General features: G+C 45.6%; 2 protein-coding genes, 1 long non-coding RNA gene and 2 pseudogenes across 6 annotated transcripts; 2 read left to right on the top strand and 3 right to left on the bottom strand.

Moving 5' to 3' along the window:
* Positions 1–17743: 17743 nt before the first annotated feature.
* LOC123113603 (probable carboxylesterase 15) lies at positions 17744–19127 on the bottom strand. The gene has a single exon (XM_044534897.1). The coding sequence runs from the start codon at positions 19000–19002 to the stop codon at positions 17998–18000; it is 1005 nt and encodes a 334-aa protein (XP_044390832.1). The 5' UTR covers positions 19003–19127; the 3' UTR covers positions 17744–17997.
* A 20077-nt stretch (positions 19128–39204) lies between these two features.
* LOC123113602 (uncharacterized) lies at positions 39205–40311 on the top strand (annotated as a pseudogene).
* Positions 40312–41542: 1231 nt separating this feature from the next.
* LOC123113599 (uncharacterized) lies at positions 41543–44128 on the top strand. Of its 2 annotated transcripts, none has more exons than XM_044534895.1 (5): positions 41543–41880; positions 41959–42260; positions 42347–43037; positions 43126–43206; positions 43383–43588. In XM_044534895.1, the coding sequence occupies exons 1-5, from the start codon at positions 41863–41865 to the stop codon at positions 43401–43403; spliced, it is 1113 nt and encodes a 370-aa protein (XP_044390830.1). In that variant the 5' UTR covers positions 41543–41862; the 3' UTR covers positions 43404–43588. The 2 variants fall into 2 exon arrangements, with proteins under 2 accessions (XP_044390830.1, XP_044390829.1); XM_044534894.1 differs by having other exon boundaries at positions 41545–41880; positions 43312–44128.
* Positions 41613–46379, bottom strand: LOC123113601 (uncharacterized). Of its 3 annotated transcripts, XR_006456086.1 has the most exons (7): positions 46077–46379; positions 45839–45972; positions 45589–45630; positions 45244–45415; positions 45109–45161; positions 42157–42368; positions 41613–41829 (listed from the first exon to the last, which is right to left on the bottom strand). It is a non-coding gene; the product is annotated as an uncharacterized lncRNA (long non-coding RNA). The 3 variants fall into 3 exon arrangements; XR_006456084.1 differs by having other exon boundaries at positions 45109–45415; positions 46077–46378; XR_006456085.1 differs by lacking the exon at positions 45589–45630 and having other exon boundaries at positions 45109–45415; positions 46077–46378.
* Positions 46380–46414: 35 nt separating this feature from the next.
* On the bottom strand, positions 46415–57652 carry LOC123113600 (uncharacterized; annotated as a pseudogene).
* Between the last annotated feature and the right edge of the window lie 14437 nt (positions 57653–72089).

Raw genomic sequence — 72089 nt, 5'->3', positions numbered from 1 at the left:
ACGTTTGTTCATTTTTCTGCTACTGTTGCTGCTGTCGTTCATTATTGTCTTGCAAATACCGTCAAAGATCGGGCCTTGACTTGCACAATTTAGCATCTCACTAGTCTGTGCTACATCAAGTGGTATCAGAGCTAAGGTTGTTCACGGTATTGTGTTGATCAAGATGTCGACCTCGGTCAACAAGGAAGACGAGGTTGCTGCTGATTCTCAGGAAACTGTACGTACAGTGTAGGCGGATGATATTCCTCAAAATATTCGGGATGATTTTGACCACACATGCAACTACATTAAGCAATGTCATGATGCGCTCGGCAAAAGGATAGATGTCCTGATCACTCGGTTCGATGGTTTGGAAGACATCATCAATATGCCGACAACGAACTCTGCACCACCACAGACTGCTCCAGCTGCTCCACTGCATTATGCACCACCAGCTCACAACGGACATGCCGGCGTGCATGATCGCTGTTTGGCGGCACCTCATGTTGGAGATGATGGTCTTGATGACGGCGTTGACTAGGCAGCAGGGTACGCTCCACGACCACGACACTATGAGCCTCATCGTGAAACATCCGTTCATGGTGGAGTGCATGACCGAGTTGGTCAAGCTGTGCATGTGCCTTTGGACGATGGAATTGGGCGCATAAAAATTTCAATCCCTTCATTCTCCGACAAGTGCAAACCAGAAGGCTATTTGGAATGGGAGATGCGTGTTGATCAAATTTTTGATGCCCATCATTATAGCGAGGAGAAGAAAGTTCAACTTGCTGGAATTGAGTTCATCGGTTACGCGCTAATTTGGTGGAATCAAATTTGTCGTTCAAGACATCGCCCGACGACTTGGCGAGGTATGAAAGAATTCATGAGACGATGTTTTGTTCCCGAGCACTATAAGAGAGATATGTACAACAAGTTGTAGCGGCTCTCTCAAGGTAACATGAGTGTTGATGAATATTACAAGGAGATGGAATTGCTTATGATACGTACAGGGACAACGGAGGATCCGGAGGCGACCATGGCACGTTTCTTTAACGGGCTAAATATCGAGGTGCAGGATCGTGTTGAGATGGTGGTCTACTACAACATACAAGATATTGTACACCAAGATGTGCGTGCGGAACAACAGATTAAGCGGCGCCAAGTCAACACAGTTCCCAGTACCACTTTGAACACATGGCGACGCTCACAGTATAAGAGTGAGGATGTCGGTCCTAGCTCCAGGGCGATATCATCAAATCGCTCTCATGGTTCTGTGTAGAAGGATGCTTCAAAATCAGGACTGTCGATGGTTGATTCTAATGCACAGTCGACCGGACGCACTAGTGACATAGAGTGTTTCAAGTATGGAGGAAGGGGACATATGAAGCGTGAATGTCCTAATGAGAAAAGAGTGTTGCTCAGGAGTGATGGCTATGCATCCGCTAGTGACGAAGAGGCAGTTTCTGACACTTCTAGTGAAAAATCTAAGGATGCTGAAAATGTGGTTGCGAGTTTTGAAGCTGCCGAGTCATATCCTTCACTAATGGTGCAACGAGTGCAAGAGGATCGTATTGAGAATAAGGGACAACATTGGAATATTTTTCAGACTCAGTGCAAAGTCAATAACACCAATTGTAAGTTGATTATAGATGAAGGAAGCTACACCAACGCGGCCAGCAAGGGATTGGTGGAAGCTTTGGGCTTACCTACATGGAAGCACCCTCAGCCACACCGTGTTGAGTGGATGTATCATACAGGGAAGCTGAAGGTTACTCATAAGGTCCGTGTTAATTTTTCTGTTGGCGATTATAGTGATGTGGTTATCTGTGATGTCATGCCAATGGATGCATGTCACTTGTTACTCGGAAGACCTTGGCAGTACGATCATAATACTACACATGAAGGTCGGACCAACACATATTCATTTTGGGATGCTGGGAAGAGACGTGTGTTTCGACCAATGTTTGCCGACACAATTAAGGTGGATGGTTGTGTTTTATTAGACAAAGCTGTTACAAAGACTACCTCGAAACCGAGGACGGTTTCAGTTCAAGAGGAAGGGGATGATGAGACCGTTGATACACTACTTGTGAGTTCTATACAAAATGTCAGAGATGTATCGAACCAGATCACGTCAAGGATCCAACCCTGTCTCAAGCTTAACCCAGACATGAGGGTAAGAGCAAGGAAAATGGCAGAGGGTTGCTAGGTTCTGCGCCATCATCAACTTCTAATATTGTATGTTTAGATTATTGGGGAGCTAGAAGCAAGGAAGGTTCGTCCGCTTCTGAACCAAAACCAGATGAGGTCAATCCCAATTTTAGAACACCTCCGCAACATATCTTTGTTGGATCCCTCCTCGTTGAATTATGAATAAAGAGTCCCTTTTGATAATAAAGTGTCCAAGCTCAGGAGATGAAGATCGATCCGAGAAGCATCAGGACGCCCGCACTAGTTGGTATTTGTAGTTGAGTTTTGGCTTCTAGCGATCAACGTTGCTGGATATTTAATTAGTATAAATGCCTTGATTAGTTTGAATATGTAGAAGAGATAGAGTCCGTATCTGTTTTGTTAGCTGGAGTCGGTTTGGTCAGGTCTACATCGCCTATAAAAGGGGCGGGCTACGGCCGATGTACGGGAGTTAGTTTTTTTTGCCGAAGTTTAGTTGAATAAGAAAATACCAGAAAACGCCTACATCGGGAGGCACCAAGATGAGTTTTGCGAATCCTAGGGATTCGATGCTACGGTACATGCGCCTGATCTTGTATTAGTTCTACTGCAAGTATATTTCTTTGGCTTCTTACATCTCGTTTGATCCGAAGATTCTCCTTCTACGTTTGTTCATTTTTGTGCTATTGTTGCTGCTGTCGTTCATTATTGTCTTGCAAATACCGTGAAAGATCGAGCCGTTACTCGCACAATTTAGCATCTCGCTAGTCTGTGATACATCAGACAACCTCTCCACCACCTTCCTAGGCGAGTTTTCCGGCGCTCCGGTGGCGCAGGGTGGAATACCGGCGGCCGTGCGCCCATGAGGCCCGCCAGGTGTTTGGAGATTTGCCTGCTCGACGATGGACTAGGACGACGAGGAGGCGCTCGTGGCACTGCTGGAGGAGGAAGCCGATGCCGACGTCCAGGATGAAGAGCATCTCATGGTCCTCGCTGCCCTGGCCGGCCTGCTCGCGAGCAATGCAAAGCCGCGGCGAGGTGGCTCGGCGCCAGGGCGACTGAAAGCAAAGAACGGACATCGACTGGAAGGCTATTGCATGCTCTACTCTGACTACTTCGCCGACGCTCCACTGCACGGTGACAAAGTGTTTCGGCGCCGTTATTGGATGAGCCGAAAGCTTTTCCTCAGGATTGTGAATTCCATCCGGGAGTTCGACAACTACTTCAAGTGCAAGAAGGATTGCACCGGGAAACTTGGATTCACCTCAATACAAAAGTGCATGACAGCTATGAGGATGCTTGCATACAGAGCTCCCGATGTTCAATCGACGACTATGGGCGCATGACCGAGTCCACGACCATTGGGTGTTTCTACAAGTTCTGCAGGGCAGTGGTGGCAGTGTTCGGACCGCAATACTTGCGATCACACAATGCTGAAGACACTGCTCGGATCCTAGCACAGAATGCAGCAAGCGGATTTCCTGGGATGCTTGGAAGTATGCGAAAAAAATGAAAAAAATGTTCATTTGCTTGGCAGGGATATACAAAGGCACCAAAGGCGGTTGTAGTGTGGTATTTGAGGCAATGGCCACATAGGACCTCTGGATTTGGCACTCCTTGTTTGGTATGCCAGGAACTCACAATGACATCAACATGCTGCAGTGCTCCCCTGTCTTTGCCAAGCTTGTTGAAGGTCATTCTCCTCCGGTGAACTTCGAGGTCAATGGGCGGCACTACAACAAGTGATACTACCTAGCAGATGGCATCTATCCGAGATGGTCTACATTTGTGAAGACTATCTCAAACCCTGTGCCAGGAGGCAAGAACTCCCACTTGCGAAGGTCCAAGAGGCTTGCAGGAAGGATGTCGAGCGGGCATTTGGTGTGCTCCAATCTCGATTTGCTGTTGTCCGGTACCCTGGTCAGACCTGGTCGACAGATCAAATGTGGAAGATCATGACTTGTTGTGTCATCTTGCACAATATAATCATTGAGAGCGAGCAGGAAAAGTCAGTGTTTGACACTGAACCATATTACAGGCAGGGTCCTCTTGCCCAAGTTGATCACCAGCTACCGGCAACCTGGACTGCCTTCCTCAATATGCATCAGGATATCCGAGACCCACAGGTGCATCAACAACTGCAGCAAGATATGGTGGAACACCTATGGAGGCTCAAGGGCAACGCCTAGCTCGACGTGTGATGAAATATGATTTTTTATTTGTTGAACTATATAATTTGTATTGAAATATTTGATTTGTATTGATTTTGTGTATGAACTATGTGATAAAAAATAACTTCTGATGAATTTGCGCCGATGCACGGCGAATATGGGCTGATTTGCGCCGATAGCGGGCCAATTTTGCATCGAAAGTGGGCTGAAAAGCGGGCAAATATGCGCCCAAATTTGGCCGATATCGGCGCCTGGGGGCGACCTGGAGGCGGCGGCTGGGAAACTAATCGCCCCCATGCCGATTTTAGCGCCGGCTCGCCTCCAAATGGTGATTTTTTAAGGCCCTCTGGGGGGGGGAACGGCTGAAGATGCTCTTAGGTGTTACTGGTCAGTGAATGGCATGTCTAATTGAATGTTGATGACCACATCCGCCATGAGTGCACGTTCGATGAGGAGGACCACCGGGCGATGGAGCGTGCTGACATGGTGGCGGTCGCCAGGCTCGCTAGCGAGCTTTCAAGCAATTCATCGCCGACGAGAGCAAGGCGAGGACCAACCGCCGGTACTTGGCCGAGGAGGATCACGGGTGCGATGCATTATTCAACGAGCCCGCCAATGACAACTCCAGTGACCCCGTCGATACGCTGGTGCTCTCGCAGGGGACCCGTAAACCTCGCCCCCGACTCAGGATTAGTGCGTGTTTTAGCTTTTGTTTACCTCTATGTAAGAGCTATCTACTTTAATTATGAACTATGATGTTGTGTTCTGAATCATTATGTATGATTATGCACTATGTGGTCACAATTAATTTCAATTTTGAGTTTTGAATGAGATGTTTGCGCACAAATTGGATTTGAGGAGTTAAATTTGAGGATTCGGTTAGCTTCACACATTTTTATAACTCCTCGTAATTGAGAAGTTAAGATTTAAGAAGAAATTGGAGGGGAAATATTTGAGTGTTCGGCCAGCGTTGCCCTCAGAGTCATGGCGCCGAGTTGGAGTGCCAACAAGCTATGGCACTCCTCCAAGTTTAATCCATGTTACCTTTGTCTCATATCTCACAAATCAAACAACCGATATATAAAGAATTATTAAGGATCCCCACTATAAGAACCCATATTTTAGGGTTATTATTTTAAATTAAGATGAATAAGGATACATGTATTATTTGTCTAAATAAATAATACTCCCTTCGTTCTTAAATATAAGTCTTTTTAGACATTTCAAATGGAAAACAACATATGGATGTATGTAGATATATTTTGGAGTATAGATTCACTTATTTTGCTTCGTATGTAGTCACTTGTTGAAATCTCTAGAAAGACTTATATTTAGAAACGGAGGGAGTATATGCTATTTTTGTTCTTTCAAAGAAATGTAATAGACAAGTAAGTATTCCATGCAATAAATATTAGATGAAAATAATTACACACTAAGGAGAAGTATGTATATATACATTTGAGACTAGAATACATGCATCCACGTTATATTAGAATGCAAAGAAATACTACTAGGCAGTACAAGCTAGTAATGAGGAGATGGCAAAATATTAGAAGATGTGCATGCATGTAATGATGAGAATGCACACGTATGTCCTTACAAGCTAAGTAAAATCCTATACACGTGGAGGTCGGCGTGGCATGCAGTTAGTGGCTAGGACATTCCTAGTCTCATACGTGGAGAGATACGTGGTAGTCATCCTGTGAATCTTTGACACATGTGAGAGGGTGAGCCAATGAGAGCAACTCATTTTGCTAACTCATAGTACGGCGGCCGGCGTTGCCTTTTACCATTTCCAAGGGTCAGCTCCAAGAGACAACATGGCTAGATATTTCGTTGATGCTTAGAGCATCTTCAGCCGTCGTCTCAATAGGCCCCTCCAGGTGAATTTTTAGCGCCGATGGCTGAAAATCGATTTAGTCACGTCCTCAGGACCTCGTTTAGCGCCGGTTTAGGTTAAATCTAGAGCCGACGATCCCGCCGCGAACCCAAACGACCGGGTGTCGTCTGGGGGCACCGGCAGAAGCGAAAACCGGCGTGGGCCCGCTCTGTCAGCGAGACGAAGCCCTTTTCCCGTCGTTTCCTACCGCTTCCCCCCCTCGGCTTCCCTCTCTTTTCCATTCCTCCCGCCAAACCCCGCCTCCTCCCTACCCTTTCGCCCGCGATGTCGCCGAAGAAGTACGTGACGCCCCGCGCCGCGACGGATTCCACAGCTGCCGCCGTCACCCAGCCGAAGCAAAGGAAGCCGAGGGCGCCGCTGTCCAAGCCCCCGGGCATGAGCAATGCCGACTGGAAGGCGGATGTGAAGCGCCGGGCGGCCGTTACCGTCGATAGGCAACAGGGCCAAGAAGGCCGGGGAGAGAGCGGCGCACGCGGCGGCGGCGGAGCATGTGGAGCGCGCCGCGGCCGAACAAGCCGAGGCGGCGCATGCGGCGATGATGAATCCACCCGGTGGACATGGCCCCTACGCGGCCTGGAGCTAGAAAAGCGTCAGCTCTCCTGCCAGGTTCTCGTCGTCGCCGCACCCATGGAGCACGCCGTCGTCGGGATATGCCGATGGCGACGCCCATGGAGGCTTCAACCCCAACATCACCTTCCCCCATGGGCGCCCAGTCCAGCATACGCCCTCGCCCGCGTTCGCCGGCGTGCAGTACCCACCGTACACATACTCGCCGCCGGACTACGCCGCCTCACCGACGCCACCTCTCCGTCGCGGCCTCTACTCACAAGCCTCCTCCTCGTCGCATCTTGGCGACGCCGACGCAACGGAGGCCGACATGGAAGACATCATCGCAGCCGGCTCGGCTGCCGCCGCTGCTTCCCCCGGTTTCACTACCCAAGACGACTCGATTGACCTCGGGGACATGGACGACGAGCTCAACTACGGCGAGGAAGAGCCGGAGGAGGAGGAAGAAGAGGAGGAGGAGCCGGCGCCGATGAGTAAAGGCAAGAAGAAGAAGAAGAAGACGGCCAAGACCGGCGAGCCTCTCATCAAGTGGGCGTCCAAGGAAGAGGAGTGCCTCGCCGAAGCGTGGAAGGTCATCTGCCTCAACCCGGTCACCGACACGAACCAGAGCATCTTGGGCCCGCATCAAGGCTGAGTTCGACGAGCGCAAACTTGTCGACCCCTACTTCAAAGGCGTCCACATGAAGCGTGGGTCGAAGGCGATGGCGAACCATTGGGGGCTTAGCACGCCGTCCTTACTATTGCTTTTCGCCGTGTGCGCGCCCGGGCGCGCGCGCTAGCGCCGACTGATGTTCTTTTCCTCGGCGCAGCTGCTACACATGTTCGCCATGTTCCGCGATGAACAGCGACGTAGAGTTCAAGTACCTCCACGTCTTCAAGCGGATCGACAAGTGCGAGAAGTGGGCGGGCGTCCGGTGCACCCTCGCCAAGGCCAAGGAGACATACAAGCCGGACGCGCCAACCCCGGGCGCAGCCGACGGGCGCCCGGACAGCAACAAAGGGGCCAAGAAGGCGAAACACGCCGAGTCGGCTGCCGCAAGCGTGCAAGAGTCCATCGAGCACTGTCTCGCCGATGCCAAGACCAGGGCCGCCCAACGAGAAGAGAAAACTGAGGCGAGGTGGGCTGATTTGATGACGAACATCGCCGTCAAACTCCACTTGCTCTGGACCAACGCCGCCGCGAAACTCTAAGCTCAAGACGCCAAGAAGAGGAACAACGACTTGGCCTTATTGATGGGCGGCGCTGACATGCTCCAGAGCAGCGACGAGAAGCTCAAAGCGTGGTTCTTGGCGGAGCGAGGCCTCATCCTGAACCAGATACCAGCGACGCCGACACCGACGCCTGATGTCTAGTACACAACCTCTTCTTGTAGACGTTGTTGGGCCTCCAAGTGCAGAGGTTTGTAGGACAATAAGAAATTTCCCTCAAGTGGATGACCTAAGGTTTGTCAATCCGTGGGAGGCGTAGGATGAAGATGGCCTCTCTCAAACAAACCTACAACCAAATAACAAAGAGTCTCTTGTGTCCCCAACACACCCAATACAATGGTAAATTGTATAGGTGCACTAGTTCGGCGAAGAGATGGTGATACAAGTGCAATATGGATGATAGATATAGGTTTTTGCAATCTGAAATTATAAAAACAGCAAGGTAACAAGTGGTAAAAGTGAGCCTAAAAGGTATTGCAATGGTAGGAAACAAGGCCTAGGGTTCATACTTTCACTAGTGCAAGTTCTCTCAACAATAATAACTTACTTGGATCATATAACTATCCCTTAACATGCAACAAAGAGTCACTCCAAAGTCACTAATAGTGGAGAACAAACGAAGAGATTATTTTAGGGTACGAAACCACCTCAAAGTTATCATTTCTGATCAATCTATTCAAGAGTCCGTAGTAAAATAACATGAAGCTATTCTTTCCGTTCGATCTATCATAGAGTTCGTACAAGAATAACACCTTAAGACACAAATTAACCAAAACCTAATGTCACCTAGATACTCCAATGTCACCTCAAGTAGTCATGGGTATGATCATACGATATGCATCACACAATCTCAGATTCATCTATTCAAACCAACACAAAGTACTTCAAAGAGTGCCCCAAAGTTTCTACCGGAGAGTCAAGACGAAAACGTGTGCCAACCCTCATGCATAAGTTCACAATGTTACGGAACCTGCAAGTTGATCACCAAGACATACATCAAGTAGAACAAGTGAATATCCCATTATCACCATAGATAAGCACATGCAAGACATACATAAAGTGTTCTCAAATCCTTAAAGACTTAATCCGATAAGATAACTTCAAAGGGAAAACCCAATCCATTACAAGAGAGTAGAGGGGGAGAAACATCATAAGATCCAACTATAATAGCAAAGCTCGCGATACATCAAGATCGTGCCAAATCAAGAACACGAGAGAGAGAGAGAGAGAGAGAGAGAGAGAGAGAGAGAGAGAGATCAAACACATAGCTACTGGTACATACCCTCAGCCCCGAGGGTGAACTACTCCCTCCTTGTCATGGAGAGCTTCGGGATGATGAAGATGGCCACCGGTGAGGGATCCCCCCTCCGGCAGGGTGCCGGAACAGGGTCCCGAGAGGTTTTTGGTGGCTACAGAGGCTTGCGGCGGCGGAACTCCCGGTCTATTGTGCTTCTGGATGTTTTTGGGGTATATGGGTATATATAGGAGGAAGAAATAGGTCGGTGGAGCTGCGAGGGGCCCACGAGGGTGGGGGGCACGCCCAGGGGGGCAGGCGTGCCTCCCTGCCTCGTGGCCTCCTTGCTTCTTTCTTGATGTCCACTCCAAGTCCTCTAGATCACGTTTGTTCCAAAAATCACTCTCCCGAAGGTTTCATTCCGTTTGGACTTCGTTTGATATTCCTTTTCTGCGAAACACTGAAATAGGCAAAAAAAACAGCAATTTGCACTGGGCCTTCGGTTAATAGGTTAGTCCCAAAAAATAATATAAAAGTGCATAGTAAAGCCCATTAAATATCCAAAACAGATAATATAATAGCATGGAACAATCAAAAATTATAGATACGTTGGAGACGTATCAACGCCGCCGCCGCTGCCGCCCAGCCCGGCTGAAGATGCCTCCGCGATGCCCAGCCCCACTGACGATGCCTCTGCCACGCCCAGCAGCACAGAGGCCGCGCCGACCTGCTCGGAAGCCGCGCCAACGATGACGCCGGAGCTCGAGCTCGACGTTTGATGCATTCCTTCCGCGCCCTTCCTTTTTTGTGCGCCGAACTACTTGTATCCTTTCATTTGATCGCCGAACTGTGGCACCGAATCACCGAACTATTGCGATGATCGCCGGATTGTGACTTTTTTTGGAGCGGGAATGATCGAGTTTGAATATGGAGCGCCTTTGAGGACGGCACCTGGGGGCGTGACTGGAGAGAAACGAACCCCAGAGGCCAATCTAGCGCTGGTTCGCCCCCAGGCCGCTCTTTTTCGGCGCCCTGGGGGGCCGAACGGCTGGAGATGCTCTTAGACGGTGCTCTCTCCCTATATATATACCGTTGCTGCTGCAGCCACTCACTTACACCCAGGGGTGGTTCTGGCCCCAGGCCCGGGGCGTGGCTTTTGTTTTTAGCTATTACCTAGTCATATTTTTGAATGGGCCTGGGGCTTAGCCCAACGCATAGCCAGGGCCCAGGCCTCCTCTCCATCTTCACACTCTCACAGGCACAACTCAGTTATCCCCACCCCGACGGCCAGACCTAACCACGCACGCCAGTTTCAGTGCGCCGATGCAGCCGCCGGTGACTCCTCTCCGCTCCGGCCGTCCCAGGTCCCTCCGTCGCTCGGTCGCTTGCCTACTCCGCCGCTCGCCTGGTGCCCTGGTCCGCCACTCGCCTGGTCCACCCCTCCGCCACTGCCCTGATTTCCTGCTGGTCCGCCGCTCGCCTGCTCCGCTCTGCATGCCGGCTTTGCTCTGGCCCTCCCCGGTCGTCCCAGGTCCCTCCGCCGCTCGGCCGCTTGCCTGGTCCGCCGCCCGCCTGGTGCCCTGGTCCGCCACTCGCCTGGTGCACCCCTCCGCCACTGCCCTGATTTCCTACTGGTCCGCCGCTCGCCTGCTCTGCTCTGCATGCCAGTTCTGCTCCGGCCCTCCCCGGCCGTCCCAGGTCCCTCCGCCGCTCGGCCGCTTGCCTGCTCCGCCGCTCGCCTGGTGCCCTGGTCCACCACTCGTCTGGTCCACCCATCCGCCACTGCCCTGATTTCCTACTGGTCCACCGCTCACCTGCTCTGCTCTGCACGCCGGCTCTGCTCCGGCCTCTCCTGGTCTCCGCCATGTCGTGTGCCGCGCAGGATTACTAATGGCTCTGCACATTTGCACAAGCTTGGCACAATTGCTCTGGCTTCTCCTGATCCCCTTTATAGATAGAATATTTTTTTGTGCTAAGTAGGTCATATGTTGATCGGTGAATCGTGGATCAGTGGATGTGCGGTGCTAATTAGCTATAATGCGTGGATTTGCTACTGCCGAGTACTGCTTATGGTTGCTGCTTGTCAAAAAATCAATTTCATTTGAATTGTATTTGAATGTGAGTGTTGTTGATGCTGCTGTTGATATCAATTTCATTTCATTTTGTAGAAATAAAAGGTGAAGATATTTTTTTGATCCTATAGATCTCGCAAAGGGACTTTACCTCGTCGTAGTAGTAAGTTTTCAGCTTTGTATCAATGTTAATTATTTCACTTGATGTTTATGTCTTCTCTTATGAAATATTGCTTTTGATTTCTTGAAGGTGTTGGCCCTTCTTCCACCATTGATCAGGCTATGGAAGATAGCAATGAAGCAAATCATTGATTTGGTACTCATTTTTTTATCACACATTGTTCATAGTTTTTGTCATGCTTTTATCTATTTTGGTGTGTCTTAAAGCATTGAGTTTAATTCTAACTTTTCGATTCAATTGAGCCATATTTGAGGTATTCTTTTGAGGTAGCTATAGCCCGATGGATCTTAAGTTTTTGAGTCGCGACGAAAAGAAATTTGGGCCCTGAGCTCGCTCCAATCCTGGCTCCGCCACTGCTTGCACCCCACAACTCCAAGAGAAAGAAGAGAAAGCCAAAGGAGAGCAGACTAGGGGAGAGACACTGATGAATATACTCGTAGAAGGAGAGTGAGGGGAAGGTGCTAATGAGCATACATACATAGAAGAAAGTATACAGATATAGTTGGTCAACCGACACAGAAGATGGTCAAGCCGAGTATGTAAAATACACGTGTACTACGCTGCGGCGTTTACATAACAGTGGTCGATCGAGGAATATATATCTGATGTAATGAAGAATAATTCTTAGTATCGAGGCAAGTAGTTGCTTTGCTAAACTCTCTGATTATTCCTTATTGTTGTCTTCCTTGATTATCTGATTTTATTGTCGCACCTTGATCTTTATTGATCCTTGAGAGAGGGATGTGTTGTCCCCATAATCCATATGTTGATGGAATCAGGGTAGTTTGGAGGAACTCCTGAAAAGTTATGAGTGTATTGTCTTGACTGACATTTCAGTAATCTTGTCGTTGATTCAGTCACATATCATACTCTCTCCATCTGTATTGGTGTCATGACGGCAAACGTATTGTACCGGTCACAGTTCCGGTATGGGACTGCTTGGGCTCTCCGCTAAGGACAGACCTTGTTCGGGAACATGTCGGTGATGGATCTGTAGGAGCGACCGACATCAGTAGGTCTAGGTGTCCAGGTCTTAGTAGGTACAAGAGCTCTGCTCTTCTGGAACCTGTGTGGTTCTGGTCGAGGCTGTCGATGTCGGAGTACCCCTTTTAAGAGCGTAAAAGTGTGAAATTTCAACCCTATGACTCCTGGATTGGAAAGCTTGCGGTCACGTGTGATGCCAATAACTTCCTTGTTGGTCTTCGATTATGCTATTCATTTTACACATCTCCAGTAAAATATGTTCCAATGATTGTTACCTTGTTTATCCTATGGATTCAGTTCGTCTGTTGATCTACATCATTATACCATTGCTTTTGTTGAACAGTGAAGTATCTGCTTCCTGAGTATGATTTATCGTACTCACCCTTGTCTCCTCTGTTTTTTTAGATGCAGCCGATGTAACTTAAGTATGCCAAGAAGATGTCATCCAAGAATAGGCTGGACCAGTGGGTGTAGAAAATTTAATGTATTTCGGCTATTTGTAAATGTAAAGGAATTTGTGTAGTTAATATATGAGCTTTTGTGATCCACTACTGGTTTATGCCTGCTTAATTATGCCTTGCGTGACTATAGGTTTCCTAGCCTATAGGCTCGCGGCGGCTGCCTCGCCTAGGCCCGATCTCGGGGCGTGACACCCACTCTTCAAAATTTCTATAAAAAAATCTTGGAATCAAAGAGGCACCAGATGAATAAAAAAACCACAAGTGACGAGGTTACAAGTATGGTTGTGAGAAGCTACGAGGCAAAAGCACATAACACGCTTCCGTCGCTCTCCGGGGAGGGGCGGCTTGGGCGAAACCTAACGTGCCACCGTCGCCAACCCCCGCTCCCCCCCCCCCTGCTTCATCTTGCCGACGTTGGGCAAAGCCCAGGCGGCAGCCGGCGGTGGTGGGACTCCAACGCTCGGTTGCTCGGTTGCACGGTGTGCGACGCAAGGCTGGGCGCTGGGTGGCGGATGTGGGCTCTCTCTTCGGCGGTGGCGCTGGTGCTGGGCCGGCATGGGGGTTGTGGGCGCGCAGACGCGATGGAGTTCAAGCGGCACATCTGGCACATCTATGACGCTGTGGTGTTGGGCGCTAGGGTGGTTGTGACCTCATCTCCTCCTCGCGGTGGATGCACGGCGACATGTTGTTTTGGCTGTACATGGCGGCCTCGTTCCTGGATCTAGCTGGCATGGGACATCGGTGGGATGCAGTGATGCTGGCTGATCAGAGACGTGCGAGGGGCAAGGCAGTTGTGTAGGGGAACGCAGTAATTTCAAAAAAATTCCTACGATCACACAAGATCTATCTAGGAGATGCATGGTAACGAGAGGGGAGAGTGTGTCCACGTACCATCGTAGAACGAAAGCGGAAGCGTTTAGTAACGCGGTCGATGTAGTCGAACTTCTTCGCGATCCAACCGATCCATGTATCGAATGTACGGCACCTCCGCGTTCAGCACACGTTCAGCTCGATGACGTCCCTCGTGCTCTTGATACAGTTGAGGACGAGGGTGACTTCCGTCAGCACGACGGCGTGGCGACGGTGATGATGATGTTACCGGCGCAGGGCTTCGCCTAAGCACTACGATGGTATGATCGAGGTGTGTAACTGTGGAGGGGGGCACTGCACACGGTTAAGAGAAACTTGTGTCTCCTAGGGTGCCCCCTTGCCCCCATATATAAAGGAGGAGAGGGGGAGGCCGGCCGATCTTAGGGCGGCGCGCCAAGGAGAGGGAGTCCTACTAGGACTAGTAGGATTCCTCTACAAGGAAGAGAGGGGGAAGGAAAGAGAGGGGGAGGGAGTAGGAAAGCCCCCCCCCTTCCCTTGTCCAATTCGGACTGCTAAGAGGGGGGCACGCGGCCTGCCCTGGCGGCTCTCCTCTCTCTCCACTAAGGCCCGTGGTGGCCCATTAGTTCCCCTGGGGGTTCCGGTAACCCTTCCGGCACTCCATTTTTACCCGGAACACTTCGGGTGTCCGAATAACATGGTCCAATATATCAATCTTTATGTCTCGACCATTTCGAGACTCCTCGTCATGTCTGTGATCTCATCCGGGACTCTGAACAAACTTCGGTCATCAAAACACATAACTCATAATACAAATCGTCATCGAACGTTAAGCGTGCGGACCCTACGGGTTCGAGAACTATGCAGACATGATCGAGACACATCTCCGATCAATAACCAATAGTGAAACCTGGATGCTCATATTCGCTCCTACATATTCTATGAAGATCTTTATCGGTCAAACCGCATAACAACATATGTTGTTCCCTTTGTCATCGGTATGTTACTTGCCCGAGATTCGATCGTCGGTATCATTGTACCTAGTTCAATCTCGTTACCAGCAGGTCTCTTTACTCGTTCTGTAATAATTCATCCTGCAACTAAATCATTAGTCACAATGCTTGCAAGGCTTATAGTGATGAGCATTATCGAGAGGGCCCAGAGATACCTCTCCGAAACACAGAGTGATAAATCCTAATCTCGATCTATGCCAACCCAGCAAACACCTTCGGAGACACCTGTAGAGCATCTTTATAATCACCCATTTACGTTGTGACATTTGATATCACACAAAGTGTTCCTCCGGTATCCGCGAGTTGCATAATCTCATAGTTTGAGGAACATGTATAAGTCATGAAGAAAGCAGTAGCAATGAAACTGTAACGATCATAATGCTAAGCTAGCGGATAGGTCATGTCCATCACATCATTCTCCTAATGATGTGATCGCGTTTATCAAATGACAACACATGTCTATGGTGAGGAAACTTAACCATCTTCGATTAACGAGTTAGTCAAGTAGAGGCATACTAGGGACACTATATTTTGTCTATGTATTCACACATGTATTAAGTTTCCGGTTAATACAATTCTAGCATGAATAATAAACATTGATCATGAAATAAGGAAATAAATAATAACTTTATTATTGCCTCTGGGGCATATTTCCTTCAAGTTGCGCATGGTGGGGGGCTGCTCTGGTCGGTTGCGAGTGGATTGGAGCTGCTGCTCCAGACCTGCATGGTCTGCAGGCGGCGCTACTCGGTCGGATCGGTGCTCTGGTGAGGTTGCGGTGGTGTGCTTCGGCGGTGGCACCGCGTGGTGCGGGTGGTGATGCCGGTGGGTGTGTGGCATCACTTCCTCTTAGAGTCGGTTCGCATGGCGGGTGCGGGCAGCGTTTGTGGCCTGTCACGGCCCTCGTTGCAGTGGTGGTGGTGTCGATGTCGATGCAGGCAATCCACAATGGTGACGTGCAGGCCATTGCGTCCTCCGTTCCTCTTGGTTTGTTTTGCCACTATAGAGTGCGGGCGGAGTCACAGCTTGGTCTCGCATGTTTCGCAGTGGCTTGGCCTAGGTCGCTCCCCGGGGTCTGAGGTGGTGAGGTATAAAGCTTTGGACGAAAGCCTTGTTCTTGGATGGGGGTCATTGTTGGTGATGTTGGCGCCTATGGGCGACGTTGTCGAAGAGTACTTCAAATTGGGTTGTGGCCGGTTGGGGTCGATGCGGCGTTTAGAGGCTGTTCACTAGGCCGAACAATTGCTGGGGTTTGTTGGGGCGGTTTTGCGCGGATCAGGGTGAATTTGGAGTCGACGGGGGAAGATGTCGGTGATGGAGATGTTTTCAGACGTCGTTTACCTTCTTGAAGGCGTTTTCGAAGATTTTCCCTTCGGACTTTCCGAGGAGATGGTATGTTAGGTGCTGGTGGTGTGCTTGGGTTGTGGCTAGTGGTTGTTTTTTTTAGTTATTGTTATGGTTTTCAGCCTAGTTTCGGTAATAAACATGTTCGCCCGGTATTTGTTTTTCTCCTCAAAATTAATTCGGGGGAGCTCCTACCTTAACACGTCAAAGAAAAAAAGGGTACAAGCCATCTGAAGTATCTTTCATGCTTGTAGACATCAGGCGGTTGCTTTTTCTTTTTAATAGTGTTGGATGCTTCCATCATCCTCTCTATTTATTGGAGTGGGGATGCCTTGTGTTCATGTCATGAGTAAGGTCCCTCCGTAACTAAATACAAGACGAAAACAACTTATATTTAGTTACAGAGGTAGTATCTTATTATGTACAATAGGTAGACAATGAGGCAAATTTGTCGACAACGGGTACAAGAAAGGAATCTCATAGGAGATCTAGGGTAATGAAGTAGAGTTACCGATGACGTGACTATTGCACCGTGAACGGCGACAATGAATGAGGCGCCGGAGTTAGTTTTGAGGCCGGATAGGAAGAGGATGCTGTTTGGGACGTGATGTTTCTTAGCTCCAGCTCAAATAAGCTCAGGCCAACAATAAAATCTGAAAATTCTGAAAATAGACTGTAAAAATTCTAAAAACTATGTAGCAAGCATTGACTAATATTTTGAGTGTTTGCAAAGTCTTATCATTGAATGACATTCATAGAAGTCGTGAAAAAAAACGATGCTCCAAAAATGCAATTTTCAAAAGCAATTTTTAGTGCTGACTCTTTTGTCACGACACCCACAATTGCCATTCCATGATGAGACTTTGCAAGCACTCAATACGTTTATCGAAGTTTTCCAAAAAGAATTCAGATTTTTTTGAATCATTTTCAGCCTTTTCAAATTTACTGTTCATCAAAAGCTCATCTGAACTCGTGAGCAGAAGAGGACATTCGGTGTTCCTTGGTGCTAGAGGCTTGATCCGCTTGAATTGAGGAGGTTGTTATGGTGGTTTGAGAAATAAGTCAATTAAGAAATAAGCACATATCGTTGGATCTAGAGAGAACAACTTACCAAAACACTAAGAAAATTGTTCGATCTAGAATAGTGACGGCTCATGAACCATCAGCTGCATTTTAGCGAAAAGGCAAACACCCTAACAATGACTGGTGGTGTTTAGATGGTCATTTAGAAGTATGTATTTTAAATGAAAATGATTAAAATCTGACATCAGATTTGTAGGCATGACAAATTTAATGTTTTTGCGTCAGATTATGTTGTCGTAGGGGCATCTCCAAGGCAGATCTGTAAACCTCCGCAACCGTTCGGATCGCGCTGTCCGGACCGTGAAAGCCATTCAATGCGGTCCTGTAACGGTCTGTCGTGCGGTCCAGATGCGATTTCTCCCGCAAACTGTAGACAAAAATGAGGGAGGTTTGCGGGAGTCCGGACCGCTTCCAAGCCCGCTCCTGAGGCCACAAAAAACCCGTCACCTTGGATCCTAGAAAGTTTACTTTTTCTTTTTAATAGTGTTGGATCCTAGGAAAAGGAACCGATTTGCCATGTTTGTTAAAGAAAACCGCTCGTGGCGACATAATTTGTCATCTTGGATGTATGATTTTTTCAATGCTAAAAAATCTGACATTTGATTTGTAGCGAAATCCTTAATAAATTGGCAATAAATTCAAATCAAATGCATATGTTGAGAAGAGAAAAAATATATGTCTAACTTCATGGCATCTTTGTATTTTGAGGAGTATGACATACGAGTGTCCAAAACAAAATGTTACTCCACTCGTCCTTCACGAAGCAGCGATACAAATTGAACTGCTTTGCTCGGTCTCCAATTTAGTCGGAGGCGCCGCCGTTGCCGTAGACAAACCGTTTGACGAGCCGGACCACCTCGCTGCCGGCGTCGCCGTATGGCTCGACGGCGAAGAACCCGTGGTGCTGCCCCTCGAACTCCACGAGCTCCACTGGCTTCTCCATGGCCTTGAGCCTCGCGGCATAGTCCACGGAGCGGTCGCGCAGCAGGTCGTGCGCGGCGGCCACCACGAGCATCGGCGGCAGCGCTACGCCGTCCAGCGCCGGGCTATTCGGGCCGAAGGGGTTGGCCAGCGGGTGGTCCCTCGTGGACCCAGGCGGCAGCACCAGGCGCCACGCCTGGTCGACCGCCGGCAGCGACAGGAACGGGCCCGGCGGGAACTCCGCCTCCGACGCCGTCCTCTCCTCCCCGCCGAACAGCGGGCAGAGCATCGCGCACCCGGCGACGCGAATGAGGTCGAGGGGGCCGAGCCGGCCCGACGCGAGGCCGACGGCCGTGTGGTGGACGACGCCCCCGCCGGCCGAGTCCCCGGCGATGAACACCCGGCCGAAGTCCGCCGTCTCCGAGAGCCATGGGTCGGCGTTGTCCCCAATAGCCGCCGCCTGGCCGCGCACCCAGGACAGGACGTTCGCCGCGTCGTCGAGGCCCGCGGGGAACCGGTGCTCGGGGGCGAGGCGGTAGTCTGCAGAGAGCACCACAGCCGGGAGCTCGCCGGCGAGGCGGACGCAGCACGCGTGGAAGTTGGGCATGTCGAAGCTGCCGATGGTGTACCCGCCGCCGTGGAAGTAGATGATCACCGGGAGCTTGTTCCCGGAGGAGGAGGCCGCCGCCGGCCTGTAGATGCGGAGCTTGAGGCCGTGGCTGGCGTCGTACACGACGTCCTTCCAGTCGACGACGGGCTGGCCGGGCGGCGGCGACGGGATGGGGAGCGGGTAGCCGTCAGTGAAGCGGATCACCGTGCCGTCGCTGAGGAGCTGCAGGAACGGAGGCACGTCCTCCACGACGTGCGGCGGCGAGGAGGACGCCATGGGAGAGGTGCGGTCGTGTGGTGGCGACCAGGAAGTTGACTGGAGCGGGTCACGTTTTAGCCAGTGATGGTACTGCTCGCAGCTAGTGTGTGTGGTAGGCAGCTTGGAATGGGAGACATCTTTGCTGCGTCGCCATTTTTATATACCATACCAACGGAGTGAGCTAATTGAGCACGATATACTATTTTCTAGTAGTAAAACTTGATGAGCACGGCGAAGTTGACTGGAGCCGGTCTCTGTTGGCTTCCTGCTGATTTCGTCTCTGTTTCCGCTGCCGAAATTATCCACGTGCCTTCTAGAAAACGGCGATTTCGTGTCAAGAACTGATGCTTGAATCAACCGAGTGAGGTGAAAAGAGCGCATGCTACTCCCTCCGTCTAGGTGTGTAATAAATCATCTCACGAAAACCAAATAAGGCTGGTCAGACTGGTCATAGTGGAGAGTAACTTAGACTAGTAACATACATATGTTATTAGCCTATGTTACTACCTTCATAGTGGGTAGTGTCGTAGGTGTGGTAACATAGATGCCTTCATTTATTACTTTATAGACTCATTAGGTTACTCTATTTGCATCTCTCCTCATTAACTACCTGACACATCACCGTTTTTGCTTACGTGGCATCTATGTTACTACCTATGTTACTCCTAGTGAGTAATAAATGAGGTGATGCATGACACTACACATATGTTACTACCCACTATAGAGGTAGTAACATATGCATGTTACTAGTCTAAGTTACTTCCCACTATGACCAGCCTAATCCCAAAACACTTAGACACGGTACATTAACTCTCATCTCGTTTCTTGTTTTATCACATATCAACCAATAAAAGATGTGTGTCATGCATGCTTTAAATGACTTGAGACTACCAAACACGACATGTAGTGGTTAGTTCATTGCATACAATGTTATTAATTAGCAAAAACATATTAAGTTTTATTGTTTTCCCCTCCACCTTGGTTGCGGTGCACAACCTAACATGACTTACACACCTAGACGGAGGAAGTAGTTCAATTGTTAAAGTTATAATAAAGGCAAAACATTAATTATCTTTTGCTAATCATCAGGCTGTTGAGAATTATTGATAGGCAATGCTACACTTACGTAAAGGAGCTACTTAAGTTTACGTACCAGCCAACGTGGAAGAATATGATTGGTGTTTAGAGGAGTGAGGGGCCCACCCCCTGAAAATCGGGGGGGGGGGGTGTTTAGATTAGTTTGGAACGTTTCGTAACCTTACATATACTCTTTCGTAGGTTTAGCATTTTCGATTATTGATGCGCCGGTTAATTTCGGCTTTACCCCGTACATAAGGCGGGCCGACCATGGACCCCACGACGAGTGTGAGCCGTGAGTGAGCGAGGGCCAGCGCTCGCCGTGGCGTCGATGGCGGGAGTGTCTCCGAGGGATGACTGTTCGGGTCAGGGGTGAAGGGTTATCGTCGGCGCTCGAGAAACCGAGGATGGGGGTGTTAGAAGGATGGCGGGGGCAGCGACAACACGGTGGTGAGTAGTGGTTAAGGGAAGGGCGGGGAGACGAGGCAAGCGCGGTAGCGTCATAGGTCGTGGGAGGCGGGAGCTGGCGATTAGGCCGACATTGTCGGTGAAGCAGGGAGGAAGAAAAAGAATGATATAATGTCGGCAGGTTCCAAAATTCGATTGGCGTGACAAAATAAGGCACCTAACCAATAGACGGTTCTAACATTATTACATGTGTACCAGCAGTGTTGCAGAAAAGCGATTCGAAGCAAAGCTTCGAACCAGTTCAAGTTCCAACTTAAAAAATATCTCTCCATCCGAACAAACCTCTTGGTTTGATTCAAAGGGTTAGTCTGACTGACTTGTTAAAATTTAACTGAGAAGGGGTAAAATAGGCAAATAAAGAACAATGTGATTGCCATCCTTCGTCGAAAATAATTTATGGGATATCGAGGGTTTTGTTTGAGGTAGTCCTCCCACTATAAGAAATCCGGCATCTCTTCCGCAATCCAGAGTTTGACATCTTGGTTAGGAACCGCCAGGGCAGAGCATTTTCTTCCTCCCCCCCTCCTTTGCGAATGCTGCAAGGATGAGTTCACCATCGTTGGATCAAGACGTCGACGGATCCACGAGCATATGCAAAACGAATTCACATCCACTCATTGTGTTGTGGGAGACGAGACCGGCGGATTCAGAAGTGCCGAGAGATAGGTGGGAGGGGTGGTATGCATAGGCATGTAACGTACCCGTTGAAAACTAGCCTGTAAGGGCATATTTATCCCTAAGTGTTTTGGTGATTGATGACAATACTCGTGCAGACTAATCGTGTGCCTTGAGTCCCACAGATACTTCTTCATTAGGCACAAGATGATTCGGTGCCCCTCGAAGACTAGTGAAGCCGTCGTTGTTCTACGTTTCTCTTTGGTGGAGTTGAGTCGTAGGAGAGCCGTACTATTAAGAGGGGGTCCGCGTCGGAAAGGTAGGGTGGAATCACACGTACACTTGCCCCTCCTTTCCTTGCACTTTGGAGCTACCCATCGTTATCATTGTTGTGCGAAAAACTGACGACTACTGCTGTACTTGCGGTAGTACCGCAAGTACACGCGGTAGTACCGCGACAGGTCACGGTAGTACCGCCCCTCTGGCGCGGTAGTACCGCGGTACCTTGGCCTAGTGCCGCTCCAGTGCGGTAGTAGGGGCGGATGTAATTTTTTACATCCGCGCTCCTCACGGTAGTACCGCCCCTCTGGTGCGGTAGTACCGCCGCACTCTGGCCTAGTGCCGCTCCGGTGCGGTAGTAGGGGCGGATGTAATTTTTTACATCCGCGCCACCCACGGTAGTACCGCTCGTCCTGCGCGGTAGTACCGCGGGCGCTCACGGTAGTACCGCTCCTTTGGAGTTGTAGTACCGTGGCCCTTCTGCCTAGTACCGTTGCGTCGCGGTAGTAGGCGCGGATGTAATTTTTTACATCCGTGCCTACCACGGTAGTACCGCGCCTTACAGGCGGTAGTACCGCGTCGGGTTTTTGCACCACCCTAGTTTCTGCGGAAGTTGACACGGATGAAATTTATTTCGTCCGCGCCCTTCCCAGGCCGTGACCCTCCTGCCTTGCGGTAGTACCGCAAGGGGGAGCGGTAGTACCGCACCAGCGGTAGTACTGCTTCTAGCTCAGGCTTGTTCCGGCCTGTGCAGCTGCCACGGTAGTACCGTGATCACCCACGGTAGTACCGCGCGTCGTCGCGGTAGTACCGCTCCCTTAGAGCGGTAGTACCGTGAGTCGCGGGCAGAACTAGTGGATAACGGTTGGATCTTTTCCCCGACTATATAAGGGTTGTCTTCTACCTCTAGTAGTCCACCTCTTCCACCTCTAAGATCCATTGTTGCTCCAAGCTCCATTTTCGCTCGATCTCTCTCCCTAGCCAATCAAACTTGTTGATTTGCTCGGGATTGGGTGACAAGGGCCCGATCTACACTTCCACCAAAGGATATTTGATTCCCCCACTTATCCCTTGCGGATCTTGTTACTCTTGGGTGTTGAGCACCCTAGACGGTTGAGGTCACCTCGAAGCCATACTCCATTGTGGTGAAGCTTCGTGGTGTTGTTGTTGTTGGGAGCCTCCGATTGTTGTGGAGATTGCCCCAACCTTGCTTGTAAAGGTTCGGTCGCCGCCTTCAACGGCACCAATAGTGGAATCACGGCATCTCGCATCGTGTGAGGGCGTGAGGAGAATACGGTGGCCCTAGTGGCTTCTTGGGGAGCATTGTGCCTCCACACCGCTCTAACGGAGACGTACTTCCCCTTAAAAGGAAGGAACTCCGGTAACACATCCTCGTCTTCACCGTCTCCACTCTTGGTTATTTCGTGCCTTTACTTTTGCAAGCTTACTTATTGTTACATCTCTTGCTTGCTTGTGTGCTAGTTGTTATTGCATCATATAGGTTGCTCACTTAGTTGCATATCTAGACAACCTATTTGTTGTGAAGTTTAATTTGGTAAAGAAAAGCTTAAAAATTGTTAGTTGCCTATTCACCCCCCCCCTCTAGTCAACCATATCGTTCCTTTCAATTGGTATCAGAGCCTCGTCTCTTTATTAAGGACTTCACCGTCCGAAGAGTATGGTTGACACCCACGATGGTGTGGAGGAACACTCCGGTGTGAATCCTATCTCATCTTCGGCCGAAGGGGGAACCTCGGTCTCTCGTGAGGAGTTCAATGTGGCTTTGGACACATTGAAAACCTCCATGACGGCCGAGGTTAAAAGCATGTTTAATGATTTCTTAGAGGGACTTAAACTATCTACCGCACCTATGAAAGTGGGTGATCCCACTAACAAGGTGACGGATGCTTTCTCCGATAAGGGGGAAGCTAACAATGAAAAGAGTCCTTCTACTAGTGGTAGAAATGGCACCGGCATCTTTGCCCATGTGGAACCCCCGGTCTATGGAGGGCCTATCCCCTCCACTCATTTGAATCATGCCGGTCCACCTCCTAAGTATGAAAAAGGTGTAGATTTTGATGATTGGGTCTATCGCTTTAAGCATCATTTGAAACATGTGAACACTAACCTTTGGAGAGTCATTGAAGAAGGTTTTTATCCTCATGACCCAAGCAACTTCACCCCTCGAGAAGCCGTGGACAATCAATTCAATGAGAGTGCTCTCTTCATCATTCAAGATGCAATTCTTCCCGAAGATCTCCCTCACCTTCGACCCCACGTCGTTGCTAAAGAAGCATGGAAATGTGTTGAGGGCCTCTATCGTGGAAGTGCTAGCATTCAACGGTCCAACTATGAAGTGGTGCAAGATGAAGCCGACGAGTTTGCAATGAAAGAAGATGAAGAACCTCGTGAGCTCTTTCGAAGAGTAACCAAACTCGCGGTGGCACTTCGAGATCATGGAAGCAAGGACACGGATGACAATTGGATCAAGCGAAAGTTCCTCAAGGCCATGATGCCCTACAACAAAGCCATGTCCTCCGTCATTCGTCAACGACCGGACTTCCACACCATGACCTCAAGTGAAGTGTTGGATGAGTTCGTTGCAATGAGCATCTTGGACAAGACCGCCGAAAATGCGGTGCTCCGTTCTCAAAGAGCTAAGAAGCCTAACCTTGCCTTGAAGGCCAAGGTCATTGTCGAAGAAGAGGAAGAAGTGGAAGATGAGGAAAGCAACCCCGAAGACACCAAGTTCGACTACCATGAGCACATGGCCCTTGCTTCAAGACAATTTTGGAGCAAGAAGAGCTCAAGACCCAACTTCAACAAGAATAACTCAAGTGGCGTCAAGGGCAAGCAACGAGTTAGAACTTGCTTCAACTATGGCAATGTGAGCCATTTCGTTGCGGATTGTCCTTACGAGAAGAGGGAAGACAATGGTGGCAAGTTCATTCGGAAAGACAAAGCCAAGTCCGTCCCCAACAAGAACAACTTCGCCAAGAAGACTCCCACTCGTGGGTTGGTGGTTCAAGAAGAATACCAAGAGGATGACGATGATGATGAGAATGAAGAAGCAACGGCCATGGCATCCATTGCCATTGCTACTCCTCGGGTGTCTCTCTTCGAATCACCCAACGAAAACATCACTGCTAGATGCCTCATGGCGAAGGCTTCAAACAAGGTAACCCCCAACATCACAACCACCATCATTTCTAATCCCTCCGTGGAGGATTGCATTGATGGACATGTTGAGTCTAATGAGGAAGTGAATGAATTAGAGTCCTTCATGAGTAAGCTCAAGGGAAAGTCCAAGAAGCACTTTGTTGCTCTCTTGGAACAACTTGGTGAGGCCAATGACATGATCGAGGCTCACAAAGAAACCATCTACAAGATGGAAGGTCATAGTCGTGACTATGCCGATGAGATATCGGATCTCTCAAATGCTCTTGAGGAAGAGCGTGTGCATCATTTGACTCTCGAGGAGTCACACAATGATGCCCATGCTAAGTTAAAGAAAGATCTTGATCATGCTCTTGTCATGTCTCGTGTGCTAACCTCCGAGAAGGCTAAACTTGGGGTTGATCATGCTAGACTCAAAGAGGAGTTTGAGATACTTGACAAGGCCCACAAGGTCTTAAAGGGTACTCATGCTACCCTCAAAGAGTCTCATGCTCAAATCCAAGTTAAGCTAATCAAGGAAAAAGCCACCTTTCCTCATATGGTATTAATTGATAATGCATGTGCTACTAACCCTTGTTGTGAGCATGTGCATCTTATGGAGGAAAATGCTAAGTTGAAGGATCAACTTGAGAAGGGCCTTGTGACTTGCATTCAAGGTGAGAAAAACCTCAACGACCTTTTGAGCAATCAAAAGAAAGTTATGGGCAAAGAAGGAATTGGGTTTGCACCCAAGTCCAAGAGCCAGAAGAAGAAGATCAACAAGGCCAACCGTCCTCCTCCCCTCAAACAAACTTTTGTGAAAGAGGGAGACGGAGCTTCCAAGAAGAAGAAGGAGAAAGTGAAGGAAGTTGATGTTCAAAAGGGCAAGAACGTTTCCTCAAACAAAGCCGGCGACTTTAACCCTTCATATGTGTTGTGCCGTGCTAGTGATGGACATGTTTATGCTAAATTTGTTGGTTCTCCTTATGAGTACATTGAATGGTCTATTTGGGTTCCCAAGGCCCTTGTTACTAACATCAAAGGACCCATTACTAAATGGGTACCTAAAACCAAGCATTGATCTCGTGTAGGTGTTTGCTTCCGGTGGGGGATCATGGTTGCTCGATAGTGGAGCAACAAATCATATGACCGGGAGCAAGGACTTGGTGGTGGATGTGCAAGAGACTCCATCTATGCCCACCAATGTCGAGTGGGGTGATGCATCACATTCTAAGGTATTGGGCCTCGGCAAGGTTGTCATTTCTCATGATCTAACGATCGAGAAAGTCATGCTTGTTGAGTCCCTTGCATTCAATTTACTTTCCGTTCGTCAACTTGCACTCATGGGTTTTGCCACATTCTTTGATATTGATACCGTGGCCCTCTTGTGGAGCAAGACTCTTAAAGTAGCCTTTGTTGGGCATGTCGAGAACGGTCTCCATGTGGTTAACTTTTCGAAGCAACCCACTAAGACCGCGACATGCCTAATGGCTAAAGCTGACGTGGGATGGCTTTGGCATCGCCGTTTGGCCCACGTCAATATGAGATCTTTGCAAAGTCTCCTCAAGAGGGACCATGTTCGTGGACTAACAAATGTGAGTTTTGCCAAAGATCGTGCGTGCAGTGCTTGTATCGAAGGAAAGCTTCATGAAAAGGCACACCCTCCCTCAACCATCATCTACTCGAAGAGACCCTTGGAGCTCCTTCACATGGATCTTTTTGGGCCTCCATCTTTTGATAGTCTTGGAGGAAGAAAGTATTGCTTGGTGATTGTGGATGATTACTCAAGATATACTTGGGTATACTTCTTCAAGAGGAAGAGTGAGACCCAACAAACCGTCATCAACTTTGCAAATGAAGCTCAACGTCAACATGATGCAAAGATCTTGACAATAAGAAGCGACAACGGCACCGAGTTCAAGAACTACACCTTGGATGAGTTTCTTAGTGACGAGGGGATCAAGCATCAATATGCGGCACCTTATACCCCTCAACAAAATGGTGTTGCGGAGAGGAAGAACCGGACGTTGATGGATGCGGCAAGGACCATGATGGCGGAGTTCAAGTCTCCATACAACTTTTGGGCCGAAGCCATCAACACAGCATGTCATGCATCCAATCGGCTCTATCTTCGCAAAGGCTTGAACAAGACTCCTTATGAGATCCTCACCGGCAACAAGCCCAACCTCAAGTACTTCCGGGTGTTCGGTTGTAAGTGTTTCATTCTCAAGAAAGGTGTTCGGTTGTCTAAATTTGAAGCTAGAGCTCATGAGGGCATATTTGTTGGTTATGCTACAAACTCTCATGCTTACCGTGTCCTCAACAAGTCCACCAGACTCATTGAGGAGACGTGTAACGTGGAGTTTGACGAAAATAACGGCTCCCAAGTGGAGCAAAGTGGTACTTGTGATATAGGTGATGAAATTCCTCCCCAAGCCATAAGAAGAATGGGTATTGGTCACATCCTACCCATTGAGGAACCCCTTGTGGCCGAAGGAGAAGGACAATGCTCTACTCAAGTAGAGCCATCACCTCATCAAGACCCACATGCTTCCGAAGAACAATGAAGGCCCTCAACCTCATGAACAAGACCAAGGGCAAGATCTACCTCAAGACCGTGATGAACCACTAAATGATGCCCAAGGTCAAGTTCTCCCCCTCGAGCTAGTTCAAGATCAAGATCAACCTCAAGATCAAGAACAAACTCAAGACGGCGCTCAAGATCATCAAGTCAACCCTCCTCCGTCCACACCCGAGGAGGAATTAGAGCGTCGTGCCGCGAAGATTGCTTCCAAGCTCACCAACCAAGGCCATCTCATGGAAAATGTGGTCGGAAGTCTTCGTAAAGGGGTAAGCACTCGTAGACAATTGGCAAACTATTGTGAACATCACGCGTTTGTCTCTTGTGTTGAACCCCAAAAGGTCTATGAGGCGCTCGAAGACCCGGATTGGCTCAATGCCATGCATGAAGAACTCAACAACTTCGAGTACAACAAGGTGTGGAGATTGGTGCCAAGACCATCCGGGAACCACAATGTCATTGGGACCAAGTGGATCTTCAAGAACAAGCAAGATGCCCATGGGAACATCATTTGCAACAAGGCAAGATTGGTAGCACAAGGCTACTCCCAAGTCGAGGGTATCGACTACGGTGAAACCTTCGCTCCTGTTGCTCATCTTGAATCCATTCGTTTGTTGATTGCTTATGCTTCCCATCACAACTTTAAGTTGCAACAAATGGATGTGAAAAGTGCTTTTCTTAATGGTCCCCTTAATGAATTGGTCTATGTCAAGCAACCCCCCGGGTTCGAGGATCCCTACTTTCCGGATCACGTGTATCAACTCGATAAGGCACTCTATGGCCTTAAACAAGCCCCACGTGCGTGGTATGACCACCTTACCGAGTTGCTACAAGATCGTGGTTTTGAAGTAGGGCTAATCGACCCCACTCTTTTTACTAAGAAGGTCAACGGGGAGTTGTTTGTATGCCAACTATATGTTGATGATATTATCTTTGGTTCCCCTAACAAAGCTTTCAATGAAGAATTTGCCGCTCTCATGACCTCCAAGTTTAAGATGTCTTCGATGGGAGAGTTGAAGTTCTTCCTTGGTTTCGACATCAAGCAAAGAAGAGAAGGAACCTTCATCAACCAAGCCAAATATACTCAAGACATGCTTAAAAGATTCAAGCTAAGTGATGTCAAGCCGGCTACTACACCAATGCCTACCAAGTGCCAACTTGACATTGATCCCAATGGTAAAGCGGTGGATCAAAAGGTATATCGCTCCATGATTGGATCCTTGCTTTACCTTTGTGCATCTAGACCGGATATCATGTTGAGTGTGGGGATGTGTGCACGTTTTCAAGCCGCACCAAAGGAAAGTCACTTTGTGGCGGTCAAACGAATCTTTCGATATTTGGCTTATACCCCAAACTTTGGCTTATGGTACCCAAGAGGAGCAAACTTCAAGCTTGAAGGTTTCACGGATTCCGATTGGGCGGGAGACAAAGTGGATAGGAAGTCCACTTCCGGAGGGTGTCAATTTCTTGGCTGCTCTTTGGTAAGTTGGTCTTCCAAGAAACAAAGTTGTGTGTCTCTCTCGTCCACCGAAGCGGAGTATGTGGCGGCCGGTAGTTGTTGTGCTCAACTCCTATGGATGAGGCAAACTTTAAAGGAGTACGGTGTCACTTGTGACAAAGTGCCTCTTTGGTGTGATAATGAAAGTGCCATCAAGATTTCCCTCAACCCGGTGCAACACTTCAAGACGAAGCACATTGAGATTCGGTATCACTTCATTCGGGATCACATTCGGCGAGGGGAGATCGAGCTCAAGTATGTCAACACTCATGATAACCTTGCAGATATATTCACGAAGCCATTGGATGAAGCAAGATTTCGCGAGTTAAGGCATGAGCTAAATATCATTGATTTGAGCAATGTGACTTGAACCCGTGCACCCCCCACCACACTCAACTTGTTGTCTAGTTTAGATGTAGGCATGGACATAGGGGGAGTGTTGTTCTCTCAATGAACTCTCTCTCCCCCCATTATGCATAAATAGATCACCTCTTTCACATTAGCCATTTTTGATGGTACTTGTGCTTCAAAGACGAGTTTTGGTCATGGGCCCAAGGATAATTCTTCGCGGTGCCATACCATCCAACTCAAACATAGGTGGCTTCGGCCACCGCCCTCTCTCTCCTCGAGAGACCTTGTTACTTAGGGTTTTACTGTTGTTCCTTTGCTTTTGTGCTGCTTTGGGTTGTGTCTGTTTTTCGATGCAAAGGCGTGTTTTTCTCTCTTGTTCGAAACCCTTGGTGGCATGAGCTCACGGTACTACCGCGGTCGGCCACGGTACTACCGCGGCCAATCACGGTACTACCGCTGATGGGAGCACGGTACTACCGCTCTAAGCGGCATGAGCTCACGCCTGATGGAGCGGTACTACCGCCACGGCGCGGTACTTCCGCCCAGGCGGTACTACCGCGATGACCCGCGGTACTACCGCGCCGGTTCGGGCTCGCGGGGATAGGGTCGGGGAGGGGGAGTTCTAACTCCCCCATACCCATTCGTCCCTTTCTCTCCTCATAGCCCGTTCCTCTCTCGTGCTCACGAACGGAGCCGGCGTTCGTCGCCGGATCTCCTCCACCGGCTGCCCTCCCGTGATTCCGTCCGGTGGGATCGTTCCCCACCACGTGCTCTTGCTATGGACCAAGGTTTTTCCCCAAATCCTTCTCCGTGATGATTGTATTTGGTTTTTCTAGGTTTTGGGGGAGGCTTGCATGTTCTTGAGATTTCTCGGCTAGATCTCTGCAAGAGTAGGATGAAGGAGTGTAGTATTGCACAGGATTTATACTTGTATTGTTGTCTTGCTCTAGATCTGGTCACCGTAGCACCGCCATGGCTTCGCGGGTCTTTTCAGATTCAAATCCTGCTTGATCCGACGCGACGCGGTACTACCGCCCGTATGGCGCGGTACTACCGCTCCCACGGTACTACCGCTTCTATGGCGCGGTACTACCGCGCGCCGTGCGGTACTAACGTCGTACTACTGCCCCAGCCACGGTACTACCGTGACACCTCACGGTACTACCGTGTCTGGAGCTCTAGTAAGACCTTAGTATCACACCCCATGGCAGTTCTACCGTGGGTCACCTCTATCGCATGCTAACTTTCTCGTTTATCTTCTATGGGTTTCATGTGCAGTCTTTTTAGCCTTTGCATTGATCCTTTTCGACTTGTTTTGGTGCTTTGCGTGTGTGTTTTAGGTGGTGGCTCTCGCCGGGCCAATCCCGTCCGTGACACTGGTTCCAAGCGTCTGCGCAACCCAGGCGAAGTTCCCGAGGGATCATCTGCGTCGAAGCGCAATGTCAAGTCCATCGCCAGCAAGCACAAGGAGCCCGCCAGGGGCATGGATGAGATAGGCGCTCGAGAGTATGTCCGTATCAGGCAGCTTCACCCATATGCAACCCCACGCTCCACTATCAGAGGATGTGAACTGTTCTGGAACAAGACTCAAACCCAGATCTACTTGGATGTCATCAAGAACAAGCAGAATACCTATGTAGAGGTGAAGTGGATTGAGATGCACCACATGAGGAAGGACAAGTTTCGTGACTACTTTGGGGAGGCTCTGGACTTGGTGGAGCAGTTTGGCATTGAGCATGTGATCTCGTTCCACATGGACTATGACCCTGAGATCATTTGTCAGTTCTTTGCCTCAGTGTACTTCCACAACAATGATGAGAGGAGGATGACGTGGATGACCAATGGCCGCCAGCTGTCTGCTACCTGGAAGGAGTTCATGGAGTTACTTCAAGTTGCTGATGATGGACTTGACACTCCTGTTGGTGTTCGCCCTCACGGCAATACTGACTCTGCTGACAAGGACAAGCTCACTCCGTTCATGGTTGAGAAGAAGCTCGCCACTGGCAAGATAGTCTCGGTTCTCAACCCGTTTCTGGATATCATGTACCGCATCTTCCGCAACTCTCTGTTCCCACGCATCGGTGATAAAGACAAGGTTCATGCCTACATGGTGGACATGATGCTTCTGTGCGAGGAGGCTCGCTCATCTCAGACTCAGCCACTTGATGTCTCTCACATCATGTGGTGCGAGCTTCGGTTTGCTGTGTTCAACCGCAAGGTGCCTATTTATGGACCCTACTTGTTTCTGCTGATTTCGAAGACTTGGGAGAAGATGTACCCCACGGAGGAGTTCCTGGCTCCAGACTGGATTCGCCATGAGCCCATTTGTCTGAGGGTCAAACCCAACTGGGCCAACACTGCTACTCGTGCTGAGGCGTCTGCTGCTAGGGCTGCTGCTGTTGATGAGGATGCTGCTAGAGCTGAGGATGTTGCTGGGGGCCGTTCTGCTAGGCCTACTCAGAGTGACTCTAGGCCATCTTGGGCCAAGAGGTTGACGGATAAGATGAAGTCACTTTTCTGCATGCAAGCCAAGGGACAGTACAGGGCTCACGTGGAGTCCAAGGAGAGTCGTCGCCGGCACAACAAGATCTTGAAGCTCTATGGCGAGGATGTGTCTGCCGGGTCTGAGGAGCACATCACTCCTGAGACCGAGTGGATGGAGAAGCAAGGATTCAAGTGGACTGATTCTGAGGAGGAGGCCGAGGAGTCCATTCCAGCTGCGGAGGAGTCTGATGCAGAGGAGTGGGACAGTTTCTCTGCTTGAGCCACCTCTTGTGTGTTTAGGTGTCCTCTCTGCCTTTTTGGCGTCTCGATGCCAAAGGGGGAGAGAGCGTAGGGATTTGGTTTTGCGAGTTTGTGTGTTTGCCAGTTGAGCTCTTTGCTGCTTTTATCGTTTGAACCTTGGTTATCTTATCTCATATGGTGTAAGACATATGCACTCTATCTATCCTAGCTAGCTTGTGTTTTTTTTTGTGCTTCTTTCATGCTATGCTAGGCTTATTATCATGTCTTGATCTCTAAAATATAGGGGGAGTGTTGATCCTAGTTTGTGTGCCATGCAGTCCAAAGCATTCATATATAGTGCACATATCTAGGGGGAGCCCCATCTATATTTTAGAGGAGTGGGGTTTGCCACTGCTTTAAACATATCTTATCTATGTGCAAATCCCGTGTTGTCATCAATACACCAAAAAGGGGGAGATTGTAAGGGCATATTTATCCCTAAGTGTTTTGGTGATTGATGACAATACTCGTGCAGACTAATCGTGTGCCTTGAGTCCCACAGATACTTCTTCATTAGGCACAAGATGATTCGGTGCCCCTCGAAGACTAGTGAAGCCGTCGTTGTTCTACGTTTCTCTTTGGTGGAGTTGAGTCGTAGGAGAGCCGTACTATTAAGAGGGGGTCCGCGTCAGAAAGGTAGGGTGGAATCACACGTACACTTGCCCCTCCTTTCCTTGCACTTTGGAGCTACCCATCGTTATCATTGTTGTGCGAAAAACTGACGACTACTGCTGTACTTGCGGTAGTACCGCAAGTACACGCGGTAGTACCGCGACAGGTCACGGTAGTACCGCCCCTCTAGCGCGGTAGTACCGCGGTACCTTGGCCTAGTGCCGCTCCAGTGCGGTAGTAGGGGCGGATGTAATTTTTTACATCCGCGCCCCTCACGGTAGTACCGCCCCTCTGGTGCGGTAGTACCGCCGCACTCTGGCCTAGTGCCGCTCCGGTGCGGTAGTAGGGGCGGATGTAATTTTTTACATCCGCGCCACCCACGGTAGTACCGCTCGTCCTGCGCGGTAGTACCGCGGGCGCTCACGGTAGTACCGCTCTTTTGGAGTTGTAGTACCGTGGCCCTTCTGCCTAGTACCGTTGCGTCGCGGTAGTAGGCGCGGATGTAATTTTTTACATCCGTGCCTACCACGGTAGTACCGCGCCTTACAGGCGGTAGTACCGCGTCGGGTTTTTGCACCACCCTAGTTTCTGCGGAAGTTGACACGGATGAAATTTATTTCGTCCGCGCCCTTCCCAGGCCGTGACCCTCCTGCCTTGCGGTAGTACCGCAAGGGGGAGCGGTAGTACCGCACCAGCGGTAGTACTGCTTCTAGCTCAGGCTTGTTCCGGCCTGTGCAGCTGCCACGGTAGTACCGTGATCACCCACGGTAGTACCGCGCGTCGTCGCGGTAGTACCGCTCCCTTAGAGCGGTAGTACCGTGAGTCGCGGGCAGAACTAGTGGATAACGGTTGGATCTTTTCCCCGACTATATAAGGGTTGTCTTCTACCTCTAGTAGTCCACCTCTTCCACCTCTAAGCTCCATTGTTGCTCCAAGCTCCATTTTCGCTCGATCTCTCTCCCTAGCCAATCAAACTTGTTGATTTGCTCGGGATTGGGTGACAAGGGCCCGATCTACACTTCCACCAAAGGATATTTGATTCCCCCACTTATCCCTTGCGGATCTTGTTACTCTTGGGTGTTGAGCACCCTAGACGGTTGAGGTCACCTCGAAGCCATACTCCATTGTGGTGAAGCTTCGTGGTGGTGTTGTTGTTGGGAGCCTCCGATTGTTGTGGAGATTGCCCCAACCTTGCTTGTAAAGGTTCGGTCGCCGCCTTCAACGGCACCAATAGTGGAATCACGGCATCTCGCATCGTGTGAGGGCGTGAGGAGAATACGGTGGCCCTAGTGGCTTCTTGGGGAGCATTGTGCCTCCACACCGCTCTAACGGAGACGTACTTCCCCTTAAAAGGAAGGAACTCCGGTAACACATCCTCGTCTTCACCGTCTCCACTCTTGGTTATTTCGTGCCTTTACTTTTGCAAGCTTACTTATTGTTACATCTCTTGCTTGCTTGTGTGCTAGTTGTTATTGCATCATATAGGTTGCTCACTTAGTTGCATATCTAGACAACCTATTTGTTGCGAAGTTTAATTTGGTAAAGAAAAGCTTAAAAATTGTTAGTTGCCTATTCACCCCCCCCCCTCTAGTCAACCATATCGTTCCTTTCAATGTTGGAAGATAGTTGTTGGAAAACTAGCCACTAAAAATATAGTTGTGAAAAGTAGTTGGTAGCATTATAACTGTTACAACTACAAACCGTTTGAATTATAGTTGTTGAATTGGTAGTTATAAGATGTGTTGAAATAAAGGAGAGAAAATATAGACAATATGTTGAAAAACCGGCTGTATATAAGAAGAAATCTTTTTGGACTATTGCTTATATGGGTATATGGAAAACCAAATATACGCATACTGCTGGAGACACTCTCAGAGGTGGGCGGAGGACAAGACATATGTGGACAACTGGAATATTAGGATGGGAATGTCTAATATAACCATCAGACATTTGTTTTTCATTTTGGTCCAAGTCATCTTTTGTTCAATGACAAATTGCCACGTGTATCTGTTGCTTTGAGTTGAGTTCATTCCGGCGTTTGTAAGGAAATTCATCTAATTTCATTTGGCTTTCAGGTCGGATTCCTCGTGGTCTCAATGTTCAGCTCCACACCACCCCGACCCTGTTGGGCTTTCCAACACTCAGCCCACCCTAAAGGGCCCAAGTGGTAAACCCGAAGAATTCCTGTTAGTGTGGTTCGACATGCAGATCTGGCACATCATCTTGTTACATGCAAACTAGCATGAATGATAACTCAAGAACGACAAGTATACTGAAACAAGAAATACTCAAAATGAATGAAGACTAACAACGGATAGTTGTGCACTGATATTTAGAATAACTCAAAATCCTTCTTAGGGGCACTAAGACTAAAATTTGAAAACTGAGAGTTGCCCTTCATTGATTTCCTTATGGTTTATGGGTTGGACTTACATTGCGTAATTCATCATCCGATGTAGGCATGTCTTAAAAAAATCATGTGTTTAAAAAAAGCTGATGTTCTTCATCTTCTCCAAGGAAGCACACTGGAAGTTGCAAAACACTTTTGAAGAATATTTGTGATGTGTTTTTAGGACAACTGCTTTTCATTTTGTTATGTTCCTGCAAGCATTGTGAACAAATGTGCAAGAAAAAGACTGAGAAGGCAAAAAAAGAAGATGTTTTTGAGCATGCTAACTTACCTTGAGATGGGGAGATGCCAAAAATACCACTCTCTTTATGTACATCCTCCAAATAGAAAACCTCACCACTAATAATGTGGGGCAGAGATAATGAAGATCGACGTCCATGCCGATTGGAGAGGTACATACATTGCTCTAGATGGCGTTCTTGTATGTTGCACATAAGTATTTACCAAGATTTCCGGTGTATGCATTCCACATTGCAGTTTGGTAAATCTACTTGTATCCTTGAGCCTCTTCATGGTGTCAGGATCCTGTTCTACACATTTTTCAAGCACATGCATTGTGTGTGACCCCGCGGGGTGTGCATTTTGGAGCAACGGTCCTCAAGTGTCAGAATTCTGAGGATCAGAGTCCATGACTTACCGTATCCTCTATTTTTGTTGACGCAACAATAGGATTGGTGACTTAACAACACACAAATATGAACTATAGAAGCTTCATCATTTATGAAGAAATATTAATATTCTCACATGGAAACAACAACACAAGATATCAAAATAATACAATCCATGTTATGAACAATGCAAATTGGTAGAAGGGTAAAACTAAAATGAACATTAATGTTCCTATACGTCTAGTAAATATATACCGGGTATATAATATCACCATTTTCCTTTGTAAATAGGCACTCTAATATATTGGCAAATAAAACTATAGTTCGGAGACCCCTATACCTGTGCCCTGCCAACAACTCTAAGACCGTATCTTATACACCAACTACCGTACCATACCCTACATGCTACTATCTCCTTTTCTTGTTGCTTGGTGATACCCTGGCCGAGGGAAAAAAATTATAATTCAGTTGAAATCCGACTAAATCTGCGATGTGGGACTAAAGTTCCCAGGTACAACTTACCTGTAGCAACCGACTGGCGTCTATTCCCGCTCCACCGAGAGTCCTGCGTTTGCCCGCTGTTCCGACACTCGCCTTCTCCATGGGCAATAACGACAACACATTGATGCACGACCCCCTGCTCCTCCTCCTTCTCCCATGATGGCCGCCGGCGGTCGCCTCCTTCCTGCTCACAGACCTCAACTCGCAGTGATCCTACACTCGCAAGAGGGCGCGATGAGACTGTAAGGAAGGAGAAAGGAAGGAATGCAGTGGAGGAGGCTGCATTTCAATGAGGGGTTTGGGGGAGGAGATGACCGAAGTGAGATCGACGCACCTCACTTCAGAAGTGTACTCGTTGTGGCCAACTTCTATTTGGCGCCCTCAACACTAGTTATAAGCTTACCGACAAATCGGCGCACACCCCTCTCCATCCTAGGCTCGACCCTTTTAATTTTGTTTTCCTTTTATTAAAATTCAAATTGTGCGTGAGTTAAGATTCAAACTCCAAATATCCTGGTCTATTTCTGACAGCAATAACCACCCGGGACAGATCACCTGATGGGCCTACTTCTACTTCTTTTTTCTTCTTGTTGTGCACATTTCTTGTTCCGGTTCTACATAGATTTCTCAGTGTTTTTTCTTTTGTTTTTTTCATGCACTATTTTCGGTAGTTTTCTATTTTGTTTCATTTTCGTTTTTCATTTTCTTCATGAACTTTCTTTTGAGTTTGTTCATTTTTTTAACTATGAACTTTTTAAAAATTCATGAAACATTTTTTAGTCCACAAACTTTTTGAAAATTTGTGAAATTTTTCAAAAATCATGAACTTTTTTCAAATTCATGAACTTTTTAAAATATGAATTCAGAATCAATTTCCAAATTCACAAACATTTTTTTCAAACTTGTGAACTTTCCTCAGTTTTGTGATTTTTGTTCGAAAATCCATGAAGTTTTCCTCAAATTTGTGAACCTTCTCCAAATTCTATGATCTTTTTCCCAATTTTTTTTCATTTTTGTGAACCTTTTCGAATAACGAACTTTTTTCAAATTTGTGAAGTTTTTTCAGATTCATGAACCTTTTTGAATTGATGTCTATTTTGAAAACCTGTGAATTATTTTTCAAATTAGTGAACTTTTTTCATATTAACAATTTGTTTTTCAAAATCTATGAACGTTTTTCATTTTTCAGGAACTCCTTCAGAAAACTTTATTTTTTATAGTTTTTGAACTTATTTTCAAATATCATGAACTTTTACAAATTTGGGAACTTTTTCTCAAATTCGTAAACTTTTCTTATTTTAGCAAACATTGTACATTTTATGTACTCTTTTAAATTTACAATATTTTTCCAAATTGAAATTTTTTTCTCAAATTGATGAACTCTTTTCAAAATCAGCAAACTATTTTTGATTTCACAATTCTTTTAAACCGTATTAAAACCAGCCGGTTTTTTCCCTACCAGACCAGCAACACACACACACACACACACAAAAACTAACAGGGGAAGCATGACGCCGAACGAGCGAGAGCGGGCGAAGTTGGGCCGGGTACCTCTGCTCGCTATATGCGGATCAGTCCCACAGAAAATGCGGCCCAGTTCCTCTCGCGAACGGCCCAGGTTACAGGTAAGTTTAGCCCGCTCCATCTGTACCCATCGTGCTCCCGTGAACGAGACGGACACCGACCAGGAAACTCTCCCGTGTCTCTCTCTTACATAGGCGGCGGAACGCGACGGCCGCCCAGATCGCCGCCGCCGCGTCCGACGAGGGAGCCGGGGCACTGCAAGCCGGCCTATAGAATATAGAGAGACTGGTTCGGGATGTTCGGAGATGCGGGCCAGCGGCGCGGCAAGTTCGTGGGCGGTGGGGCGGACGCGCATCTCTACGACGACCCGGACGCCGCCGCCATCCTGGCGCTCCTCGACTAGAAGTAAGCCCAGCCCCCCTTCCTCATCTGCAATCCTCCCTGCCTGTGAGAAGAAGCAAATCCTAACTAAATTCGTCTGCAATTTTTCCCTGTGATTAGTCGAGCCTAATTCTTACGAAAGAGGAGAATAAGATGTTTGCATCACAATCTTGTTATAGTTTCTTAGTTGTTTGTATGCATTGGGCATAGGATTGGAATAATATGAACATCTTAGAGCATCTCTAGCAGATTCCCTAAACTTTAATCCCTATAATTGACATTTGGTTCACGCAATTCATTGAACACTTTACCCGCAAGCACGCGTACACACACATTGAGCTAAATCCACCGCACACACATTGAACTTGATAAATCCATCATGCATACATTAAGAAAAACCATTGGCAGCTTTCCATTATGAACCGAACCCAACTAATTCAAACCATCATATAGATTCTGACGAAATAAACCATTGACATGGTTGCTGCCGTTGTCTGTACCCCACAAATCAAACCCAACCCAAGTCAGAAGCTAGTGTCTCTAGTTCCTCATCAAATCAACATGAAATTTATACATATACATACTACACAGCTGGCTCTCACCCATCATCCTCTCCCTTTTCTCTCTCTCGCCGCCAAGTGGGCCTTAGCTGCTGAGTACTGCTATGCGATCCATGCGATTTAGCGATATGTTTAGGAAGCAGTGGAAGAAAATAGCCCGCCTAGGCGAAGCTTAATCATACTAGGATGTAGGCAACAAGAAGACGCCTAGCAATTCCTTTATCCTCGGTAGGAAGTTTAGATCTCCATATAATGAGCTCCAAGATTATTACGGGCTTATAAGGATGGCTTGTAGAGTTAGTTAATAATTCTGGCAAATATAACTTGTGTAGGTGATCAATAGTATCCATAGTTTGATTCTGCTATATGATGTAATATTTTATTCAATGTCTCGTGGAACTGGCCCCTGTCTGCTAGATGCAACAAATGACAATAGTTTCTATGGTTCCTTTTTAACATCCAAAAAGCGGTAACATACTGCATTGATGATTGTCTATCGGCACAGAGCCAAATATTTGATTATCTCATGTAGTACATAGATGATGTAATTTCCAGTAATATTTTCAGTCATCCCTGAATGTTATTAGTTTGTTACTTATGTACTGACATTATTGTCCTGTTTTATGTTGTCCACATGAAGGTTGTTTTTCTCACTCAACAGATCTGCAGCTATCAGTAATATAATGAGTTGTTGTTTTGTTTCCAGGCCATGGTTCTTCCATCGCACCCTTATCTTCTCAAGGAAACACACATCAGTATTATTCATATGGTGGTGGATACCAGAGTGGTAGTACAACAAAAAAGATTGATATCCCAAATGGAAGGTATGCTACTTGGGAGTTTACTCGTTTGGTTTCTGCATTCTTGCAGTTGATACAAGGTTGCATGAAGTGTAGTTTTTTTGCTCTGCTAACTTAATTTTCGTAACTTCTTTTAGGTTGGTGTTATCATTGGAAAAGCTGGAGAAACTATACAGCATATCCAATTTCAGTCAGGGGTCACAGACAAGATTGGTTGATCTTTCGGGAAGATAAGCACAGCTGAGCAGTTGATAAGTGATGTTCTTGCAGAGGTATTGTGATATCTTTTTTATGGTCAGGACATCACATTTAGTTGTGCATCCATTTATTCAACCATACTTGTCATGTGACCTGCAGGCTGATGCTGGCTCATTTGGCACTATCTCTAATTGGAGGTACAATGCACCTCAACCTAGTGCTGAGCAATCCCATATGCAAATTGCTAACAAGGTAAACTGGCTGCTTTCTATAACTGGGTTTGTTTGTCAGACTTTGAAAATCATACCACACCCCAATATAGCAATGAGGGTTTCTTGTAAGCTTCCCAGCTGATATTATTTCACGGATTTCATTTTCTTTGGTGGTGAAAAACCTTTCCTATTAATTCCATGTCTTACTATTTTTTGGTGAGACTATAAAATCCATGCACGCCAAATCTGGAGCTTGTATACAGGTTTGTGAAAATTCTTATTGCAAAGTCTAACATAAATTTGTTGGCTGAACCTGGCCTAACTTACCATTGAATTTCCTTAATAACTTAGCACTGCGTGATGCGTTTTGTTGTTGCATTTTTCCATTTTTCTTATGATTTACCAAGTAAATTAAAATCCAAGTTCTAAATTTTGCTCAACTAGAAGTAGAACTCATGCTCCTTTCATCTTCATAATTATCCGTTTTATTATTCTCCTTTTTCTCCTTGTTAGTTAGTATGTTATATTTTGTATCATCTCCATCATTACCACTGGTAATAGCAATAGTAATATTTGATTTGTCCTCAAAAATCCTTCTGCAGGTCATTCCTTTGCATTTGCCTCCCTGTGATACTTCAACTGAGGTCTGTATATTCATGGTAATGCAGAGCGAATTGAAATAGCAAAGCAGCTTGAGTGAGGTTACCAGTGAGGTCAGCTTTCTTTCTCTTTTCACGCCACCTCCTAATTGCTGCAGCTATTTGTTATTTATCAGTGTTGTTAAAATCATGTCGGTTTAGTTATCATTTTTTATATGTTATTACTGTATTTTTTCTCTCGATTTATATTTCTCTACTTGACCTTCCTTTTCCATTGCTTGCTTTTGAGACTCTTCTTATTCTTGTCAAATGTACATGTCCAAAACGTCATCTCAACGGGTTGTCTTGTAAAACAAGGTGGTCATGGAGCAACAGCAGTATGGCTTTGACATGATTGTATACTTTATAATCATATTTGTAATTTATGCAATCTGTTTGTTATTAGCTGCGATGCTCTGTGTAGTCTCTCTGATGAAGATGCTAGAAATATTTTCCTTGATGGGACACCGATGACTTCCCGATTAAGATAGGACTGCATCAGGGGTCAGCTTTGAGCCCTTATCTTTTTGCATTGGTGATGGATGAGGTCACAAGGGGTATACAAGGAGATATCCCATGGTGTATGCTCTTTGCGGATGATGTGGTGCTAGTTGACGATAGTCGGACGGGGGTAAATAGGAAGTTAGAGTTATGGAGACAAACCTTGGAATCGAAAGGGTTTAGGCTTAGTAGAACTAAAACCGAGTACATGATGTGCGGTTTCAGTACTACTAGCTGTGAGGAGGAGGTTAGCCTTGATGGCCAGGTGGTACCTCGGAAGGACACCTTTCGGTATTTGGGTCAATGTTGCAGGAGGATGGGGGTATTGATGAAGATGTGAACCATCGAATCAAAGCCGGATGGATGAAGTGGCGCCAAGCTTCTGGCATTCTCTGTGACAAGAGAGTGCCACAAAAGCTAAAAGGCAAGTTCTACAGGACGGCGGTTCGACCCGCAATGTTGTATGGCGCGGAGTGTTGGCCGACTAAAAGGCGACATGTTCAACAGTTAGGTGTGGCGGAGATGCGTATGTTGAGATGGATGTGTGGCCACACGAGGAAGGATCGAGTCCGGAATGATGATATACGAGATAGAGTTGGGGTAGCACCAATTGAGGAGAAGCTTGTCCAACATCGTTTGAGATGGTTTGGGCATATTCAGCGCAGGCCTCCAGAAGCTCCAGTGCATAGCGGACGGCTAAAGCGTGCGGAGAATGTCAAGAGAGGGCGGGGTCGACCGATTTTGACATGGGAGGAGTCCGTTAAGAGAGACCTGTAGGATTGGAGTATCGACAAAGAGCTAGCTATGGACAGGGGTGCGTGGAAGCTTGCTATCCATGTGCCAGAGCCATGAGTTGGTTGCGAGATCTTATGGGTTTCACCTCTAGCCTACCCCAACTTGCTTGGGACTAAAGGCTTTGTTGTTGTTGTTGTTGTTGTTGTTGCTGCCACATTAAAACTAGGTACAAAGGAAATTTGCTTACAGCAGTTGGTGTCGATCCCAATGACTGCATATTCCCCATTGCATTTGGTCTTTGTGAAGTAGAATCGACAAGTAGTTGGGAGTGGTTCTTGGCTTCATTGAAGGATGACCTGAACATTTCCAACTCATCATCTTACACACTAATGAGTGACAAGCAAAAGGTAAGCATTGTTATCTCTATAATTTGGTTCTGATATTGTGATTGCAGAAGTTGGTCTAAGTTGACATGAATTTTGTAGGGTTTGATTGCTGCAGTGCAGAAAGTGTTCCCTCATTCTGAGCACAGACATTGTGTGAGGCACATATATCAGAATTTCCACAAAGTACATAAGGGTGAAACATTGAAGAATGATTTATGGGCAATAGCAAGATCTACAAACAAAATTGCTTACCACAAAAACATGGACCAAATAAAGGAACACAGTTTAGATGCTTACAAGTGGGTTGAGAAGTTGTCTCCAAGAACATGGATAAAGGCTTTCTTTAACCCTTTCTGCAAATGTGACATCCTCCTCAACAATATGTCTGAGGTGTTCAACAGGTATGCTGCAATCTCTTCTTCTTTTTGTTCTCAACAGCATGCCACTTATACCCTGTCTTTTTACATTGATTAAATTTTCTATGCAGCTATATTCTGGATGGAAGAGATCTGCCAATAAAGTCCATGTTAGATTATATTTTCCATAAACTAGCAAACAGGATAGTTGGCAAACAAAGGGAATCTGAGAAGTGGACTGGCCGGCTGTGCCCCAAAATTCAGAAGAAACTAGACAAATATATAGAATGGGCAAAGAACTGCATGGTTACTGAGTATGGGAAAGGTGTTTTCCAGGTTTTGTCTCTAAATAATACATATGTTGTGGATTTGAACATGAACAGTTGTGACTGCAACAGATGGGAACTCTCAGCCATCCCATGCCATCATGCCATTGCATGTTTCAGACATGAAAGGATTGAGCCAGAGAGCATGGTGCATGACTGTTATAGTGTTGAGAACTACAAGAGTTGCTATGGCTGGAACCTTATGCCTATGAGGGACATGAAGCATTGGGAGAAAATGAATGGCATAGATGTGTATCCACCTATTTACACAAAAGTCATGAGAAGGCCAAAGAAAAGTAGGAAGAAAGAGCCAGAAGAGAAAAAGGGTAAGGATGGTCTGAAGAAAGTAACAAAACATGGTGTCACTATGCATTGTTCTATATGTGGAGCTGCTGATCACAATAAAAAAGGTCACCACAACCATGTGAATGATGAAGCAAAACCAAGAGGAGCAGAGGAATCAGAAGAAGAGTATGATGACCCAAGCATCATTGCTGTAATTTCCTGCCTTCTACATTCGGCCTTTTACATTCATGACTTAATTTACTTTGCTTCCAATGATCATAGTATCACTGCATTTGCAGAACATTATGCCACATAGAGTAAATCCCATGCTGGATCCAACACAAAGTAAAGATTCCATGGTGTTCATGATGCAGGAAAGGGTAATTTTCTTCTGTACTATCACTCATTTCCTTGCAACACTATGAATAATTTGCTTCCAATGCTTTGAATAATCTCCTTCCAATGCTCATTGCTTTACAATGCAGGAGAGGTTTAGGTCACCAACAATTAGAGATTATGGTCCACTACCTGAATCAAGCTTTATTGCTAATGCTAGGGACTCAATCCCAGTAAGTAGAGTGACTACAGCAATGACAAGTGGAAGGGTGAGAAGAGCAGAAGGTGTTGCAGCTGAATCTGAACAAGGAGCTGCACCAAGACCCAGGAAGAAGCAGGCAAGAGGAGGGTCAATTGCTGCAAGGGGAGGGAGAACACCTGCTGCAAGAGGAGGGGCAAATGGTGCAAGGGGAGGGTGAACACCTGCTGCAAGAGGAGGGGCAAATGTTACAAAGGGAGGGAGAACACCTGCTGCAAGGGGAGGGAGAACAACTGCTTCAAGGGGTGCAAGAGGAGGGGCAAATGCTGGAAGGGGAGGGAGAACACCTGATGCAACAGGAGATAGCACAAGTGCTCCAAGAGGAGCTAGAGCTACTGCCCCTGGCTCCTACAACCTTCTCTTTGGAAATGATGGAGCAAGTGCACACCAAGCCCCACACTTCATGCAAGCAGAAGAGGAGGTTCTTGTTAGCCAAAATGCACCAAATGGTCTCTATGATGAAGGATGGCCTGATGACCTTCATGATTTCCTCTCACTGTTATAGCCATTTTTCCATCTCACCTAGTTTCAGTTCATGAATGAACTTCTCATGCATCTTAGTTGAGTTCATGAATGAACTGCTCCTTTTGTTCGGGGTTAAGAGACCAAGATACCAAACAAACCCTTTATGTTTTGCTCACGTTTCAGATGTACTGGATTTGGTCAAGTTCTGTTTGAAATACTGCTATTCATGTTATCACTGGAAATCCTCTTCTCACTGTGAAGTTCTATTTAAAATGCTGCTGTTTATGTTATCACTGTGAAGTTATATTCCAAATGGTGTTGTATATGCTATCACTATGAAATTCTCTGTTCATCTCTGAACATTAAGAATGCTCTTGCCAAGGTCTTATTTATATGTGAATATGTACGCAATCTACAAGCGCATTACAGAGTACAAGTGCATTACAGAGTAATATGCAATCTCTGTGTATTTTATATTTGTTTGAAATCTGTGTGAAATCTATCATGTTGTCAGCAAGGTTTTCGAGGAGCCGGTGAGTCGTTCTGGGTCAGCAAGGTTTTATAAAAGCTCCGGAGGTTTTCTGGAAAATAACTGCTAATCTCGTCCGACTCAACTCTTCCTACACTCCCACCCACTGACCCGTGGGCCACATGCCAGCTGTCAGGCCACGCGACAAGCAAATACGGCGGCGTACGAGCGAGGCACCGTATATGAACCAAATGGACAAGTTGTGGCACCAATTTTTGACATTTTGCAAGTTTAGGCACTAAAGTGACCGCGCCGGACAAGTTTAGACACCTCTGGTGTATTTAGACCCAAAGTGGTCGGACCCTTCCCCGACCCTGCGCAAGCGGGAGCTACATGCACCGGGCTGCCCTTTTTTAGTTCGAGAAAGGCACAACAAAAGAAAACGTGAGATGGATTCCTATTAACCAGTGAAGTAAATTTTCTATTTGACGTTGGAAATTGCTCTTAACCAAAACTTTTCTGTTATTGATTCTCAAGGAAGTTCATCCTACTGTAAGCCTAAATTCTGTAATTCATGAGCAACTCCACTGGACTCAGATAAATCAAGGATGGAGCGATAAAAGACCTGAAGGAAATGGAGCATATTAAAATCCATAGCTCTGGTAAAAGGATGCCCTTCCCACACAGCAGGTGAGTAGCCAAGCAAGCTCATAAAGTCATAATTCATATGATAAATTCAGAGATGCCACTTACCATCATTCAGTATGGCTATGATGAGAACCATGAATAATTCCAGAAGAATAAACCTGCAACCATAAAAGACAGCAAGATTACCGGTGGTGAAATACTGTCATGATTACCTACTGTATGGTGATGCAAACGGCATACATTTGCAGCCAAGTAGTACAAATCGACAGAACTCTTGTAGTAGAAGAAAACAGGGGAAATTCAGCTGAACTTTAGCGTGTAGTTCATCATGCACTGCAAGATGGAGAACACAACGCAGAGGCCAGGCTCCGTGAGCACGATGTCGACGCAGACCTGGCAGCGTCCGTCGTGTCTGACAGCGCGTTGCCGCAGGTGCCCAACAAAATCCGAACAAAGACAATGAACATTAATGATTGCAAGAAATGCATAGAAAATCCATAGTTTTGAAATATAACTATATAAGACAAGATTATTTTTTGCATACAACTGTATCTTATTGCATAGCAAAACTTTTCTATTACTCACTGAAGTGAGATGGTACTTCTTAGATTCCTCATCAGCTATTGACTGAAATAAGGGTAGTGCAGAAGTTAAAACGAGATTCAGTAAGCTGCTTCAGAAATAAGAACAAAGTACACTGCTTTAGGATACTTTATATGGGTGAATCTGGCCTAGATATATATCTTCCAGAAAGAATTCATGTATACAACAATGATAGACCTAGGGAATGAAGAAATAGCATTATAATACCACGAGGGCAATGGATCCAACTCACCTTCATGCAGTCAGCAACATGACCTTCATAGATGTATTTGCGGTGAATCTTAGTGCCCAGCTGCTTCTTATCCTTCTTGAAGCCAGCAATCTCTTGTCACTGTGCGCAATATCAAGACCGCCATCCAAAGCTCCCTGAAGTAGCCAACAGACTGAAGCGGGTCTCAAACAGATAAACTGTATGCTTCCTAACTCAGTAGCTTAGAACCCCCTAAATATATAGAATAAAAGAAACACACCAACAACAGGCAATAAATGCAGTCCAAGATTAGGCATACTTCAAGTCCATCAGTGAGCCTGCCATAGAGCGATGGATCAAACAACACTGTAAGTAAGCTATATATTTTTCTTGGCTTTCCATGTTTAGCAACTACATCCTTTAAAATGTCTATTATTTAGATTTCTAACCTATCCAGCAATATTATCAATCGTGCATTCAAGATCTCTAGGTAAACAAAATAAATGAGACTTTTCACCACAAATCTCATCTAGCCACAAATCATAGCATCAGAATAAGAGAACAAAGTTTAACAAAGTGACAACACAAAAGAAAATTAAAGCATTACGGCAGCAGCTCGCCATGGCAATCCTGAAAAGCAAAGACTTGTCAGTGTAGAAGGGGTATGTGAAACACTCTCTGCCTGATCTTCCTACTCTTTCTTGCGACTACAGATGAAAAGAAAAGCAGTGAACTTGAGGTCCAGATCTCAGATTCATGCATCCAATTTTTTTGCAAAAAAAAGCAAAGTAAAAATCTGAGAACTAAAACCAACTGATACAGCTGCGGGAGCCCAAATAGTTCTGCATACAAGAATCTTTATTTCCCCATAAGAAAACTTCTCCATACCAAGTTGTATATTCTTTGACACTTTCAATGGGAAAAATATACAGCAATAAAATTGGTCATTATTGAAGTTAAAGCACCATTCACCTATGCAACAAGAACATAAATTATTATCAGAGTTCTAACATCAAATGTAGGTGTAGTCCATAGATAAGCTAACTACCTGGAATACCTAGCAATTTAAAATGCTTGAAGCTGCAGAATGAGACAAAAAAAGGGAGACAAGAGTGAGAGCAGGGGGTAGAGCGGAGGTGGAGGCAAACCTGAACCGCCTCGGCATCCTTGCTCCTGTCCCTCTTGTGCCGGGAAGGAGAGGGTTGCGGGGCGCAGGAGATGCGTGGAGTCACCATTGTGCACAAGCTGCAGGTGTCAACGCCCATCTTCTGAGGCCACCGCACGAGCAGCCGCACCACCGCACTCCTCATGCTCCTCGAGGAAGAGGCGGAGTGCGGCCAAACTAAATCTCATAATCCACCATAAAATTTGGTTAAAGATCACAGTCCGCTAACTAAATCCAAATTGTTTCAAATTTATTAAAGATTCATTTATCCATCAATATAATAATCACCATGCTCATCTATTAGACTTAAAATCTCATAATCCACCCAACATCTTTGACTATCTTCTTAAGACACAATCTGCTAACTAAATCCAACTAAAATCTCATAAATCACATAAAGATTTGGTTTAATATCACAATCACCTAACTAAATCCAAATTGTTCAAGATTAATTAACACACCGAAAATCTTTGACTATCTCCTCAAGATCACAATCAACTAATTAATCCATCAAAACTCTCATAATCCACCATCCACCATAAAATTTGGATCAAGATCACAATCACCTGACTAAATCCAAATTGTTCCAAACTAAACTAAATATATGTTCATCCACCAATATTGTAACCACCATGCTCATCTACTAGACCTAAAATCTCATAATCCACCAAACATCTTTGATTATCATCTCAAGACACAATCACCTAACTAAATCCAACTAAAATCTCATAAATCACAGAGAAATTTGGTTCAATATTGCAATCATCTAGCTAATCCAAATTGTTTAAGATTAATTAATCCACCGAACATTTTTGACATCTTCCCAAGATCACAATCTACTAACTAAATCTATTGAAAATCTCGTAATCCACCGTGAAATTTGTTCAAGATCACAATCGCCTAACTACATCCGGATTGCTCCATGTTTACTAAGCTCATTTATCCATCAATATAATAACTACAATGCTCACTTACTAGATCTAAATTAACATAATTCACCAAACACTTTGACTAACTCGTCGAGATCATAGTCACCTAACTAAATCCAACAAAACCTCAAAATCCACCATGAATTTGGTTGAAAAATAACAATAACCTAACTAAATCAAAATTCTTCCAAACTAAATCAAAGATTTGTTTATTCACAAATATAATAATCACCATTCTCATCTACTAAACCTAAAATCTCATAGTCCAGCAAACATCTTTGACTATATTCTCATGACACAATCACCTAACTAAATCCACCTAAAATCTCATCACCCAGCGTGAAATTCGGTTTATTATCACAACCACCTAACTAAATCCAAATTGTTCAAGATTAATTAATTCACCAAACATCTTTGAATATCTTCTCAGGATCACAATCAGTTAACTAATCCATCAAAAATCTCATAATCCACCATAAAATTTGGTTGAAGGTCACAATCGCCTAACTAAATCCAAATTGTTCCAAATTTATTAGAGATTCATTCATCCACCAATATAATAATCAACATGCTTGCCTACTAGACCTAAATCTGCATAATTCACCGAACATATTTTACTGGCTCATCAAAATCACAACCGCCTAACTAAATCCAATCAAAACCTTATAATCCATCGTAAAACTAGGTTAAAAGATCACAATCACCTAACTAAATTCAAATTGTTCCAAACTAAATTAAATATCTATTTGTCTCACCAATATAATAATCACCATGCTCATCTACTAGACCTAAAATCTCATGATCCACAAAATATTTTTTATTACTATCTCAAGACACAATCACCTAACTAAATCCAACTAAAATCTCATAAATCACAGAAAATTTGGTTCAATATCACAATCACCTAACTAAATCCATATTGTTCAAGATTAATTAATACACGGAACATCTTTGATTATCTCCTTAAGATTACAATCAACTAAATCCATTAAAAAATCTCGTAATTCACCATGAAATTTGGTTTAAGATCACAATCGCCTAACTAAATCCAAATGGCTTCATGTTTACTAAAGAAGTCATTACTTCCTTGAGATTAAGGTTTCTTCTACCTCTAATGGCTTCTTTATTTCCTAAGAGGAGTATATCCAAGATCTTGCTCGTGTTGCTTTTACTGGTGAGCACATTGTTGAGATTGCTATGGACCTCAACATCCACCTTTGTGTCCACCTCCGCTCCCTGTAAGTCTGGACGGGCGTCCATTGCCTGGTGACGGGTTGATATGTGTGCTGTCTTGATCCCACATCCCGTGTTCCCTTGTTGGGCGACACCATGACCGCACGCTCAAGCACCACCAATGGCGAGCAAGAGCTTGGACAATTGACGCATACCTGAATTTTACCCACGGGACACGCCCGAGAACACGACGCTACCTATCGTCAAGGCCAAGGGCACACATTAGGAGAACATGGGATGCTTAATCAAGTGCGTGACACAAAATCCGCAAACAGGACAAGGACACCAAGCCGGATCAATGGGGAACGAAGAGTGCACAGGCACGTGGGATGCTGGAGTCCATCTGCTGCCACTACCCCCAGTCTCTTCTCTGTTGCCTTGTTTACCAACTATTTCAGTAGTGGCATCATCGCCTTGACTCACTTGTGGGGCCCTCATCTCTATCAATCAATATAATAATCAACATGCTCACCTACTAGACCTAAATTCACATAATCCACTGAACATCTTTTACTAGCTTGTCAAAATCACAATCACCTAACTAGATCCAACCAAAACCTTATAATCCACCGTAAAATTAGGTTAAAAGGTCACAATCACCAAGCTAAATCCAAATTGTTTGAAGCTAAATTGAATATTTGTTTATCCACCAATATAATAATCACCATGCTCAGTTATTAGACCTAAAATCTCATAATCCACCAAACATTTTTGATTATCTTCTCAAGGCACAATAACATAACTAAATCCAACTAAAATCTCATAAATCATAGAGAAATTTAGCTCAATATCACAATCACCTAACTAAATCCAAATTGTATAAGATTAATTAATACACAGAATATCTTTGACTATCTCCTCAAGATCACAATCAACTAACTAATCCATAAAAAAAATCTCATAATCCACCATAAAATTTGGTTCAAGATCACAATCGCCCAACTATATCCAATTTTTTTCCAAGTTTACTAAAAATCCATTTATCCATCAATATAATAACCAACATGCTCACCTACTAGACATAAATTCACATAATCTACCGAACATCTTTTACTAGCTCGTCAAGGTCCCAATCACCTAACTAAATCCAACCAAAACCTCATAATCCACCATAAAATTTTGGTTAAAAGATCATAATCACCTGCCTAAATCCAAATTGATCCAAATTGAATCAAATATATGTTTATCTACCAATATAATAATCAACATGCTCATTTCCATAACTAAAATCTCATAATCCAAGGAACATTGACTATCTTCTCAAGACACAATCACCTAACTAAATCCGCCTAGAATCAAATAAATCATCGAGAAATTTGGTTCAATCATCGAACTAAATCCAAATTGTTCCTACCAACTATGAGACGCCTATGGTGACTTCGTAAAATCTCAAGATGGTATGCCGGCTCAGTCTCTCGAAGGTGCTCATAGGGATAGGGTGTGCGTGTGTGCGTTCATAGGGGTGAGTGTAAGCGCGTTATGTGAGCACTTGTGTTTGTACTGTGTTAAAAAGATTAATTAATCAACCAAACATCTTGGACTATCTCCTCAAGATCTCAATCAACTAATTAAATTCATTTAATAAAATCTCGTAATTCACCATGAAACTTGGTCCAAAATCACAATCACCTAACTAAATCCAAATTACTCCAAGTTTACTAAAAATCCATTTATCCACCAATATAATAACAATCATGCTCACTTACTAGACATTAATTCTCACATAATCCATCAGACATCTATGACTATCTCGCGAGGATCACAATCAAATCTAACCAAAACATCAAAATCCACCGTGAATTTGCTTAAAAGATCACAATCATCTAACTAAATTAAAAGATCACAATCATATAACTAAGTTGTTTCAAACTAAATTAATGGTCTATTTATCCACCAATATAATAGTCATCATGCTCATGTACTAGACCTAAAATCTTAACACCCACCGAACATCTTTTACCATCTTCTCAAGATCATAATAACTTAACTAAATCAACCTAATATCACATAAACCATCGTCAAATTCTGCTCAATATCACAATACCTAACTAAATTCAAATTGTTCAAGGTTGATTAATCCATCGAATATCTTTGAGTATCTCCTCAAGATCACAATCAACTGACTACATCCATCTAAAATCTCGTAATCCAACATGAAATTTGGTTCAAGATTACAATGCCCAACTAAATCCAAATTGCTCCATGTTTACTAAATGCCCAACTAAATCCAAATTGCTCCATGTTTACTAAAGAAGTCGCTACTTCCTTGAGATTGAGGTTTCTTCTACCTCTAGTGGCTTCTTTCATTCCAAAGAGGAGTATATCCAGGATCTTCTTGCTCGTGTTGCTCTTACTGATGAACACACTGTAGAGACTGCTAGGGAGCTCGACAATCGCCTAACTAAATCCAAATTGTTCCAAATTGATTAGAGATTCATTCATCCACCAATATAATAATCAACATGCTTGCCTACTAGACCTAAATCCGCATAATTCACCGAACATATTTTACTAGCTCATCAAAATCACAACCGCCTAACTAAATCCAATCAAAACCTTATAATCCATCGTAAAACTAGGTTAAAAGATCACAATCACCTAACTAAATTCAAATTGTTCCAAACTAAATTAAATATCTATTTGTCTCACCAATATAATAATCACCATGCTCATCTACTAGACCTAAAATCTCATGATCCACAAAACATTTTTTATTACTATCTCAAGACACAATCACCTAACTAAATCCAACTAAAATCTCATAAATCACAGAAAATTTGGTTCAATATCACAATCACCTAACTAAATCCATATTGTTCAAGATTAATTAATACACGGAACATCTTTGATTATCTCCTTAGGATCACAATCAACTAAATCCATTAAAATATCTCGTAATTCACCATGAAATTTGGTTTAAGATCACAATCGCCTAACTAAATCCAAATGGCTTCATGTTTACTAAAGAAGTCATTACTTCCTTGAGATTAAGGTTTCTTCTACCTCTAATGGCTTCTTTATTTCCTAAGAGGAGTATATCCAAGATCTTCTTGCTCGTGTTGCTTTTACTGGTGAGCACATTGTTGAGATTGCTATGGAGCTCAACATCCACCTTTGTGTCCACCTCCGCTCCCTGTAAGTCTGGACGGGCGTCCGTTGCCTGGTGACGGGTTGATATGTGTGATGTCTTGATCCCACATCCCGTGTTCCCTTGTTGGGCGACACCATGACCGCACGCTCAAGCACCACCAATGGCAAGCAAGAGCTTGGACAATCGACGCATACCTGAATTTTACCCACGGGACACGCCCGAGAACACGGCGCTACCTATCGTCAAGGCCAAGGGCACACATTAGGAGAACATGGGATGCTTAATCAAGTGCGTGACACAAAATCCGCAAACAGGACAAGGACACCAAGCCGGATCAACGGGGAACGAAGAGTGCACAGGCATGTGGGATGCTGGATCGAAGTTCATCTGCTGCCACTACCCCCAGTCTCTTCTCTGTTGCCTTGTTTACCAACTATTTTCAGTAGTGGCATCATCGCCTTGACTCACTTGTGGGGCCCTCATCTCTATCAAACATGCTCACCCACTAGACCTAAATTCACATAATCCACTGAACATCTTTTACTAGCTTGTCAAAATCACAATCACCTAACTAGATCCAACCAAAACCTTATAGTCCACCGTAAAATTAGGTTAAGAAGTCACAATCACCAAGCTAAATCCAAATTGTTTGAAGCTAAATTGAATATTTGTTTATCCACCAATATAATAATCACCATGCTCAGTTATTAGACCTAAAATCTCATAATCCACCAAACATCTTTGATTATCTTCTAAAGACACAATCACCTAACTAAATCCAACTAAAATCTCATAAATCACAAAGAAATTTAGCTCAATATCACAATCACCTAACTAAATCCAAATTGTATAAGATTAAATAATACACAGAATATCTTTGACCATCTCCTCAAGATCACAATCAACTAACTAATCCATCAAAAATCTCATAATCCACCATAAGATTTGATTCAAGATCACAATTGCCTAACTAAATCAATTATTTCCAAGTTGCTAAAAATCCATTTATCCACCAATATAATAACCAACATGCTCACCTACTAGACATAAATTCATATAATCTACCGAACATCTTTTACTAGCTCGTCAAGGTCCCAATCACCTAACTAAATCCAACCAAAACCTCATAATCCACCTAAAATTTTGGTTAAAAGATCATAATCACCTACCTAAATCCAAATTGAATCAAATATCTGTTTATCTACCAATAATGCTCATTTTCATATTATAATCTCATAATCCAACGAACATTGACCATCTTCTCAAGACACAATCACCTGACTAAATCCACCTAAAATCAAATAAATCACCGAGAAATTTGGTCCAATCACCGAACTAAATCCAAATTGTTCTTGTTGACTATGAGACGCCTACGTTTGTAAAATCTCAAGATGATATGCCGGCTCAATTTCTCGAAGGTGCTCATAGGGATAGGGTGTGCATGTGTGCGTTCATAAGGGTGAGTGTATGCACGTTTATATGAGCACTTGCATTTGTGCTGTGTTAAAAAAAGATTAATTAATCAACCGAACGTCTTGGACTATCTCCTCAAGATCTCAATCAACTAAATTAATCCAGTTAAAATCTTGTAATTCACCATGAAATTTGGTTCAAAATCACAATCACCTAACTAAATCCAAATTACTCCAAATTTACTAAAAAACCATTTATCCACCAATATAATAATCACCATCCTCACTTACTAGACATAAATTCTCACATAATCCATCAAACATCGATGACTATCTCGCGAGGATCACAATCACCTAACTAAATCTAGCCCAAACATCAAAATCCGCCGTGAATTTGCTTAAAAGCTCACAATCATCTAACTAAATTCAAATTGTTTCAAACTAAATTGGTCTCTTTATCCACCAATATAACAATCACCATGCTCACGTACTAGACCTAAAATCGTAACATCCACCGAACATCTTGATCATCTTCTAAAGATCATAATAACTTAACTAAATCCACCTAAAATCACATAAATCATTGTTAAATTCGGCTCAATATCGCAATAGCCTAACTAAATTCAAATTCTTCAAGGTTAATTAATCCAACAAATATCTTTGAGTATCTCCTCAAGATCACAATCAACTAACTAAATCCATCTAAAATCTCGTAATCCATCATGAAATTTTGTTCAAGATCACAATCGCCTAACTAAATCCAAATTTTCTCAATTTTATTAAAAATTTACTTAACCGATATAATTATCACCATGCTCACCCACTAGAACTAAATTCACATAATCCACCAAACATCTTTTACTAGCTCATCAAGATCACACTCACCTAACTAAATCCAAGCAAAACCTCATAATCCACTATGAAATTTGGTTTAAGATCACAATCACTTAACTAAATACAATGTTCCAAACAAAATTAAAATCTATTTATCCACCAATATAATAATCACCGTGCTCATCTACGATACCTAAACTCTCATAATGAACCGAACATTTTAGACAATCTTCTCAAGATTAAATCACGTAACTAAATCCACCTAAAATCTCATAATCCATCATGAAATACGGTTCAATATCACAATCACCTAACTAAATCCAAATTATCCAAGATTAATTAATCAACCAAACATCTTTGACTATCTCCTCAAGATCACAATGAACTAAATAAATGCGTCAAAATCTCGTAATCCACCATAAAATTTGGTTCAAGATCATAATCGCCTAACTAAATCCAAATTGCTTCAAGTTTATTAAAGATCCATTTATCCGCCAATAAAATAACCACCATGCTCATTTACTTGACATAAATTTTCATAATCCACCGACATCTTTGACTATCTCATCAAGATCACAATCACCTAACTAAATCTCCACTTCATCTCCATTTTGTAAAACATTATTTTCAGAATCATCCAATGGGTATTAGTGACACCCTTGGGTTTTTGTAAAACATTTATGAGTAATAAAGATTCTTCCCAAGTCCTATGATTTATGCGACTGGCATGGCTAAGCATTACTATTAAACTTGCACATACGACCCACATTTATTTGACCACTACATGGTTAGAAAGGAGGGATATTAAGAATGTCAAAGGAGGGTGTCAATATCAAGCACATAGAGCATAGCTAAACCCTAGCTAATTTACTTAGCATAATAATGTCAAAGGGGTGTTAATATCGAGGACATAGGGCATAGCTAAACCCTAGTTAATTTACTAAACATAGCAATAATAGTAAACAATACTTTATGCGTGAAAAAGAATTGTAAGTGTAATGCAAATATGGGTTCAACATGATCAAAGTAGGTTGCTTGCCTCGCTCAGCAAAGTCTTCAATGGTTTTGGTCACTCCTCGAACGTCCTTGAATCTTTCGAAAGATAATGATTTCTACTCACTGGAAAAACAAAATAAACACACAATCAATAAACAATATGTGCAAAGGGCTCCAGAATTTACAGAAGTAGTATCATTGGAAAGAGGGAAGTTTTAGATGAATATTGGAAATACCCTGGATTTCAGAAAAAGAGAAATGGTATTGTGAGCCAGATCGGGTCTGCCTGATGCAGCAGCAGCAGTATAGGTGGTTGATTAGGATAACTCGGTTGGCCTCCAGTGGCTGGAGTTGAAGCTTGCTGCCCTGAAGATGCTTGACCAGCGCCACCTGGACCACCATAGCTCGGTGCAGTACCACCATCCTGAGTTGAGTTAGCAGCTGATGCCCCATAGCCACAGATGCCCCATAGTTCTGCTAATCATATCCAGGCTGCTGCGAGTAAGTCATCCCTTGGGTCTGATAACCAGAGTAATCATAAGCTTGCTGCCCGCCACTCTGCTGAGAGTGCGTAGAATCACCATACCCTTGTGAAGCATGAGTAGCAGACTGGCTGTAATTGTAGCTGCTAGCATCAGGAGGTGCAGCGGTTCCAGTGGCGTACTGTTGCTGTTGGGGTTGCTGTTGTTGGTTATAGTAGTCATAGCCAGTGCCAGTGGGGCTGCTCTGCCATAAGGTTGCTGGCCATACTATGGTGGTGCACCAGGATAAGCTCCAGGCTGCATGTACAGGCTGTTGTGTTGCTGGTGCATTAGGCGCACCCCAGTTTGCCCGAGGAAGGGGAGGGTGGTAGCTCTGTTAGATTTCTGGCATGCAACAACAACAACAACAACAACAAGCCTTAAGGAACCCTCTCTTACACGCATCATATGACCAATATAGTGTTGAAAAGTGATTTTTTGTCTCTTTAGTTTTATTGTCAAAAACCTCCTTTGTGCACAAGAAAAACTTGCTTCCTGGGTTAGTCCTTCTAAGCTCTTGGCCATAATCCCACAACATCTTGTACTGGTCATCATCCTCTCCTCTGATCGACCTAACTGCCGCTCTTCTTGCCCTTCCTAGCTTACTTCTCTTAGCAATCATGTTATATTCTGTCTGCACCTTCTCCGAAAACTTCCTCAAAGGCATTTTCTCATTATCTCTGAATTCACCTCTGAATTTTGCAGTCAGAAATGGGGCAGTGAGAGCTTTAAGGTCCCAAGCTTTGGTGCATGTGTGATTATCAAGATATTTCTTGATCTGAATGCTACTACTCCTGTTATCTTTGCCTGCCTTCAAATACCAAGTACATCCAGGCTTGCAAATAGCTTCTAATTTAGTGGTCGTATTCCTTGTTTTCTTCACCTTCACTCTGTTTCTCACACTATAGGAAACTAGTGCAAGCCTGAGCTCTTTCATGTCACCAAATACCATGCCAACTTTGAAAGCAGGAGCATTAAGATCAGTGCATGGATTGAATGTGTTGAACCTATACTTGAGCTTATCTTTCTCTTCTTTTGAAAATTCCAAGTGACTATCATCTAGGACATCTTCAGGAAGTTCTCCTTCATAATCAGGCAAAATCTCCTTCTCTCTGTGATCATCAACATCTTTATCTACATTACTATCAAATAGGTCGTCATCACCATCTGCTACTTCATAATCACTCTCGTAGAAGTCCTCGTCTGTTACAATTTCTTCTGTGTTCTGATGTAAATCATCATCATCTTCAGAGCTTGTACTGTCACCATTCTCGCAGTTGTCAAATTCAGCCTCTAATTCTTTATTACCAACACCAGAACTACAGCCTTCACCAAATGGGATGAAACTCTTTGCTCTGATATAACTAATATCTCCTGCACTTTCTGGTATTTCAGACCAGAAAGCATTTTCTTTGCCCTTTCCAGACTTAACTTGAGTTATTACTTTACTTGGTTCATTCAGTCCATGCAGCAACACATCATCATCATTGTTTAGTAACTGCAGAGTGTCACCATGGTCTACCAGCAGGACCAAGTTCTTGTGTTCTACTGTTGCAGCAATCATGAGCACTATATCTGCATCACACGACATCAGGTGAAGCCCATCACAAAAAGATTTACCGGGTTGGCACCAATGCACATCCATCTTGGAGTTTGCTCTGTCATGGCCCAGTTGGAAAAGGAATAAATTAGACCAAGTATCACTCTGACAGTAGTCAAACCAGTCCACTTCATGATCTATATACTTCATGTCGCTACCAGGTCCACAAAAAAATCCCTTGTGATGGATTTCAACTGTGAACAGACCATCAAATAGCCCTGCATTATTAAAATAGAACAAATATTCAGATAACTATGTTGCACATATATTCAGCACAGATTTCACTTATGTACAAAAGAATTAGTTACCTACTCAGTACACAACATGTCAACATCCATATATTTAGTTTACTAAACAGATAATTATTTGGTTTAATAAACACTTAATTATTCACTACTTTACATACAACTGCACACATTCAGTACATCTGTACTGCATAGCACAAACTGAGCACATATATTCAGTTTTGTGCAGTGCACACATTCAGTAGATAACCTATCACCAAAATTCAGTTTAAGTGTACATCAGGTGTCACCAAAATTCAGTTTACTGTACGATAACTGAAGACAAAATTCAGTTACAAATCTTCTGAAAAAATTAGTTCGAACAATCTACAAATCTGAGGCGCAATGACCAATGACCAACAAGACAAATAATCATAGATCAGAAATATTGTAGCCTAATTTGTTGCGCACATAAGCATGAGCAACTGCTGACAAGAAAGACGCCTACTTTCAAAAACCCCAAATAAATCCTAGCGAAAATCAGGATCAATGCACCCATATCTGATCCGCAATAGTCCACATACACATCACGCATACCATTGAAGAAAGATGAAGATCAAGCAAGGCAAAAGAGCAGGCAATCCCTAGCCGACGCATATGCATGGACGAGGAATAGAGAATCGGGATGAAGAGAAAACTGGAAGGGTGTGACTTACCATACGTAGGAGCTGCTTCGCCTGGAAGACGACGGCGAGGGTCATCCATCGCATCCGCTGCCGATCGCCGTGCCGCACCACCTCCGCCACCTTCGCCTCCGATTGATCGTGAGAAAGCAGAGACAAATATAGGCGCAAATATAGCAGGCAATCAGTTCCCGCGGTTGGATAGACTTTTTTGCAATACTTAATAAAAGCTCCGGGGGTTTTCTGGAAAATAACCGCTAATCTCATCCGACTCAACTCTTCCTACACTCCCACCCACTGACCCGTGGGCCACATGCCAGCTGTCAGGCCACGCGACAAGCAAATACGGCGGCGTACGAGCGAGGCACCGTATATGAACCAAATGGACAAGTTGTGGCACCAGTTTTTGACATTTTGCAAGTTTAGGCACTAAAGTGACCGCGCCGGACAAGTTTAGGCACCTCTGGTGTATTTACCTCCCTACATTTCTGTAAGAGGCTATTTCCAGGACTTGAACCCGTGACCTCATGGTCACAAGGCAGCAGCTTTACCACTGTGCCTTTCTCGAAGTAAAAAAAGCAAAGTCGGAGAGGGAAATTACTGTATTAGTTAAGACAACTAATTTGCATACAATGGCAGCAATGCACAAGCAGTGTCAGTGTTAGCGTGTACTTATTTCAGAGATGATTGGAGTAACCGTTGACAGGTTCAGCAGCCACCATCTAATCGAATCACAATTAATAGACTAGTAGGCAAAGATATTGGAGGGCTACTTTCAGATCAATTCATGACTATACGTATAGTATGAGCTATTCCTATCGCCGCGGACTTGTTGAACACGGCAATACTGGTGAACAAAAGCACAAGTGTGTGTGTAGTGCGAGCTAAGAAAGCCGGTTAATCATTCAACATTATGCATGGTATTCAGTCATGATTGTCAAGTGTCAAGTTCAGTTTTAAAAGCTGAACCCTCGAGTGTTAAGTTTAGGTAACAGGGGCTGTGGAGTAAGTGTAGCTGGATCAAATTCTGAATGTCAAGTTCAGAATATGATACTCAATTATCATGAGAAAATTTACTACTCTTTGGAATGTGTGGGTGCGCTGGTTTTTGACTAGTTGATCTAATCATCTTGAATTGACAGGTTTTCTGAATATACTCGCAACTCGCAACCATGGCCTTACAGTGCTACACGCCTCTGCTGAAACCCCAACTGGCCCAAGTCTCGGTCAACCCTTCCATTAACACGATACAGATTCCAGGTTTGCTTTGCCTCGCACGAATATGCTCGTTCCATGACATCTCGCTGGAATATGCACTGGATGACATGTGTTGATGTGTGGATGCACTGGCTAGCGATTAGTTATTCTAATACTCTTCTGATAATTATCTTTTCTGAATATACACGAAATAATGGCCTTACAGAGTCAGTGCTCCGCCCCTCTGCTGAAGCCCTAACTGGCCCAAGTCTCGGCCAGCCCTTCTCTAAATCGATGCAGATTGCAGATTTGCCTCGCACCAATATGCTCCTTGCATAAGCTAGTAATCTCTGGCCATATTTCATTTTTTATCCTACTTGCATCATGCCTGATTACTTTTTTTGTGCCACCAATTTTAGTGTATGTTCGAGGAGTAGCAGATTTTACGGATCTTTTTTTTTGTGTCATTGGTTCATCTAATGGAAATTTAATTAACAGGAGATTCGTCAAATGGAAATTTAAACCAGTTTATGATTTGGTGAGAAATCTATATATGTTAGTGTGTGTTGTTACGTTGAGCTCTAAATTACGGGGAGCACACAAAATTACATTCAATCCAAATAGGGCTGGTGTTTGCATCTGTATTCTGTAGTTCTGTATGTTGTATTCAAATAAAATGTTTCTTTTTGGGTGTTCATTTTCGTCTTAATAATGGTGATTGTTATTCATTTGGAACCATCATGTAAACCTAGCTGGACATGGTCAAACTATAATTTTCCATGTTTCAAATACTATATGGTTTAGTACTTTGTTCCTGGAGTCTTTCTTCCCAGAATGGATTTTTTCCCAGTATTCTCCTAAATCTTTTTGGTGTCTTGATATGATCTGATCATCAGAATGCATGAACTGTATTGAATTCTTGTAAAGTATTTGAATGTTGCTTGTCCTGATCTAATTATCTGCAATCCACAGGTTATGGAACTGCACTTGCAATGGTAGCAGGAACGACCTTGCTTGGGCGACCTTCTCTGTTATGATATTGTTGCCTAAGTTAAAAAAAACCTGAATCTGCTCCATGGTTTTGTTATGTTAGATGTGCCCCAAGAAGCTTCTTTCTTTTGATTTTTGTTGTCAATATATTCTGTGGATGCTCCTCGTGCTCGTTATGAAGTTTGGCAAATATCAATTCTCTGGATGTTCTTCATAACTATGGCGAATCACATGAAGTTCAAATGTTAGCATAGCTAATAAGTTGTATTTTTTGGCAATGACACAATGCACAGGCCAAGTGTTAGTTTTCTGAAACTATTGTACTGTGAACTGATGCTAACTTCCTCACTTTTATTTGTAGTTTGGCCAACATCGGTACCTGGTGTCGATCTGGAGGAAAGGAACTACTGACTGTCGCCTTGCAACTCATTTTCTTCAGAAGTGTCTCGGCCTCAGACATGACACTTGGGAATTCAGAACTTTTTGTAGCGCAGAACCCATTAGCTCCTATCTTTGTGCTAGCTAAACCTGAACTTAAGTTGTAGTGGTGTAGTCAAGTTACTTGTGTACTGAATTTTTATTCTTTTATGTGCCTGTGGGGTCTTGCTTGAATCTTTGTTATGGCCTGAACATGGTAAGCAGTTGCATTGGCGTGTCAATTTTTGTTCCTGTTTTCCTGCAAAATAATAATAATCTGTTATTGTTTCTCTGGAACATCGATGATCGATCATATAGACAGTTTTGGAGACCGCACATCACCTTGACCTCATGATCTGATGGCTGTTGTGCCGAACTCTCTGCGCGCTCGAGCTTGTGATGGCCCCTTCAATGCGCCCCCCAACGGTAACCCGACCGGCATTCAACCGGGAAGAAGGACGGGCGTTCAACTCCGGGCTACGCGGGGCGGCGACCACGGACGGGACATGGCGGTCGTCAAATCAAATCACGTCAAGCCAGCGCGCCGCCCGGCTTTGCCCTCACCGTCCGCCATCCTGGCCTGCTGCCACTACAGCACCACGGCACGTCACGTGCCTCCTGCTCCATGAGACGCTTGCTCTGTTTTTCTTTTTCTTTTCTTTCAACAGTGATCACGTTTAAATTAGTGGAGACATGGGGACGTCCGCATCTTCATGTTTAGCTGATTTGCCTAATGCTAAGTAGTATACAATATGCTAGCTTTGTATCCTGGGGACGCTAGCTATACACGTTCAGATTTCATTGTGAATTTTAGTTCCGAACACAAAAGCTCAACCTCATGTCAACATACAGGCTCATGAGGACGTACACATTCAGACACTCAGGCCAAAGTGGTAATACAAAAGGAGCATGTTAATAAAAAATTCCTCTTGGCAAAAACAGACCAAAGTGGTAACTGAAAGAACCAACTAACCAGGCTGGAAAGTTTAAACATACCCCTTCAAGGATTCTGATTAGCTCAGGTCAAAAAACAGGAATTCTGATTAGCTAAAGTACAATGCCAACTTCATCGTTTCAGCATAATAAGCATATGACATGTCGATCGAAAATGAAAACTTGTACTTGACGGATATTCCTCTCTGCCTCGTGGTTCTGCGCACAAATGATTATTTCAGCCAAATGCATCATATCAAGAAAGAAGACAACACTTCTGCTTCGGTACACCTCCCTTAAACACATCAAGAGCTAAGATTCGTCCATACCCCTTCGCTGGCAGGGGCACGATCGTCTTATGTAAAAAAAAATATTCCCACGTGTCCAGGCCGATACCCCGCGTGCCCTTGTATACGGGGCTGCGGGGCAGCCGAGCCGCCCAGTAGCCGACAGGACGCGAGCCGAGCCGCATCCCATGGGCCCACTATGTCAGGCGCCATGCGGACGTGCGTGCGGATGTGGCGCGGACGGGCGTACCGTCGTGCAGTAACTGCCCGTGGTAAATGCGGCGTGAACTGCAGGCGGCGACTGCTCGTGCCCGGTCGCGTGCCGCCCAGCGGCCATCGCCTCGGGACGCCCGCCTTCCACTGCCGCGCGTGCGGCGCCCGCCCGCCCTCCGCCGTCCGCCTCGGGGCGCTCGCCATGCGCCTTCCACTACCGCGCGTGCGGTGACCGCCCGCCTTCCACTGCCGCGCGTGCGGCGCCCGCCCGCCCGCCGCCGTCCGCCTCGGGGCGCCCACCATGCGCCTTCCACTACCGCGCGTGCGGCGACCACCCGCCTGCAGCCCATCCGCCTCGGCTGCCGTGCACTGCTGCGACAAGCCCGCCTTCAGACGCCACAGATGCCGCGCCTGCCGCCCGCCTTCCGCCTCGGGTCCGGCGCTGATGCAACCGCTTGGCTGTCGCGCCTGCCGCCCGCCCGCCTTCACACGGCACCGTTGCCGCGCCTGCCGCCCGCATCGAGCCGCCCGCCTTCCCCTCGTGGCGCGTGCCACCGCCGGTTCCCGCGCCACCGACAGCTCGCCCGCCCCTCTCCCTCCCCCTGTTGTCTATAAAAAGGCCGCATCAACCCCTCTCCACCCCATGCCCTCTCTTCCTCTTTTCTCCAAGCCAGCCCCTCTCTTCCTCTCTTCTCCACGCCGATGATGTCTTCCAGTGACTCCGACGATGGCGCGTGGCCGGGCGGCGTCTGGCCGATGAGCCTCACCATCGGCCACACCGAGGACTTGGCCCAGTACCGCTTGATCGTGCCGCCGGCTGCCAAGGTGTTGGGGCCATGGCGGATCGGCGCGGACGGCATCCCCACCATGGGACTGCCGCTGATGAGGGAACAGCTCCGCGGCTTCCCTGGCGGCCAGTACAACAGGACGGGCCCGCCGCAGGTTCTGGCGCGGCAAAAAGTTCGACATCGTCCTCGGCGCGTTCAGGGCCGCGGCGGCCAGCCTCCCCGTCGGGGACATTACCGACGAGGCCTACTCTTCCCGTCGTCGCCGCCGCCACGACCCACCTCCACCCGCCCCAACTGCCCCGGCACAGCAGGCGCCCCCTGCCTCGGCGCTGGTCGAGATCCCGCCGGCACATGCCGCCCTCGCTCAAGACGGAGACCCCGACGACACACCGGGGCTACTTGTGGTGCTGGCCCGGTCGGCAGAGGAGGCGACGGCGGCGGCAACTCGCGAGGAACAAGAGCGGCATGCGGCCATAGCGGCGGTGCAGGCGCAGGAAGACAACTGGTAGGACTTCAGCGACGACAAGGACGACGACGACAGCGACGATGGCGAAGGAGACGCCGGCGGTATGGCGTCGGTCGTCGACCTCACCGGCGTCAGCGACAACGAGTAGTCTAGTTTTAGGTTTAGATTTAAATTTTGTTCTAAGTTATGTAAGAGCAGTGGTTATGTTTAGGGTTATATAAAATATCTTGAATTATGAATGAACTCGGAATGGTTTATCTAAAAAAAATATCCTTATGTTTAATTTGATGTTAGTCGTGCAATAAACCTTCGAAAAATAAACGGAAATACGTGCATTTGAACGTTACAACAAGCGACACAAAACGGGCGGTTCGCTCATACCAACTCACCGCAAAAATTGTAGAAAAATCAGAGTGGGAAAAGGCCACAAAACTTGTCATGCATGGGGCCTTGGCTCCTACCTGAACGGTCTCCGGAGAACTTGTCATGCATGGACACCAAAAACATGTTGCGTCACGTCAAGGGTGTGCTATGTGGTGTTTTGACCGAAAAATAATAGAGAATTCATAAAGTGGCAAAAAGCCACGAAACTTGTCACGCATCCTAGTCATGATGGTGGAACACTATGAAAAAAATTGGGTTCATTTGAAGGATGTCAAAAAAAAAACTCCTTTCGGATGGGGCCTTCGCTCCTACCCAAACGGTCTCCGGAGAAGGAGGTCAATTTTTCGATATATTCGGAATGACCTCAAATTTTGCAAGTGAGTTGGTATGGCCACCCCACACTCAATCCAAGAATTGAACGTATTTGGACATCAAAAACATGTTGCGTCACGTCCAGGGCGTGCTATGTGGTGTTTTCATCAAAAAAATTATAAAAAATTCATAAAGTGGCAAAAAGCCATGAAACTTGTCATGCATCCTAGTGATGATGGTGGAATACTATGGAAAAAATTTGGGTTCATTTGAACGATGTCGAAAAAAAACTCCTTTCGGATGGGGCCTTCGCTCCTACCCGAACGGTCTCCGGAGAAGGAGGTAAATTTTTCGACATATTCGGAATGACATCAAATTTTGCAAGTGAGTTGGTATGGCCACCCCCACACTCAATCCAAGAATTGAACGTATTTGGACATCAAAAACATGTTGCGTCACGTCCGATGTGTGCTATGTGGTGTTTTCACCAAAAAAATTATAGAAAATTCTTAAAGTGGCAAAAAGCCACGAAACTTGTCATGCATCCTAGTGATGATGGTGGAACACTATGAAAAAAATTGGGTTCATTTGAAGGATGTCGGAAAAAAACTCCTTTAGGATGGGGCCTTCGCTCACCCGAACGGTCTCCGGAGAAAGAGGTTAATTTTTCGACATATTAGGAATGGCCTCAAATTTTACATGTGAGTTGGTATGGCCACCCGCACACTCAATCCAAGAATTGAACTTATTTGGACAGCAAAAACATGTTGCGTCACGTCTCTGGGGTGTGCTATGAGGTGTTTTCACCGAAAAAATGATAGAAAATTCATAAAGTGGCAAGAAGCCACGAAACTTGTCATGCATCATAGTCATGATGGTGGAACACTATGAAAAAAATTCAGGTTCATTTGAAGCATGTCAAAAAAAATTTCTTTCGGACGGGATGACACTCAATTTGCGTAGTGTGGCAAACGATAAAAAATAAGATATATAGTAATGATGTGGTTTGAGTTTACACTGCAACTGGCAGCTCTGCCGAACTGCCCGGGCAGTGTAAGCCGAGCTTACACTGTCCGGGCAGTACGGCAGCGCCGCCACTGACAGTGCAAAGTCAAATCAAATTATTACTAACTATCTCATATAGCAAAGTGCACGAACGCGTCTATATAAACCGGTCGTGGCGTCCCTCGACGCGCGAGGTGGGACTAAACAAGCGCCCGTCCCTCGACGTTAGGTCGCCGTGACTAGGAGGCAAAAAAATGAGATAGAAAAAATGGCCAAACCATCCTTGCAGGCCGCAACTAGGCGTAATCGGTCCGGCCCGATCAAGCCGGGCGGTGAAAGGGCCGGCCTTTCGGCCCTGTTACAGCCTGCAGGACGGTCACAATGGGGCACAAATGATGCTGAAAGTATGGATATACATCACGTGAAATGGAACATTTAGGCTTATTTGACGCAAATGCTAATGATGCCAATGGTGTAGTTGTTGGAAATTTCTCCCCACCTGGTGACGATCTCCGGAAAAGGATTTCGCCATGCTTTATAGATAAAGCAATATCTGAGCCATACAAGATACAACCGACAAAACAAGAAAAAGAAAAGAAACGACAAAAGATAGGAGATGCTAAATAACACCCAGCATGCTCCAAATGCACCAAGAACACTTGAGGATTGGAGCCCTCGGCGACCTAACGTCAAGCCATCGAAGAAACTAAGTCAGGTGATCTGCCCGCCGAAGGAAGACCTCGCTCCGTCAAATCCCATGAGGCGAATGATGTCCTGCAAGACACATAAGGGTATGTAGCACTTTCGTGGAAGTATCCCAATTAGTTATCGTCCAACAAAGAGCAGAAGAGAGTATTTATATTAGCTCTTCTGACACACACAAGGTGTCTCAATTCTCACGTGAAGTAACTGCCTCTGATTGTGCAAATATTGTTACTGTCCTAGTGGACGGATATGCCAGAGTGACAAAGATAAAATTTTATAGTAACAACGGTATAAACACTTGAAAATAAATAACATAAATAAACATGAAAGTAGGGTCGTGTTTCTTGCAATGAAGGGATTAGGCACGGAGAGAGTTCAACTCATGGTATATAACAAGTGTGCGAATGCGACGGTAATACCAGTTACCTTGTATCATATTCATAGCATCTGATATGTTTGTTCAGTAGGCAGATCACCCTAAAGTCATTAAACTCCTCCTCTTAGGATTCCATTCCATTCTATGGGTCCTGCATCGTCGTTGCCACAAAGTGGTCATCTCCACAATTAAGATCCTTGGACCAGAACCAAGCATTAATTTTCATGGATCACCGTTATCTCATATTGTCTTCGGTCCTCACAAATGTCTCCACCTATCACGTCAGAGGTCGCAGAGTTCGTAAAAATATGTGTTACCTACGTAATTCTTGAAATCGTGTTGCCTGGGCCCTTAAATTGGACAACACACATAGGGTCCACCACAGTATACCAACTTAATTACTAGACAGATCATAAGACTACAAACACAAATGACAACATATAGATCAGGCACCAATGAATCTTACCACTCACCTACATCTCCCACGCCTGCGGGGAATTACTCACGCATCATAAGAGAGAAACCAATCCCACCAGAGATTAAACTCATGAAGTAATACCGTGAAGACCCAAAATAAGATGAAATGGATAATTCAAATTGTCCTGATCTCTAGATGAGTATGAATAGATTTACAACTTGTTCTCACAACTTGGAATTCCTCTTACAATGGTGAAGGATGAGATGATGATAAAGATGAAAGGACCAAAACTAAGATCTCCGAAGGTTCTTTGGATCACCTCCTCCTCTGTTCTGGATGTGGTGGCGGCGACGGGTTCTCCTCTCCACTCGGTCCCTTCACGAAAGTGTCTTGTATAGACGTGGTGGAGATGTTGGCACCTCATATGACCGCTTATGTGAGCGATGTCGCTCACATGGAAGGTCGTCTTTTTCTCTAGTGCGCCTGATGACTTGGCTCTCCACATGGAAATTGCTCAATTTGGCTTGATTTATAGTAATCCTCCTTGGTTTCCTTCCATAAATAATATTTTTGCCAAACAATAGAAAAATGTATTTTCTCCTGTTTTGAAGGATTAGCGTTAGAAATAACCATGAAGTGTCAAATGTTCGGTGAAAATCAAATAAGAATCACTCAAAAAAGATCACAAATTATTGAGCCATCAGCAATCCACTGTTTTGTCCCCGTTCATCTCTACATCCTAAGAGCCCCCCTGCCCCCTCGTCCTGGATCGAAGGATGCCGCTGTCAGGAGGTAGAATTTCTCACCCCCGAGCAAGTATGGACAGGGCCAACAAGGTCTCACAGATCGAACCACAAACAGGACCATCGTACCTCATGTCACGAAGCAAACCACCGATATCGTCATCGCCTTCGGCCAAGACCAAGACACACACCGCTAGCTGTCGAATGAAACCAGTCGGAAATATGCCCTAGAGGCAATAATATTTTGTTGGGATCTACGGTAGGGTGCGTCGATTGCAAATTTAAATTTTCCTACGCGCAGAAAAACCAAGATCATGCTACGGGAGATGGATCACAGTTCGTTACCACTAGACGCGCAGTGCCGTGCAGCGGAAGAAGAGTTGGGGTAGCGCGTCCGCGTGGATCGTCTCCTCCTCGTCCGATCTCCCTCGAACAGCCGGTCGTCCGATCCCACGTACAAGTTCGCCGGAGCGGCGCAAGTGCACCACCTTTAACGGTATCCGCGCGTGCAGGAGGAACACCATGCGGCAGACTGCTAGGTCCGATCACACAGTCGGCGGCAAGTGGAGGTGGCTATTCGCAACACATGCAAACCCTAGTCACAGCGCCGAAGCGATCAACTCAATAAGTGCACCGCACCTCCACTTTATATAGGCGTCCGTCGTAGGCTCAACACTTGGGCCTCGCACGGACCTAAAGCCCAAAGTCTACTCGGTCACATTCCTAGTCCAGTTCGGATCACATCCGACCAGTGTCCTATGAACCGACCTCGTAGGTTCCTTCCCTTAAGCGCGCGACCCCTTAGGTTCAAGTCAGCTTGGTCACAGTTCGGATCACCTCCGACCTGCACGGTTGGTAGCGGCCTCTAGCAAGGCGTACCGACCACCAAGCAGACTATGAAGCTGGTTAGGCAAACTTGTACAACATGTCACACTTCTGTTCCCTTTGCCTCACGATATATGTTGTCGGGCTCAAGGCGAGACTGCCATCCTTGTGCTAGCCCGACCTCTTTCTTGTTCCAGTGATACCGACCACAAACTGGATTATCTCATAATCCCTGTTGCATGGCCATGCTTATCCTGGTCGGATCACACGAGGGGCCCAGAGTATATCTCTCCTGATTGGAGGGGCAAATCCCATCTTGCTCGACCATGTCTCGCAGCATGGGACTGGACATACCCGAAACCTACCTTTGTAACTACCCAGTCACGGAGTAGCGTTTGGTCGGCCCAAAGCAAGTCTGTCACCATCTCGAGTACATGCGTCAGCTCAGGTCTTAGGACATAGAACATATGTTGTACTGGAGACTCACAGATGACATATCGTTGCGTCTCATAGCTGGGTCTGTCCGACTAGGACCTTATCTCGACTCGGATCCGACTACGTCGAATCCGACCAGACCTTTCCAAGTCCATATTATCCGGTTATCATCCAATGCTCCATGGCTAGTGAGACCAAGCCATCGACCGTGCCATATGCTAGTCTAGTCGGCTGCGCGCCCACACAACCCTTTCAACTAGGGACCTTTTAGGACAGTCATCATACAATGCATAGTCCCACAAACAAGTCACGTACTTGCTGATACACATCATTGATAATGTCCAAGGACTATCTTTATTCATAAACACATAGGAAATATCATCATACATGATTACCTCTAGGGCATATCTCCAACATATTTGTATTATTATATTTCTTTATCATAGTTTAGAGTTTATATTTCATGCTATAACTGTTATTATCCTGGAATATGCAATTCAGTGAAAAACAGATATGCACGTGTGAAATGATAAACGGTAAACAATAGGTTCCCGGTCTCACCTCTAAGACCGGCTCAAGTGTTGTTGGTGATCATGTTTTCCAGAACGATAGTCCTAAAACAACATTGAGGGTATGTCATTAGAGGAACGATCATATTGAATCGCCCAATACTTGTCTGTTACACTTCGTGATTATATCGTTTGATCATCTGTTATAACACGGAATGTTAGAATGTGTTTTAGTTCCTCAAACCATGAGAGTGTCTCAGTCACTTCCTACCATACGATGGGCTTTGGTGTTGTTCAAACATCATCTGTAACAAGGTGATCATAAAGACAAGTTTCAGGCTCATCAGAAATTTGACAAGTGACTGGGTAGCTCGAGAGTGGGATTTGCTCCTCCGACGATGGAGAGATATTCTTGGGTCCCTCTCGGTGTGACGTCCATCATCGTCTGGCCAGACACATGTGATTATGTCATGGGGATTCCGGAACACGTCAACAAGAAAGAAGAACAAAACCGATAACAGGAGAGACGGTATAGTGAGCATGGTGATGACTTAGGAGGATACCGATGCACACCGGGTTTTGTAAATTATAGAGAAGCAAAGGGAACATCAGAGGATAACCAAAGGTTCACTCGAATATCATTCGTGTAATCATAGGGACCGATATGGATGTCTCCACGGTTCCGCTATCGGTCATTGAACGAAGGGGTTTCGTTCATGTCTATGATTTTCCGAACCTACAGGTTCACAAGCTTAAGGTAATCATGATCTTCTGAGTGTTAGTGTGATGGAAGTGATCGGGGATCGTAGGGCGATTTGTTGTTGTTTTCTACTACGTTTCCCAACAAACCAACACTGGCAGCTGACCACCCAATCTGAAGCCTCAACCATCCATCCAAAGTCTGAAGGCGGGTATTCAGGAAGGAAAATAACGCCATCGGAGCGCTGTCGCCGCCCAATCCGGTTTTTTTAGAACTTTCACCTGGGACGTGGAGGAGGAGGGTAGGGGTTGAACCTCGAGGTTGCCTATAGGAAGGAGAACAATGTCCAGTGCATCGCCTACATCGTGACCGCCACCACTGGTCAAGACTTTCCTCCAATTCAAGCACCAACCATGCCCACTAGCCGAAAGACTAGGATCACGGGCTGACAGAGCAGTCTGAGGAGTGTGAGAGGACATCACCATCTTAAGCTCGGACGCAAAGGGCCCATGGGGCAGCCCGAGGGATGAGATCCACGTCTACGCCGCTACCGCCGTGCCGTAGACCCGACCACGTGAGTGCCGCATCTCTCGCACACCACTGCATCCCGTGATGCATGACATGATTAGGGAGGAAAAGGGCCCCGCCGCCAGCCACTGTGAGGAGCTTTTCCCAGGTGGCGACGAGAGAGACGAGGAGCAGAGATGAGACCATGAGGGTTGGTGGCGCTGCCACCAGCCACCCGCGGGGTTAAGTACTGAGTGTAGCTAGATGTCATCTTTTGTGAAGAGACGTAATAGATAATTTGTAAGCTCCTGGATGCTTTGATGTATAATGATGGTGGTTGAAATATATAATTTGTGTGCTTTTGCTCTTCATTTTTTTGGAGTGGTTATGTACAATTTTTATCAATAGTTACATTTGTGCAGGTCAATATTAATTTATTTCATTCACTATAATATATTCATAAAGAATGATTCCTTAGGGTTCGTAAATTTAAGGGATGTGTGCAGTGCAGTCTACTAAGATAATTGAACATGTGAGGTTAGGTATTGGCTCCACCAGCCAAAGTAAGCTTTGATTCTAAGAGCAACTCCAACATGGCGACCCATTTTGTTTGGTTCATCACGGACAAAAGTGACGGCCCAATGCGCCGACCCATTCCTAAATCACGTCCGCTTCGCATCCTTGTGTCCTCTTGGTGTCCTCTTGGTGTTTAAATGCGTCTACACGGATGCGCCGCGTGTCCTCTTGGTGTCTGCCGCGTCCCCACCTGGCGGTCGGCCAACTACCCCACGCATCTTTATTAATGACGCGGGAGGACCGCGAGCCCACGCATCAGCGATGGTGGGGCAGCCTTTTTTAATCCGAGCATGCAGGGGGTGGGGGCGTCCTCATCCTCTTCCAGACACCCGTCCCCATCTAGCCACCCTCTGCTCCCCCGTCGGTGACAACCCTAGCCACCATGGGCTTCTTCTCCAGCAAGAACAAGGGCAAGGCCCTCTCCGGCCCTTCGCGCGCGCTCCCCCGCTTCCGCCGGTGTCTTCCCACCGGCCACTACGGCGCATTAGCGTCCTAGTGCACCAGGCGAAGTGGCACTGGGAGCACCGCATCCCCCTCCTGATGTAGGATGGAACCCTAGATGTTCAATCTTTCATGATTGGAGGGGATCCTACCAAGAACACGAACAACACGAGGGGAAAACACAAGGAGAGAAATCACTCAAACCAACAAGATTCGATTACACATGTGCTAGATCCTCGAAACACAGAGAGATACACAATCTGAATCCAACAAGGGACGATACAAGTGGCAACTAGTTCATCTCCATGAGGAGGTCTTGAGGGGTCTTCCCATGAAGGGGTCTTTGAATCCAAAGTGGATCTTCTCTGAAGAGGGAAC

Source organism: Triticum aestivum, chromosome 5B, assembly GCF_018294505.1.
Source record: "Triticum aestivum cultivar Chinese Spring chromosome 5B, IWGSC CS RefSeq v2.1, whole genome shotgun sequence".
Taxonomy (NCBI): domain Eukaryota; kingdom Viridiplantae; phylum Streptophyta; class Magnoliopsida; order Poales; family Poaceae; genus Triticum; species Triticum aestivum.
This window is presented reverse-complemented; position numbering and strand designations above follow the sequence as displayed.

What these genes read in the sequence shown, in the direction of transcription:
- LOC123113603 (XM_044534897.1), bottom strand. Translation starts at nt 19,002, where the DNA reads ATGGCGTCCTCCTCGCCGCCGCACGTCGTGGAGGACGTGCCTCCGTTC.
- LOC123113599 (XM_044534894.1), top strand. An exon ending in ATGTCTGAGGTGTTCAACAG is followed by an intron (nt 42,261 to 42,346) that starts GTATGCTGCAAT and finishes TTTTCTATGCAG; the next exon opens with CTATATTCTGGATGGAAGAG. An exon ending in TGTTCATGATGCAGGAAAGG is followed by an intron (nt 43,207 to 43,311) that starts GTAATTTTCTTC and finishes TTTACAATGCAG; the next exon opens with GAGAGGTTTAGGTCACCAAC.